Below are 72,089 nucleotides of genomic sequence, written 5' to 3'. Positions count from 1 at the left end.
TTTATGGTGCTGTGGGGATGAAATAGGTTACCTTTAGTCTCATTCCTGACGTCTCATCCACATTCCTGGTTCTATAAAATGCTGCAGACTTTTCACAATAAACTCTGCAATGAAGAATCCACAGCATTTCCAGTGTTCCCATAGCCTAAGAAGTTATACAGTCCAACAGAGGTTCCTCTATGTTGCAGTATATTATCCGGCTGTATGGCCCCCTGCACACGAGCGGGATTTCCCACAGAATTTCCACCCATACCCGCCTACATAGGATTGCATTAGATAACGCTATCCTAGGCAGACGGCCGTGATTTGTCCGCGTGGAATCGCGGCACATTCTATTTCTGTGCGGGTCTCGCAGAGACCCGCACAGAAATGTCAGTGATGAGGGGCCAGCTCCTCTCTGCGCATGTGACGGCTGGTCGGCAGCCAGCACACAGCGCAGAGAGGAGATGCGGAGAGCGGGTAAGCTGCAGTCCTCTGCAGGGGCACAGGACCACATGCCGCTGCGAGAGCAGCAGGATGCAACCTGGCCATGTGCAGGTGGCCTATGGAGGGGACATTTCTCACAGCGACATAAGTAACCAACTCATCCCAGGAACCCAAAAACTTCCTCCATGATAGCAGAATCATACTAGCAGCACAGTCCCATCAGCAGTCTCTGCCCTGTTCTTATCCCTCTTGTCTGCTCCAGTCACTTATTAGTACTCCTCCATGACACCAGGGTCATACTAGCAGCACAGACCCATCAGCAGGCTCTGCCCTGGTCTTACCCCCTCTTCTCTGCTCCAGTCTTACAGCCATCACTCACTAGTACTCCTATAGAAAGAGTCAGCTCTTCTCACCTGGTTAGTCAGAGCAGCAGGTGTAATTAATGGGATGGAACGAGGGTTGGGGATCCTCCCAACTCTTCCCCAACCAGCTCCAGCACCCTCTCCATGCTGGACTGGGACAGAACATAGTTCCTTCTATGTTCAAACACAATGGGGCTGATTTATTAAGACTAGGAACTGTAGCCAGTAGAGATGAGCGAGCACCAAAATGCTCGGGTGCTCATTACTCGGGACGAAATTTTCGCGATGCTCGAGGGTTCGTTTCGAGTAACGAACCCCATTGAAGTCAATGGGCGACCCGAGCATTTTTGTATTTCGCCGATGCTCGCTAAGGTTTCCTTGTGTGAAAATCTGGGCAAGTCAAGCAACGGATAGGGCAGGCGAGGGGCTACATGTTGGGCTGCATCTCAAGTTCACAGGTCCACTATTAAGCCACAATAGCGACAAGAGTGGGCCCCCCCCCCCAAAAAAAAAACTTTTACTTCTGAAAAGCCCTCATTAGCATGGCATACCTTAGCTAAGCACCACACTACCTCCAACAAAGCACAATCACTGCCTGCATCACACTCCACTGCCACTTCTCCTGGGTTACATGCTGCCCAACCCCCCTCCCCTCCCCCCCACAGCGCACACCAAAGTGTCCCTGCGCAGCCTTCAGCTGCCCTCATGCCACACCACCCTCATGTCTATTTAGAAGTGCGTCTGCCATGACGAGGAACCGCAGGCACACACTGCAGAGGGTTGGCACGGCTAGGCAGCGACCCTCTTTAAAAGGGACGGGGCGATAGCCCACAATGCTGTACAGAAGCAATGAGAAATAGAATCCTGTGCCACCGCCATCAGGAGCTGCACACGTGGGCATAGCAATGGGGAACCTATGTGCCACACACTATTCATTCTGTCAAGGTGTCTGTATGCCCCAGTCAGACCGCGGTTTTTAATTCATAGACACAGGCAGGTACAACTCCATATTGTGAAGTCCCTGTGGACCCACAGCATGGGTGGCTCCCTGGAACCCACCGGCGGTACATAAAAATATCCCATTGCATTGCCCAACACAGCTGAGGTAGTAATGTCGTGCTTAATGCAGGTGGGCTTCGGCCCACACTGCATGCCCCAGTCAGACTGGGGTTCTTTACAAGTGGAAACAGATGCATTTATAATTCGCTGTGGACCCACAGCAGGGGTGGGTGCCAGGAAGCCACCGGCGGTACATAGAAATATCCCATTGCATTGCCCAACACAGCTGAGGTAGTAATGTCGTGCTTAATACAGGTGGGCTTCGGCCCACACTGCATGCCCCAGTCAGACTGGGGTTCTTTACAAGTGGACAGATGTAGGTTAAACTCCGTGTGCACCTACAGCATGGGTGGCTCCCTGGAACCCACCGGCGATACACAAAAATATCCCATTGCATTGCCCAACACAGTGGATGTAACGTCAGCTGTAATGCAGGTGGGCTAAAAATTCATTTGATTACACTGTAGGCGAGGGCCCACAAAAATTGCTGTATCAACAGTACTAATGTACATCCAAAAAATTGGCCATGCCCAACCAAGATGGCAGGTGAAACCCATTAATCGCTTTGGTTAATGTGGCTTAAGTGGTAACTAGGCCTGGAGGCAGCCCAGTTTAAGGAAAAATTGGTTCAAGTTAAAGTTTCAACGCTTTTAAGAGCATTGAAACATATAAAAATTGTTTAGAAAAATTATGAGTGAGCCTTGTGGCCCTAAGAAAAATTGCCCGTTCAGCGTGATTACGTGAGGTTTCAGGAGGAGGAGCAGGAGGAGGAGGAGGAATATTAGACACAGATTGATAAAGCAGAAATGTCCCCGTTTTGGATGGTGAGAGAGAACGTAGCTTCCATCCGCGGGTGCAGCCTACGTATTGCTTACGTATCGCTGCTGTCCGCTGGTGGAGAAGAGAAGTCTGGGGAAATCCAGGCTTTGTTCATCTTGATGAGTGTAAGCCTGTCGGCACTGTCGTTTGACAGGTGGGTACGCTTATCCGTGATGATTCCCCCAGCCACACTAAACACCCTCTCTGACAAGACGCTAGCCGCAGGACAAGCAAGCACCTCCAGGGCATACAGCGCGAGTTCAGGCCACGTGTCCAGCTTCGACACCCAGTAGTTGTAGGGGGCAGAGGCGTCACGGAGGACGGTCGTGCGATCGGCTACGTACTCCCTCACCATCCTTTTACAGTGCTCCCGCCGACTCAGCCTTGACTGGGGAGCGGTGACACAGTCTTGCTGGGGAGCCATAAAGCTGGCAAAGGCCTTGGAGAATGTTCCCTTGCCTGCGCTGTACATGCTGCCTGATCTCTGCGCCTCCCCTGCTACCTGGCCCTCGGAACTGCGCCTTCTGCCACTAGCGCTGTCGGATGGGAAGTTTACCATCAGTTTGTCCACCAGCGCCCTGCGGTATAGCAACACTCTCGAACCCCTTTCCTCTTCGGGAATGAGAGTGGGAAGGTTCTCCTTATAGCGTGGGTCGAGCAGTGTGTACACCCAGTAATCCGTAGTGGCCAGAATGCGTGTAACGCGAGGGTCACGAGAAAGGCATCCTAACATGAAGTCAGCCATGTGTGCCAGGGTACCTGTACGCAACACATGGCTGTCTTCACTAGGAAGATCACTTTCAGGATCCTCCTCCTCCTCCTCTTCCTCCTCCTCAGGCCATACACGCTGAAAGGATGACAGCCCAGCAGCATGTGTACCCTCACCAGTGGGCCAAGCTGTCTCTTCCCCCTCCTCCTCATCCTCCTCATGCTCCTCCTCCTCCTCAACGCGCTGAGATATAGACAGGCGGGTGCTCTGACTATCCAGCGACATACTGTCTTCCCCCGGCTCTGTTTCCAAGCGCAAAGCGTCTGCCTTTATGCTTTGCAGGGAACTTCTCAAGATGCATAGCAGAGGAATGGTGACGCTAATGATTGCAGCATCGCCGCTCACCACCTGGGTAGACTCCTCAAATTTTCCAAGGACCTGGCAGATGGCTGCCAACCAGGGCCACTCTTCTGTAAATAATTGAGGAGGCTGACTCCCACTGCGCCGCGCAAGTTGGAGTTGGTATTCCACTATAGCTCTACGCTGCTCATAGAGTCTGGCCAACATGTGGAGCGTAGAGTTCCACTGTGTGGGCACGTCGCACAGCAGTCGGTGCACTGGCAGATTAAACCTATGTTGCAGTGTCCGCAGGTTGGCAGCGTGCGTGTGGGATTTGCGGAAATGTGCGCAGAGCTGGCGCACCTTTCCGAGCAGGTATGACAAGTGGGGGTAGCTTTTCAGAAAGCGCTGAACCACCAAATTAAAGACATGGGCCAGGCATGGCACGTGCGTGAGGCTGCCGAGCTGCAGAGCCGCCACCAGCTTACGGCCCTTGTCACACACGACTATGCCCGGTTGGAGGCTCAGCGGCGCAAGCCAGTGGTCGGTCTGCTCTGTCAGACCCTGCAGCAGTTCGTGGGCCGTGTGCTTCTTCTCTCCTAAGCTGAGTAGTTTCAGCACGGCCTGCTGACGCTTGCCCACCACTGTGCTGCCACGCCGCGTGACACCGACTGCTGGCGACGTGCTGCTGACACATCTTGATTGCGAGACAGAGGTTGCGTTGGAGGAGGAGGAGGAGGAAGGTGCTTTAGTGGAGGAAGCATACACCGCCGCAGATACCACCACCGAGCTGTGGCCCGCAATTCTGGGGGTGGGTAGGACGTGAGCGGTCCCAGGCTCTGACTCTGTCCCAGCCTCCACTAAATTCACCCAATGTGCCGTCAGGGAGATATAGTGGCCCTGCCCGCCTGTGCTTGTCCACGTGTCCGTTGTTAAGTGGACCTTGGCAGTAACCGCGTTGGTGAGGGCGCGTACAATGTTGCGGGAGACGTGGTCGTGCAGGGCTGGGACGGCACATCGGGAAAAGTAGTGGCGACTGGGAACCGAGTAGCGCGGGGCAGCCGCCGCCATCATGCTTTTGAAAGCCTCCGTTTCCACAAGCCTATACGGCAGCATCTCTAGGCTGATCAATTTTGCAATGTGCACGTTTAACGCTTGAGCGTGCGGGTGCGTGGCGTCGTAGTTGCGCTTGCGCTCAAACTGTGGCACTAGCGACGTCTGGACGCTGCGCTGAGAGACATTGCTGGATGGGGCCGAGGACAGCAGAGGTGAGGGTGTGGGTGCAGGCCAGGAGACGGTAGTGCCTGTGTCCTCAGAGGGGGGTTGCATCTCAGTGGCAGGTTGGGGCACAGGGGGAGAGGCAGTGGTGCAAACCGGAGTCGGTGAACGGGCATCGTCCCACCTTGTGGGGTGCTTGGCCATCATATGCCTGCGCATGCTGTTGGTGGTGCCTCCCCAGCTGATCTTGGCGCGACAAAGGTTGCACACCACTGTTCGTCGGTCATCAGGCGTCTCTGTGAAAAACTGCCACACCGTAGAGCACCTTGACCTCTGCAGGGTGGCATGGCGCGAGGGGGCGCTTTGGGAAACAGTTGGTGGATTATTCGGTCTGGCCCTGCCTCTACCCCTGGCCACCGCACTGGCTCGGCCTGTGCCCACACCCTCACTTTACCCTCCGCGTCCTCGGCCGCGTCCACATCCTCTAGGCCTACCCCTACCCCTCAGCATGCTGTATTACCAGTGATTTGATTTCCCAGGCAGGAAAGAAATTGGCGCAAGGCTGCACTCAACCGTAGCTGGTTGCGTCTGATTTTTGTACGTTGTCCACGCAGCACACACGTACACGGAGACCTTAGGACTGACACAGGCAGGCCAAATATAATTTCTTTTCCTTTTTTGCAAAGGGAAGCACCCACTGCGTATATTCAATGAACAAGAAGTTTAATATCTGTGGTGTGGCCCTCAAAAAGTGTCACACAACTATAGTGTAGCAGAGTTATTAACTCTAGCAGAGCAGGTATTTGCCAGTCAGGAAAGACAATGGCGCAAGCCTGCAGTAAACCGTAGCTGGTTGCGTCTGATTTTTGTACGTTGTCCACGCAGCACACACGTACACGGAGACCTTAGGACTGACACAGGCAGGCCAAATATAATTTCTTTTCCTTTTTTGCAAAGGGAAGCACCCACTGCGTATATTCAATGAACAAGAAGTTTAATATCTGTGGTGTGGCCCTCAAAAAGTGTCACACAACTATAGTGTAGCAGAGTTATTAACTCTAGCAGAGCAGGTATTTGCCAGTCAGGAAAGACAATGGCGCAAGCCTGCAGTAAACCGTAGCTGGTTGCGTCTGATTTTTGTACGTTGTCCACGCAGCACACACGTACACGGAGACCTTAGGACTGACACAGGCTGGCCAAATATAATTTTTTGTCCTTTTTAGCAAAGGGAAGACCCCACTGCGTATATTCAATGAACAATAACTGTGTTGTGGCCCTGCCTACACAATTCTGTCCCTGCAGTATCAATGGAGGGTGCAATGCTCTGCACAGACGATTTTTAGAGAAAAAAAAATATGCAACACTGCTAACAGCAGCCAGCACAGTACTGCACATGCTTAAATTTGGCCCTAGAAAGGACCGTTGAGGTTATTGAAGGCTACACTCACTCCTAACACTCTCCCTGCCTATGCACCACTTCTGTCCCTAATACCGGGTGCAATGCTCTGCACTGCCGATTTTGAGGAAAAAAAAAAAAAAAAACACTGCTAGCAGCAGCCTGCACACAGGTAGATGTGGCCCTGAGAAGGACCGTTGGGGTTCTTGAAGCCTACACTGACTCCTAACGCTCTCCCTACAGCAGCACCAGCATGATAGTACTTTCCCTCAGCTAACTCACACGGCATGTGTGGCGAGCCGCGGGAGGGGCCGACTTTTATACTCGGGTGACATCAGATCTCCCCAGCCACTCACAGCAGGGGGGTGGTATAGGGCTTGAACGTCACAGGGGGAAGTTGTAATGCCTTCCCTGTCTTTCAATTGGCCAGAAAAGCGCGCTAACGTCTCACAGAGGAAACTGAAAGTAACCAGAACACCGCGTGGTGCTCGTTAAGAGTAACGAGCATCCCGAACACCCTAATATTCGCACGAATATCAAGCTCGGACGAGTACGTTCGCTCATCTCTAGTTGCCAGTAATGTAACTTTACGTCCTGTGGTGTTAAGGGGTTAAGAGGTGTATGCCACTTAATACATGTGTCTTGGGCTGATCATGTGCCAGAAGAGGAAATCTTTACTAGCTATGAAGCAGTTCTCTGGTGTAAATTGTTATGCCTCATGTCCACAGGCAAGCAACCGATTCCTGCTGTGCCCGCATATATGAGGCAAAAAATATATTTACTCACTGACGCGGCGGCGCAAGTCTCCTCCGTCGCGGCCAGAACCCCTTTTTTCTGCATGGCGGATGCGCTCGGCAGGCATGCTGCATGTATGCGCGGTGCCTTTCGCTTTTTAAAAAATCTCCCGCTTTCTTGCGGATTTGCGGCATGTCTGCAGTATTAGTTGCAGGCATGCCGCATTCTGGGCGGCTTTCATTGACTTCAATGAAAGCCGTCCCTGCAGGATCCTTAGATAAATTGGAGTATGCAGCGTTTTTTCCCGGCGTGCGATCGCCAGGAAAAAATGATATCTGCAGGTATTTAAATACCTGCACATGCCCAAAGATAGTTTATGGACATATTCAGTTGCGGATCATACGCCCGGGTGACCCATGCGGATTCTGCAATTCAATTATGCCCGTGGACATGAGGCCTTCTTCTTATTTGCGCACACAAAGTAAAATGCATTTGGCCAATGGAAATGTCCTTTATACTTCCTTATATTTGCAATAATGGAGGTTTCCTGCATTCATTTCAATGGGCTCCTAGGGTGCATAATACGCACCAAGATAGGACATCAATGGGTTCTATTCACTGCGTGTGTATGAGCCCTTAGTCTGACAGGTTTATTATATAGCATGCACTATAGTATGAATTTATATCTGCTCACAGCAAGTGTTTATTTGACTTTTTGGATCATGAACTGACACCTACACGAAGAGTGAGAAATTTGTGTGTTCATATAACAAGTTTCTTCCTTCTGTTTATGTATCAGGCATAGAGAGACAGGACCCGACAATCCGTTATCTCCAGGGGGAATGGCCACTCTGTTCAGGCCCAAAATTCTGCAAATTCTTGGCCATTCCTTCTGGAGTAGCGCCAATAGTAACAGTGTCCCCCTTCGTGGCTGCAGTAGTAACAGTGCCCCCTCTATGTGTCCCCAATAGTAATAATGCCACCATTCGTGGCCCCAATGGTAACAGTGCCCCCTCTTTGTGTCCCCAATAATATTAGTGCCCCCACACCTCCTGAGTGATGATTATCACCTACTGTCAGGACAGTCTGGATCCGGGCAGCACGCTCTCTTTCTGTAAAGCATCCACTCACTCGTCTACCAACCGGCTTTTGTGCCAGATACTTGTCTTGCACGTGACAGCACTGGGGGGAGGGGCATGATCTGATGCTTTATGGTGCAATCACATTGGTGACAGCGAGTCGCAATGCTCAGGACACAGACATTCTGGGAACACATACCGGCACACAGGGGACCGCACATCTGCATATTCTATTATCATGTGAGACTCGCATGAACATGGACCATGCTGAGATTTTTCCATCTCATAGAATCGCTGCCTGAGAAAATTCACCCATATAAATATACCTATTACAAATAATTGTCAGTTTTTTGCGTCTTGTAATATATTACGGATGTAATGCGGACAGCATACAACACCATTAGGGCTTCTACCCACTGGCATTTTTTTTAATGCTGCGATATTGCAGCGTTTTTTTCAACGGGACTTTCTAATGTTAAAATCGTATCACACAAAAATCGCTAAAGCACAAACTTATGATTTTTGTGCAATGCTATTTTAACATTAGAAAGTCTTATTGAAAAAAACACAGCGATAGTTAAAAAAAACGTTAGTGGGTAAAAGCCCTTACTTTGCATTGGTGCATTTAGACGTGTTTTTTATGCGCGTGAAAAACTCCAGCATGTTTTATTTTAGTCAGAATTCACAAACCAAAATAGCCCATTAAAGTCAGTCTGAAAAAAAGATGACATCATTTGGGCACCAAACATACACCAAAAAACACGTGGACACATTCAAACAGGAGCTTTAAAGGAGATGTCCCGCGCCGAAACGGGTTTTTTTTTTTTTAACCCCCCCCCCCGTTCGGCGCGAGACAACCCCGATGCAGGGGTTAAAAAAACCACCCGCACAGCGCTTACCTGAATCCCGGCGGTCCGGTGACTTCAATACTTACCGCTGAAGATGGCCGCCGGGATCTTCTACCTTCGTGGACCGCAGCTCTTCTGTGCGGTCCACTGCCGATTCCAGCCTCCTGATTGGCTGGAATCGGCACGTGACGGGGCGGAGCTACACGGAGCCGCTCTCTGGCACGAGCGGCTCCATAGAAGACTGCTGAAGACCCGGACTGCGCAAGCGCGGCTAATTTGGCCATCGGAGGCCAAAAATTAGTCGGCTCCATGGAGACGAGGACGCCAGCAACGGAGCAGGTAAGTATAAAACTTCTTATAACTTCTGTATGGCTCATAATTAATGCACAATGTACATTACAAAGTGCATTATTATGGCCATACAGAAGTGTATAGACCCACTTGCTGCCTCGGGACATCTCCTTTAAGTAAATGAATATGACTTTACTTAAACTATGTTTTGTTTCTCCTCCTGCACATAAGCTTGAACTTTAACGTTGCATAACATTTCAACACATTACAGCATAATGCACGGCATAAACAATCGGCATAATTAGGCTATACATAGGGAAATGCAAAATCTTTTTAGTCCTTGGATTCAGGAGCCTACTGAACAAAACAAACAGAAATGTCTCTTATGAAAAGAGTCTATGGTTATCAATATTTGAAGCAATTTCTGGGTCTCAACAGAATTCCTCTATTGGCAGGAATTGGCTCATCCGAATCACAGTCCGTAGACCAGCCAGTGCGGGTGGGCAGACTTGACCATGTGCTGATCCCTAGGGAAGCCAGATATGCGGGACTATCAAGATCCTGAACTCGCCTCTCCATAGTCTGCTTCGGAGACACTAAGCTTTGTGGACAACGTCCCACTAGTTGCTTCAGGATTTTCAAATGGGGACTTGCTCCAATTCAGTCCCTTGTCCAGGGAGTCCTGCTATTTGTCACCGCAACTCTCTCCATAAATGTAGATGCTCGCGGGAGTGGTACAAAATTTTTACCCCAGGGTCCTCAAAGTCCCTGACAAAGGGATGCAAACCTGGGCTTCTTGGCGGTGAACATTTGGCGAGAATATCTTGCGAAGAACAAGATGGCTGGGCACCATCTTGGGTGTCCATGTTGGAATCCACGTGGGGCTCTGTAGTAAAGTCCATCAAGTGTACATTGTCCAACAGCACAATAACATAATCTCTCAGGTAAATAATAGAGTCAACACACAGTTATATTTGAATCCCTCAATCACAGAGAATGGACAGTGACTGGAACTTTACTTCTCCAAACTTCACGCACCAGTGCAGGAAGAACAGTTCAGAAAATGTCAGGGAGGAGGACACAGAATGACACCGGGCCTACAGGCTTAGTTATCTGTGTGACTCCGCTCCTGGACACACACACCGGAGGTGGACACAACACTCAGCTGACACTCACTTGTGATTAGTAGCCTGAACATTGCACGTCTGGCTCCTTCTTTCACTTGCTTTTAAGGTAGGGATCCTGGGATGAGGACGTCAGGATACCTCTCCTCTGCTTCCACTCTTCACCACATGAGGGTTGAAGGTACCACCATGTGGCCAGCACTCTCCCTCCACACTCTACCGTCGAAGCAACGGAACCCCTTTTCTCACCTCTTGCAATCACACACACACATATATATATATATATATATATATATATATATATATATCTCATACAGCACCACGTGACAAGACAGTTGGTTACAATTTCCAGACATATGCCAGCCATTCACAGACATTAACCCCTTACATGCTGCAGCTGTGCAATACACATAACTAAAGACAAGACAATTTGCACAGTGCATCCACACTGAAGGCATGACATGAATTACAATTATAAGACAGTTATTGAGGGGCCAGATATATACACTTCAGGCCACTACATATCCCCATAAATAGTGCAAGATACATAGTGCTAAACTGTGCTCACATTAGTGCCAGATGGAGAATGCTCCCATGCATAGTGCCAGACAGAGAATGTCCCCATAAATAGTGCTAGATTGAGTGCCCCCATAAACAGTGTCAGAATTCCCCTATAATGTAGACAGATCACCAGTGTGCCCCCTTGAACAATGTCCGCCAAACAACATCCCTGTAAAGAGCAGTCCCATAACCAGCACCGGACAGTGACCCTATAAAGCAGTGTTTCTCAACTCCAGTCCTCAGGGACCCCAACAGGTCATGTTTTCAGGATTTCCTCAGTGTTGTACAGGTGATGTAATTATTGTCCGTGCCTCAGACATTGCCACAGGTGTTCTTGCCATAGGATATCCTGACAACATGACCTGTTGGGGGTCCCTGAGGACTGGAGTTGAGAAACACTGCTATAAAGTCTATTAGCCACAGTGTGCCAGTAAACAGTTCGAACCCAACAGCATCCCCGTTCACAATATCAGAGCTCTGCACAATGCCAGCCACGGAATGCCCACATTAACAGTGCCATGTGACAGAATTGGAGGCAGGTTCACACGGATGGTATATTGATAGAATATCTCATCATTGTCTGATTAGTGAGGGGTCCGCTGTTGGGACCCTCTACAATCTTCACACCTTGCTGTAATTAGAGATTCCCAAACTTTTTTAGCTATAAAGTTCTTTTTAAAGCAAAAATTTCTTGTGGAGCCCCACGGAGGGTGTGGTCAGGGGAGGGGTTAGGGCGTGGTTTACAACAACATGATTTTTACCTCCTTCATTATAAAAAGGACAGGGATGTTTAAAAAATAAAAACGGAGGAACGCTGGAGCACTGGATGGGCTGTTGATATACATTATATTTTAAATTAACATGCTATATGAATTGCTAAGCTTGTGTGTTCTTCTCTCTTAATGTTCCCGATATGGGCCAGGACCCTCCGTCTCAACTGTTGTCTTGTCTTCCCAATACAGTCCAAATGACACGGGCATGTTGCCAAATATATTATTTCGCTCGATCTGCAATTTATGAAATCCCTTTTATTGTAACATACACCCGTTGCTGAGCTTCTAAAGATAGAGCCCCTTTTAATATACCGACATGCTTTACAATGTGCACAGGGAAAACAGCCCTTAACTGGGTCTGACATGAGCCACGTCACTATTGGAGACTCCTGTGAAAAGTGGCTATGTACCAGATGGTCCCGCAAATTGGGACCCCTTTTGTAGGTGATCATCGGTCGCTTAGGAGTCTCTAACAGTGGGACTTAGTGTGGCCACCGGCAGCTGCTGCAAGCGGCTGTATGGCGCTCCTCTGTGCAAAGGTGACTATGACAATGATACCTCCTTACAATAGTGCAGTCTGCTGTGTTTTTGGAACTATAGTCTACACTATAGTCAACGAGTGATGGAACTGGATGCAAAGGTTGTTATTTGTTAGTCTGTTTAATGGAACTATTTCAAATGAGCGTGCACGGAAGGGAAAAAAGACATAAGAAGACAAAATGGATCAGTTTAAGAACTTCTTCAGAAAGATGTATATATGCACAATATGCAGAGAATAAAACCCATTAATGTCAATGGGTTCTCTAAGGCCTCCTGCACACGGGCGGATTTGCATTACGAAATTCGGAGCAGGATTCCGCCTCCGGATTCTGCAGCAAATCCAGCCCATAGCATGCTATCAAAATATGTGATTTCCTGCCCTAAAGCAGAAAATCGATTGCGATTTTCCGCTCACGCGGGGGAGAAATGGCAGCATGCTTCAGTTTTGTGTGGGCTACGCACAGCTGCCTTCCATTGCAGTCAATAGAATCTGTCCGTCCCGCAACTATTCTGCAATCTTCATTGCAGAATGGTTGCGGGAGCCGCGTCATCCCCATAGCGCCGGCATAGTGTCCTCTGTACTACGCATGTGGCCGGAGCTCCGGCTGGCACAGACAACATTAGCGCCCCCTTTAGAGACTGAACCCCATAACACTTGTAGCTGGAGATAGGAGCTGACATTATGACATCACTATAAATGGAGTTATATGTTCTCTGCTCGCTATACGGAGCCCTTATAGTTCCTGCCCTGCAGCAGGTGTCACGGTGTCTTTGGGGGATCATACACTTTATTACATGTAGGATAAGTCTACTTCTGGAATATTGCGCAGCAGTAATCACTCTCATCGTGGTTGCTGTCAAAGGGCTCATGTCCACGACCGTGTTTTCACCGTGTATTATCTGTGCATTGCATGGACGCATGAAACATGGTGAATGGAGTCAGCGCCCATTAATGTCAATGGAACCGATAGCAGCAGCGCTGGCCCCATTGAAAGCAATGGGAGAACTCAGCGACTCTCTGCCACAGCTGTGACAGCCAGGCCACAGGATCTCTTCGTCTCCGAAATGATCTGAGGCTGTTTTGTCATGAAAATGCCTCACATCCCTGGGGATTTCACATGGATGGCGAGGGCAGTATGGCAGCGGGATTCACAGCCCCATATTGCGCTCACCCATGTGAAGTAAGCCTAATGCCCAATGTCCAAGGGCAGATTTGATTTGCGGACTCCGCAAATCAAGCCACCCATAGAGAAGCATTGGTGTCTGCACCTGAATTAGAGCATGCGGATTTGTTTTGCGGATCTGTTATTGCGGAAAACAAATCTCAGTATGCTCCATTTCACAGCGGTTCCCACACGGATTCCGCGGGAAGAGCAGATTTTTTTTTTTTAAATCTGTACTGCACATGTCTGACAGCGAGCCATGAGGACCAGCCGCAGTACAGATGTTCCGGAAAAAAAGAGAGGTCCGCGCAGACGCCACCACCTGCTGACACAGGTATGCAGGGTCGCTGGCCACAGGCAGGGTCAGATTCCGCTGCGGGCTCCCACATGCGGAATCCGACCCACCCGTGGACATGAGGCCTAAGGGCTCATTGGCACGAACGCATTATGTCTATTTTTATAGGTGTAATACGGACATCATGGAGCAACATTGGTTTCTCTCCGTGTGTTCATGTAGAAAAAAAATCTGCATTCTCACACATGGAGCCATCAGAAAAATTATATTTTTTTGCACAAACACAAAAACCACTCATGCACTAAATATGTACATAGTCGTGTAGTGAAGATCATGATGCAATTTTCATACTTGAAAACGGCATCCGCCCATGAGAATGCAGCTCTAGCCTCAGCGAGGAGAGATTACACGGTCCTCACTGAGCAGTGCAACAATACCAGATCTATAAAATGAACCACACTACAGCGCCCTCTAGCCGTCAGCCTCGGAGTCATTTATCATAAATCACGTGATGGGCCTAGGTGCAGGAGGCGAGTGTAACACGTAGTGAGGGGTGGGATTATTCATACTAACAAGCCAATGCGGCAGGTACACGTACGGCCGATGAGTGGGACCGCTTACCCCAGGAACCTCCTACTACGTCATCAGTGGCGCTCTGACGTATTAGGCTGGTGGGAAATTCAAGTATACGGAAGAAGAGCGGCGTCTGTCCCGGCTGTAGCGGTGTAATCCGCCGGAGATTACCGCGGGCTCCTCGGGTCAGTGCATGGAACGTTCCAGTTGATCAAGTAGAATGATATTGCTAGTGTTATGGGTTTCCAGCTGCTTTACCTTGAAGAACAACATAGGGCTCATCCTTCCAAATTACATGGGGGCAGGGGCTCCGGGAGCATATATACCAATTCAGCATTGACTGAGTAACGCTGCCGATTCCAGGCACCTTAGGAGATCTGCACCTTAGGACCCTTCCTCGGCCCTGCTGCTGCTTATTTAACGGGCCGGCCACTCGTGCAGATCTCCAAAGGGGGTGTGTACCCAACAACCAATCAGGTGGTTGGAATCGGCAGCGCAACTTAGAGAAGTCTATGTAAAGTGCTGCAGCTAACCTCTCAGGACCCCCCAAATTCATTGTGTTAAAGGGGTATTCTGGGCTTTTTTTTTTTTTTTAATGATGGACCAATCCATAGGTGATTATTAGGGACTCGCTGCTCGGATTTCATCTGATAACCAGCGTTGTTGTGACTGCAGGAAGCTGAATGCACTCCCCATAGTGCAGTTGCTTGGGTTCGTACTGCAGGCACAGCTCCTATTGTATTCAATATAATCTGCAGTGACAGCGGTGCCAGGATTCAGCTGACTGGTGGGGATCGAATCTGCAGGTCCTCAAGGATCATCTATTGATGACCCATTGGGCATCTGCGTGTGTATATATGTCTAACCTTAGACCTAATTTACATGGGGCAGAGTTTCCGCATGAAATCTGCGCTACTTTAGCATCCTATTGAATGCTCTGCAAACTTGCATTGTGATAGAGAACGATTGACTTCCCCATGCTTGGTGTATCTTCCCCCATGAGGAGGTTGCACACAGATTCGGCCCATTATTCAAGACTAAATCTGTGTATGAGTCCACATGAAAACCCACTACTGAATTCTGATTGTCAGATCAATAATATTGGGAGTTTGAAAGGAGCAGCAGGGTGCATGCTCAACCCCAAACTCCTCGTAGTCCCAATCGGACTCTTGCCTACCTAGTTTTAATCCAGATGATAAATGCTTCTGCCCAGAATACCCGTTTTTTAACTTGTTGATCATTTTAAAATCCAGAATTTTTATTTTTATAACAAAATTTGAAGGGGTTGTCCCACCATAAAGTTATCAGTTATCAACAGCGTATTAATGGTGCTGCAAGGTATCACCATACAGCAGGACACATGTTCCTCCTGCATGAGCCTAGTGACGACTGCAGACTACAGGAGTGCACTGGATTGCACATACATCATGTCTTTCTCTGAACTGCAATTTGAGAGTTAAAATCAGAAAGCCGTGCAACAAAAAATTCTGCATAAACCCTAAGGCCGTCTTCACACAAGTGATAGAATCACACGAGATTTGTGCATTTTTAAGACATACAAATTGGGTTCACACTTGAGATGAGCGAACCTACTCGTTTCGAGTAATTACTTGATCGAGCACCGCGATTTTTGAGTACTTCAGTACTCGGGTGAAAAGATTCGGGGGGCACTGCAACCCCCCACTCACCCACGGCGTCCCCTGAATCTTTTCGCCCGAGTACAGAAGTACTCGAAAATCGCGGTGCTCTGGCGAAAAAGGGGCGTGGCCAAGTAGGTTCACTTATCTCTAGTTCACACACATTAGCAATGTTTTTCTACATCATACTGCGATGTGAGAAACAAATCATGGCATTTTTTTCATTTGGTTGCGTACTCTCGCATCACAGCCCCATTGAAAGCAGTGGGAGAACTCTGTCGCAGCTGTTTAAATCTTCCCCGAAGTGATGCGAGCCTGTTTTAACATGAAAAGGCCTCGTATCCCTTAGTATCTCACATGGTGGGGAGCTTGATATCAGGGCGGGACTCACAGCCCCATACTGTACCTTGGCCCGATATCGTGTAGTGGCCCAGAGTTAACGGGTCCCATCCATAATGTTATGTTTGTCTCATGCAATGGTATTGTCAGTGTCCTGTATGTAAATAAGGAAGATGGAACAATGCCTCTACAGCGCCATCTATTGGATGGCAGCATTCCTTCAAATCAAAGTGACCTTATAACAAGTCTTATCAATGATTGGGAATCGGAAACCAAGCCAGAAACAATGCACAGACAGACTGTTTCGGCGTGATTGTCCCTAATCACTGTGCAGCAGGATTCTGGATTAGTCTGTGAGAGGCCTGTAACGTGGGTCAGAAGCTGTGTCGGGTCTCCTTAAAGGGGTTGTCCGGCCACGCAGGGTGACATTTTTTTACAATAATAATTCTTTCCTTTCACTAACCATTCTAAAACACATCATACAGGGGCTCAAAACGCCGGGCATATCAGCTGTAATGTTGTTTTCTTACTTTGTAAACTGTTAATGAAAGTAGATTTCAAAGATGACTCTGTTGTGCTGAAATCCCACAATGCCCTGCGCCTCCTCTCTCTGTGCACGCTCCTGATGACAGCAGGACACTTTAAACTGAAAAGCAGTGTCTCCTGGCCCCGCACAGCTCCCGCCCACCTCCATTGAACTAATCAAGTCTCTCCAGGCCCCGCCCCCTCTAAGTTCACTCTACAGTACCAGACTGCTGTAGATTAAATTTAAAGGGAGTGGGAATTGGGCGGAGCCAGGAGAGACTGTATTAGTTCAATGGAGGTGAATCATGTGATACAGCAGCTCTGCAGACGTATCACAGAGAATCGGCTTTTAGATTTGTCTGCAGAGCTGCTGTATCGAAGCAGATTCTGTGGAATACGTCTGCTAAGCAGATGTATCTAAGCTGATCCTGTGTCATACGTAAGCTAAGCAGATGTATCACACAGGATGGGCTTAGATACAGCTGTTCAGCAGATGTATCTAAGCCGATCCTGTGTGATATGTCTACTGAGCTGCTGTATCACACAGGATTGTCTTAGATACAGTGTCGCAGCTTCTGAAAAATGGAGACGAAAATCCGCCAAAAATCGCTGCTAAAATAGGCCATGTCCTTAAGGGGTTAAGTAGAGCACCCAAAAAGTATGTGAAGGCACCTAAGGGGTGAGTGGGTCAGGTGATGGTATAGGCTCTCCCCAAGGAGAGCACCCAAAAGGGGTGTGGGAACACCTAAAAGATGAGTAAGGAGATTCAAAAGCATAGGGTTCATATTCGTGTGTCTCACAAATCTCTCACGATTTTCTCGGCCATGTGAAGGTGGCCTTAGTTCTTATTCACGAGGCCGTAGCCATGTGCAGTGTGACTCTTCTAGGCCAGATGAGTCCTCTCTGCTAATTTGCATACAGCAAGCTATAACATTGGAACCTAATTGTGGGGGTACATGGGCTCATTAGAAAAAAAAGGGCATTAGAAGTTATTGATTTTTCTTCATCCTTCACCAGCTAGTGAAATTAGTTTACGGTTGAGAAAATTGTGACAGGTTCCCTTTAACATAATCGAGAATAAGCGAGGGGTCCAAAAAATCTGGATTCATTTTAATGCATCATTAAATCTTGTTTTAAATGTAAGAAATAATTATTTCTGTATATTCTTGTTAGTATCTTTTCAGTTTACTACTTTCTTTGGACTTGCCGTAGTTTTCTTGCCAACGTGAATTTTATTCTGAGAAAGATGGCACAGAGGTAAGTCGATGCTGACAATAAAACCTTTATATTAAGCAAGACCTCTCACAAACGCTTTTTATTGCAATTAATGTGACGTTTTGGATGCTGCATTCTAACTCTCCTATTGAAATCAATGGGCCCTCACAGACATGCCTGACTTGGAGTCTGTTCTAGATTTGTCTAACGCACCTGCTCCCCCATCACAATGATGGCATGCAAAAACAGTCGGCCGCAGGCAGCTGCAGACGGAAGCGAAACTAAAATCGCTGCAAAGCGCCGCATTCGAAATTGCACTGCTTTGCCGCCTTAGACTCTGGAAAAATTAAGCAGAATTATGTTCAAGAATGTTATGGCTATTCTACCAGATAGCTATCAGCAAAAAGAACAAAATTTTTTTCTGCGCTCTGTAAATGGTATGTTCCACAAATGGTGGTTTGTCAGATATACAAAGGAGTTACACTTACTGAGAAGGAGGGGGGTATGATGACCATGAGCCCCCTCCTTGAAGTGATGTCTCCTTCTTTCTCCAAATGGAAGCTTCCACACGTCCAAGATAAAGTTATACCACTTTTATTTCCAATATTCACTTAAAAGAACGGGCAACGCGTTTCAGTGCTCACAGGCACCTTTCTCAAGCCATAAACAAGTAGTGCAGTCATTGCATATATATAGTAAATAGGTCACTTACATTTACAAGCTGCTAATGCCTCTCGGTGGTGGCGGCCATATTGGGGGCGCGTTTAGATTGACCACGTCATCACGCCGGTCACATGATCAGCGTTTAGACGTGCCGCTGTAGTTAGTGTCGCCCGATGGCGGCGGCCATGATGGAGGTGTGTATCGTTATGTCAACGTCATTACGCTGATCATATGATCAGCATTCTGACGTTCTATCCTTATCCATGTCTCTCGATGGTAGCGGCCATCATGGGGGGGTGTTTTCAAATTACCAGCGTCATCACGCCGGTCACATGATCGGCGTTTTAGACAATCTGCCGTGGAGGAACACAGAGATGTTTGACATGTTTTTGGGGGCGTGTTAGACGTTTCATACGTCATCACAGTCTCCTTGTCATTAGGACATTACTACTCACGGGCATATAGAGTATTTAATTAATGGTACGTCCAATAATAGCTCCGCTATTAATATATTTCAATGGTTAATATGTATATCTTCAGCCTGTAAATTTGTAGGCAGCACCATATCTATAGAAACAGCTTTCATTACATCTGTCATATAGTCAATATGTAATACATTCGTTTTTGTCATGCCAATAAACGACATTCTGTGTGGAATTATATTCTCCTTGTATAATGCACATATATCACATACTATTTATGCATATCGGTCTGGATTTTCGAATTTGTTAATTTGTATAAAATGATTTTTATAAAAAGATTATTATCTCATTCTGGCCATTGTATAATTTCCATAAATAATAATAATATATCCACAATCCTAAAATATTCACCTTACAAATTATTCTAAAATAAAAAGGAGAGTATAATATCCATAATACATAAAATGTTAATAAAATACTTTAAAAAGCATTGTGTGTCATTATGGAGCTCAAATACAGCTTTTTTCAAATAAAAAGGTTTTTCTTTGATAATTTAAAATTTTTTTTCAAGAGTTTCGTTCAATCCCATTGGAATCAGTGTTTGTAATCGGAAGATCCAATACATTTCTCGTTTTTTAAGGAGAGAAAATATTTCTGGTTTTACTTTTTCTAATGGTGTAACCTTCAAACCTCTGGCGTCTTTATTGTGTTCTTTCATAAAGTGTCTTGAAATGCTGTGTTTTTCAAAACCATTCACTATATTGTTACGATGTTTGTTAATCCGTATTCGTAAGGGGTTGATAGTACGCCCTATATACCTTAGCCCACAAGGGCATTGCAAAAGATATATCACAAATTTTGAACTGCATGTTAGAAGAGATTGGATCTTATGTGTTTTTTTTGGAGTTATTGTTGATAATGGTATCTCTCTTTGTCCATGCGTAATGTGTAGGCAACATTTACACCTAGATATCCCACACTTAAAAGCACCTTGGATAGGTTTTAAAAAATGATTCGCACTGTTTGTAGCTTGATTTTGTTTACTGTTCTGTTTTTTAAAAGGGCAGGAGGGAGCTAATATATCTTTTATTGTTTTACTTCTTCTAAACGTTACTACTGGTCTTTCTGGTAAGTTTTTTTGTAAAAAAGGGTCATCTTTTAGAATGTTCCAATGTTTTTGCAGAGTATTTCGAATTCCTCCATGTTGTATATTGTACTTTGTTACGAGTAAGATTCGTAACAAAGTACAATATACAACATGGAGGAATTCGAATACGGATTAACAAACATCGTAACAATATAGTGAATGGTTTTGAAAAACACAGCATTTCAAGACACTTTATGAAAGAACACAATAAAGACGCCAGAGGTTTGAAGGTTACACCATTAGAAAAAGTAAAACCAGAAATATTTTCTCTCCTTAAAAAACGAGAAATGTATTGGATCTTCCGATTACAAACACTGATTCCAATGGGATTGAACGAAACTCTTGAAAAAAAATTTTAAATTATCAAAGAAAAACCTTTTTATTTGAAAAAAGCTGTATTTGAGCTCCATAATGACACACAATGCTTTTTAAAGTATTTTATTAACATTTTATGTATTATGGATATTATACTCTCCTTTTTATTTTAGAATAATTTGTAAGGTGAATATTTTAGGATTGTGGATATATTATTATTATTTATGGAAATTATACAATGGCCAGAATGAGATAATAATCTTTTTATAAAAATCATTTTATACAAATTAACAAATTCGAAAATCCAGACCGATATGCATAAATAGTATGTGATATATGTGCATTATACAAGGAGAATATAATTCCATACAGAATGTCGTTTATTGGCATGACAAAAACGAATGTATTACATATTGACTATATGACAGATGTAATGAAAGCTGTTTCTATAGATATGGTGCTGCCTACAAATTTACAGGCTGAAGATATACATATTAACCATTGAAATATATTAATAGCGGAGCTATTATTGGACGTACCGTTAATTAAATACTCTATATGCCCGTGAGTAGTAATGTCCTAATGACAAGGAGACTGTGATGACGTATGAAACGTCTAACACGCCCCCAAAAACATGTCAAACATCTCTGTGTTCCTCCACGGCAGATTGTCTAAAACGCCGATCATGTGACCGGCGTGATGACGCTGGTAATTTGAAAACACCCCCCCATGATGGCCGCTACCATCGAGAGACATGGATAAGGATAGAACGTCAGAATGCTGATCATATGATCAGCGTAATGACGTTGACATAACGATACACACCTCCATCATGGCCGCCGCCATCGGGCGACACTAACTACAGCGGCACGTCTAAACGCTGATCATGTGACCGGCGTGATGACGTGGTCAATCTAAACACGCCCCCAATATGGCCGCCACCACCGAGAGGCATTAGCAGCTTGTAAATGTAAGTGACCTATTTACTATATATATGCAATGACTGCACTACTTGTTTATGGCTTGAGAAAGGTGCCTGTGAGCACTGAAACGCGTTGCCCGTTCTTTTAAGTGAATATTGGAAATAAAAGTGGAATAACTTTATCTTGAACGTGTGGAAGCTTCCATTTGGAGAAAGAAGGAGACATCACTTCAAGGAGGGGGCTCATGGTCATCATACCCCCCTCCTTCTCAGTAAGTGTAACTCCTTTGTATATCTGACAAACCACCATTTGTGGAACATACCATTTACTGAGCGCAGAAAAAAATTTTGTTCTTTTTGCTGATAGCTATCTGTTATTTTCTTTGGGATCACTCTCTTATGAGAGACCCCAATTATTTCTGCAGCTCTCCCCCTTGTCTTTGGAGGATTTGAATGGTGTTGTTCTCCACTGAATGACGATCCTGAGGCGCTATCTGGCTATATTTTCTTGTGATGGCTATTCTACAGTTCTGAGAATATACAAAAGTAATTTTTATAGCTTTATGTATTGCAGTCAGAACTATGGTATATTCACAGGTTATGTTACATGTTTTCTTACCACATAATTTTTTTTTTAAGGAATTATTTAATTTGAAGTTTTTAAATTTATAAAGACTAAACAAGCTAGGTCGATATTGGAGTGAATTAAATACTGAAAAATATACAAGACTACCTAATAACACTGGAAGCAACGTGGGTTACAGTCAAGGTTTGGCGACTGTAAGCCCTTCATATGCAGAGTAAAACTGCAACAAGAGAAAGGTTGTGACAAGAGGAGCATACCACCCATAATCTCCACATGATGTAGACCCAGAACGACATAAAAAAGATCAAAGAAGAAAAACGAATGACGCAGGCTGCTTTCACATCTGCGTTCGTGCTCAGTTCAGGGTTTTCGTCTCTGCTCTGTTTTTGGAGGAAATAAAACAGAAATAAAACAAAAAAAAAAAGAATTTTTATTTTTTTCCCCCCATTAATTTCAATGGGGTTTCTAAAGAAACTGAAAGGCTTTACGTTTGTTCCATTCTGTCAAGTTCCCATATAATTTTTTTTTTAGCATGGAAAAGTTACTCTGGAGATTGTGCTATATTTTTTTTTTCGTTAAAAACAAACAAACAAACAAACAAACAAACAAACAAAAACAAAACTGGAATCTTGTGGAATGGAAGCGAACAGAAGCCGGTCCATATGCTTTTTTTTTGTTTGTTTGTTTGTTTTGTTTTTTCTCTCCTCCAATAAACGGAGCAGAGAGATGGAAACCCTAAACTGAGCGCTACTGCCTGACATTGGCTTGCAGGTGAATGCTGCTTGTAAAATTTCTTTATTGGCACTGAGCGCTAACACAGGCTTGAAAGCAGCCATAGTCATTAAGATGACACCCTGGATAGGTAAAGAAGAGAAAGGGGAGGTGAAGAAATAGAGCGAGGATGGGAAAGAAAAGAAAAAAATACACCCAAGAAAGAAATTAATCCACTTCATTCAAGACAGATGTACCATATATGTATTGGAAACCTGGAATTCAGGGGTCCAGGAAGAGACAAAGCAGGCATTAGTGTCTTGCAGTGACCTCCTCCATCCTAATAATCTCATCAACCTTTTACAGGCAATGAAAGAGTGCAAGAGACGAATTGGCCCTCCAGTGCGCTGGAATGTATGATTTAGCGATGTTCATTAAATGTTTTAGTATGGACTTCCGATATAGGTTCTCACAGGTAGATCAGAAAGATATATTGTGGGAAACTGTTAAATCCATGCGTAAAACACTGCATAGAATTTTGTGACTCCTCTTTTCCACATTCTTCTTAGAACATGCCATAAATGTATAGTGGTGAGGGGTTGATCATCGTAATCATTAAAAATGACGGCACTGTGGCTCCAGCCAGCTGTGTTCATATTTTCTTGGAAGACGTTGGGTTGACCCATAAACTATCATGGATTGATCTGGCCCTACCGGTCATAAATGAGTGGCATATTGATCAGATATGCTATGAATTTAAAGTGACCCCCTGTCCTGGACAATCCAAGATGGCTTTACCGCTTCTTTGACTACCTGATGTACACTACGCATTATCATGCAATGGTAGTCTAAAAAAAACTACATGCTGCCCTGTCTGACAAGTGCTGCTCATGTGTGCAGCACCTGCTAATTAGAATATGTAGTATATTACACACTGCATTAGTATGCATCATTAGTCTATCATCTAGTCAGAGAAGTATTGCAGCCATCTTTATTTGTCCAGGACTGGAGGGTTACTTTAACCCCTTAGTGACGAAGCCTGTTTGCGCCTTAGTGACGGAGCCAAATTTTGGAAATCTGACATGTGTCACTTAACATATCCTAACTCCGTGAAGGCTTTACATATCCAAGTGATTCTGACATTGTTTTTTCGCCACTTGTTGTACTTCATTTAGGTGGTAAAAATAGACCCATAGAATTTGTGTATATTTATTAAAAACCCCAAAAATGGGAAAATGTTGAAAAAATTGTCATTTTTTTTCACGTTTTTAACTGTAATCTCAAATATGTGCAAACATACTGTACAAGTTTTTGCTCAGATATATATTTCCATCTGTTCACTTTATTCTGGACGCACGTTTGAAAAACTTTCGTGTTTTTTTTAACCATTTAGGAGACGTACAAATTTAACATTACTTATCAACATTTTGAGGAACACTTTGTTTTCCTGCACCAAGCCAAGATTGTAAATTCTCATAGGTGTCAGAATTATAGATAACCCCACAAATTAAAACTACACCCCCTTAGTGTATTCACTGAGGGGGGTCAGGAGTATTTTGACCCCACAGTTTCTTTTCAGGAATTAATGCAATTTAGAGTAAAAAAAATAAAATTTCATATTTTTGCAAATACGTAATTTTTAACACAGAATTTTTTTCTATAGTGCACATGAAAACGAGGATTTACACCTCAAAATGCATACACCCGTTTGTCCCGTGTTCAGAAACATACCCATTGTGGCCCTAATCTTCTGTCCGTATGTACAACGGGGCCAAAACCGAAAGGAGCAGCCAGTGGCTTTCAGATCAGACATTTTGCTTGAAGGCGTTTTAGGCCCCATTGGTCACTTGTAGACCCCTCGAGCGGCCAAAACGATAGAGAACCCCCACAAATGACCTCATTTTGGAAACTAGACCTCTTAGTGCATTAATCTAGGGTTGTACTGCAAATTTTTACCCAACAGTTTTTGAATGAAGCAAAGCAGAAGGAAAAAATTAAGATTTTTGTTTTTTTTATCAATTATGTGATTTTAAAAGCATTTTTTTTTGTGGACAGCAGACATATAAATGGAGGCTTTCACCCAAAAATGGATACCTCCGTTTGTCCCGTGTTCAGAAACATACCCATTGGGGGCCTAATCTTCTGTCCGTATGCACAACGGGGCCCAAACTGGAAGGAGCAGCGGGTGGTTTTCTGAACAGACATTTTGGTTGAAGGTGTTTCAGGTCCCATAACCCACTTATAGAACCCGTGAGCGACCAAAACGACAGAGGACCCCCACAAATGACCCCATTTTAAAAACTAGACCCCTTAACGCATTCATCTAGCGGTGTACTGCGTATTTTGACCCCACCGGTTTTAAATGAATTGAAGCAAAGCAGAAGGAAAAAATTACGATTTTTGTTTTTTTGGCAATTATGTAATTTTAAAAATAGTTTTTTTTGTACAGCATACATAGGAATGAAGACGTTCAGCCCAAAATGTATACCCCCATTTGTCCCGTGTTCAGAAACATATGCATTGTGGCCCTAATCTTCTGTCTGGATGCACAACGGGGCCCAAACTGAACGGAGCGTCAAACTTTAACTGTCTTTTGACTTTTACGTGACCGCCATTATCCATTGGATAATGGCGATCACGTGACCGAAGACCGCTCACCGCAGCCCCCCGTGACATCTCTAAGCTCTTGGCTACCTTTAGTAGCCAGGAGCAAGGAGATTTTAAATTTTCTCTTGCCCTCCCTAGCTTCTGCGCTTGTGTCCACCATTTTGGCGACGGGCGCATGCGCCAAAACTGGGGGAAGGTCCGCGGATAAGGATCCCGTCAGGGAACCTCGCTGGTGGCCTTATTTAAGTAATTTCACCTCTCCTCACGGATCCGATCCGTGATGGGAGGTGAAAATTGAGCTTTTTTTTACTTTTACGTGATCGCCGTTATCCATTGGATAACGGCGATCACGTGACTGGGAAACGCGTACCGTGGCCGCCCATGAAATCTCTAGGCTCTTGGCTACGTTTAGTAGCCAGGTGCGGGGAGATTTTAAATTACCGCCCCCAACCTGCGGCTTTTGCGCCTGCGTCCGCCATTTTGGCGACGGATGCATGCGCAAAAGCCGGCTCCCGGTGACAGCTCCCTGCTCTCGGCTACTCATTTTAGCCGGGAGCAGGGAGTTTTTAAATTTCCCGGGCCTCCCGGCTCTCTGCGCATGCGTGTGACGTAATTCGTCTGGCGCGCATGCGCAGATGCCGGCGGCAGTGCCGGGGAGAAGACCGAAGGATCCGGACGCTGCGGAGGACCGGGGGTGAGTACTCTCAGCTCCCCTTACGGATCCGATCCGTAAGGGGAGCTGAAACTTTAATTGTTTTGAACTTTTCATTGACTTTAACGCGATCGCCGGTATCCGGTGGATACCGGCGATCGCGTTACCGGGGGTGGGGTCCCGCGGCCCGGGATGACAGCTCCATGCTGTCGGCTACCTCCGGTAACCGGCAGCATGGAGCTATCGCGTCCTGAGCCTGCAGGGCTGTCATTCCTAGAAGATGCATAAAACTACGTCCTCTAGGAATAAAGCCCAGTCGGCCAGGACGTAGTTTCCCGATGGGGCTGTCACTAAGGGGTTAAGTGTTTGGAATATTCTTTTAACCCCTCACTGATATGCGCTGTACAAGTACGGTGCAGCAGGACAGTTACTTCATTGCACTGTACATATACAGCACTGGTTAAGAGGTGTCTCCGAAGATGAGCCCTCCGTAACCAGAGGGGGTCCTGCTGAGATTGGTCTTAACTCCAATCCCAGCCACTTAACGCCTTAAATGCTGTGTTCAATGGTGTCCCCGGCATGTAAATGATCTTATTGTCAAGTAAAGAAAGTGAGTTAGTGATAATACATTGCATTACAAAATCGGTGAAAAAAAATTGCATGTCGTTCCAATAGTTAAAACGAAAAAGATTTGATACAGTGTTAGCCAGTAGAGCAAAATCTGATTGTTCTCAGTAATGGCCCATTTACAGGAGCAGATAAATACCAATTATGTATGTAAATGAAGCCCAAGGCTATTATCTGTGCTCAGATCCATTGTTCTCCAAGGGGAAACAATGCTATCAGCATCAGCACTCCCCCCCCCCCCCCCCCTCCCATGGAGAACGACTGATAAAAGTGATTGTTAAAATCAAGCTCACTTGATTTTAATGATCAGCAAAAAGTGCCCGAAATGCATGTGCCCCTGCCCATTTACACGCACCGATTATCGCTAAAACGATTAGCGATCTTTTAGCAATAATCGTCTAGTGTAAATGGGCCTTAAAGGGGTTGTCCCGCGAAACAAAGTGGGTCTATACACTTCTGCATGGCCATAATAATGCACTTTGTAATGTAAATTGTGCATTAATTATGAGCCATACAGAAGTTATAAAAAGTTTTATACTTACCTGCTCCGTTGCTGGCGTCCTCGTCTCCATGGTGCCGACTAATTTCTGGCCTCTAATGGCCAAATTAGCCGCGCTTGCGCAGTCCGGGTCTTCTGCTGTCTTCAATGGGGCAGCTCGTGCAGGATGCCGGCTCCGTGTAGCTCCGCTCCGCCCCGTCACGTGCCGATTCCAGCCAATCAGGAGGCTGGAATCGGCAATGGACCGCACAGAAGCCCTGCGGTCCACCGAGATAGAGGATCCCGGCGGCCATCTTCAGCAGGTGAGTATGAAGACGCCGGACCGCCGGGATTCGGGTAAGTACTACCCGGTTTGTTTTTTTAACCCCTGCATCGGGGTTGTCTCGCGCCGAACCGGGGGGGGGGGGGGGGGTGTTTAAAAAAAAAAAAAAAAAAACCGTTTCGGCGCGGGACAACCCCTTTAAGAGAAATCAAGTAATCTAGATATACCAGTTAGCCCCTTGAGTGGCGGGTTTCTTACTCCCCTGTCAGACCCACCAGGGCAGGTTTTTTTAAATGGGCCAATCATTTAATTTCAACTAATTTTCCAGTCGTGTTCCAAGAGCCATAACTTTTTCATTTTTCAATCGACACAGCCATATGAGGGCTTCTTGTTTGCGGTACAAGTTGTACTTTTTGATGGCATCATTTTTGGGTATATATAATGTATTGCATGACTTTTGTAAAAAAAAAATTGTAGGGGGATTGGGGAAAAAAAAAGAAATTCTGCCATTTGTTTTTTGGATTTAATTTTTACGGTGTTCAGCATGCAGAATAAATAATGTGATAACATTATTCTCTGAGTCAACACGATTCTGGCAATACCAAGTTTATACAGTTTTTCTCGTCCGTATCATTGGGGGACACGGCAAGACCTTGGGTATAGCTTCTGCCACTAGGAGGCGATACTAAGCATAAAAGTGTTAACTCCTCCCACTAGCTATAACCCACATGCAGGCATTCAGCTAGATCAGTTTTTAGCTTAGCGTCTGGGAGGCAGACGTGTAGTTTAGGTTTTCATGGAAGACTTTGCTTGTGGGAATACGGGGAGGCAGGGCTTTTCTCTGGCCTCCCTATACTCCCAGGAATGGGCGAACAGTACGGTGTCTCCACCGTGTTGTTTGCGCCCGACCCAACAAAAAAAAGGTGGCTCGATCATGCTTCTGCACAGTAGATCGATGCCCTCCAGCCATATGGTTCTATACTATGGAGCAACTACCATCCTCCGCGACGGCGAGTGCAGTGGGGAACACTGCTGGAGACGGATGCCGTGACGGAAGCTCATCGTAGCCAGGGACAGATCTCTGTAGGATTCTGGAAGAGAGGTTAGTATTTTATTTTATTTTTTTTTAAATACTTTTTCCACCTTGGGCTCGCTGCTTCTGTGAGAGCCCACTGCACTTTTTGGCTGTTTTCTTCGGGTCTACTAGCCCCCTACTGCCTTTGGCCCGTGTCCGTCAGGAAACCCCCCCTCCCCCTCCACGGGACGGTTGCCATCATGGGGACCCCCATGGACAGCCCTGCGCTGCCCTTGTTCTCTGGCATGAGCAAAGGCCTGCGCGGCAGTCGGGGATCCCCGCAGGTGTAGAGGCTGCGATGTCTGTCTGTGGCGGCTCGAGCCGTGCCCTGGCTGGCATCAGTAGAGTTGAGGCCCTGCACTTCCCTTGGCCTCTCTAGGGCCCCTGCGGGCATAGCGTCGGAGCGAGTCGAGCTTCGCACGGGCCCGCGCCGGACTTCCGGTCAGCGCAGCTGAAAATCGATACCCCGGCTTTTCAGGCCTACCTGCGCCTGGTGCTCCGGCAGACATAGTGCGGTTCAGCGCATGCCACGGTCGCCGCTGGGCCCATTAGTTGCGGCGGCACCCTGTCCTGGCTGCCTGCGACGGCATGGGTGGTAATATTACTTTGGGCCCTGGCTTGGGCCTAGGGCAAAAGGCAAGAATCACAATAGGAGGGCCATTCAAATGAGCCCCCCCCCCTCTTTGTCAGGCTCTGCCCTCCTCTTTCACCCCCCTCTGGCTATTGCTGAGACCTGTGGTGCCTGCCAGTGTTCAGAGCTGCTGCTGCACAGGAGAAGCGCTGATCCAAAAGCTCCAGCTGGGATCCATCCGTCTGTTTTAGCGTAAGCTCTGCCTGAGGCATCCTTCACCTGCGCTGTACCTCTTCTGCAGCTTCCCTCGCACTCATACTACCCAGTGACTGCGCGCAGTATTGTGTGGACGCCATGTCCGACGCCAGACCGGGAGGTTCCAGACAGCCTACAGCCAGAGCCACGCTTTATGCCTGCACTCGCAGTAACACGACATTCCCACGCAGTCAGTCTGAGTCCTGCTGTGTGAACTGCCTCCACTTCCGGCAGATTCCCGTAGCGACCACTTCAGCTCCTGTCGACCAGGTGGTTGACCCAGAATAGGCGTGCGCCCTTGCTGCGCGTCTCTCAGTCCTGGCTAGCACGTCTGCAGCGTTTCTTTTCTCAGGAAGAGTGCGTTTTGCCGCTGCGCACCTTGTATTTATGCCTTGTGGCATATGTATATGCCCATCCTGTGGCTTGGGTCAATGTGTGCTGAGACTTGGTGGCTGCGCATCCTCTGGTCCGGCTGGTATATGTTTAGCACCGTGCTGCGTATTTTTGCTGTTTGCCACGCATTGTGCAGCCGCCGCCGCCGCCGCCGCGCAAGGAGTCCCTGTTGGGGTCTGCGAGGCGGCTGGTGTGTCGTGCGCGTAGGGTCCTATGGGGCTGGAACCACTATGGGACCCTACTGGCTAGAATGTCACAGCCCTGCGCGTAACCTGCCCAATCCACTCTGCATGAATCTGGTTTTGCTGAGACCTGTGGTACCTTCCATACAGGGAAGAGTACTAGGCCTGGGGATTCTCTGGACTCCTCGCCCCTCATATCGGCTCCGCATTGGGTTGAGCCTTGCCTATCTGTATCTCCCCTGTTGGCCCCCCCTGCAGCCAGATGTACCGCAGTGTCAGAGGCAAGGATGGCACACGGGCAGGGGCGGCCAGAGCCACATACTAAGCGCGCTCTCGTTACAGTACGAGATTACATCCAGCAGAGGATATCTTGTTTTACGGACAACAGTGTTCAAACCTAATTGTCAGCATTATTGCGGGCTTGCTGAGACTTGCGGTACCTTCCATGTGAAAAAGGTTTTTGCACAGGAATTCAGCTGACATATCGCTCCTCATCTCCACTCCGGACCAAGTTGAGCCTTCCCTAAGGGCTAGCCCTCTTGTTGCCCCTCCTGCAGTTCCCTGCAGGCACCCTAGCGCAGTATCCGTCTCCAGGATGACATGCGGACGGGGCAGCCAGAGCTACATTCCAAGTGCGCTCTCATTACAGGATGAGATTATATCGTCTTACAGACAATACTGTCAGAACAGACTGTCAGCATTACTCAGTGCTGGCTGAGACCAATGGTACCTCCCTTATGGGAAGACAGCTAAACACACGCTCCTCATGGCTGCTTCGGGCCAGGTTGAGCCTCGCCTAACGGTAGCTCCCCTGCTGCCAGTCTACTGCAGTGTCCATGTCCAGAATAACCCGCGGACATGGGCAAGCTGGTGCCACATAGCAGGTGCGCTCTCGCTACAGTGTGAGATTACATCCAGCCAGAGTCTCTCGGCTTATGAACAACACTGTTCAAAATGGTTGTCAGCATTCCGCCGGGCTTGCTGAGACTGCTGGTACCTTCTATTACAGAAAGAGTACTTTGCACAGGAATTTAGCGGACACATCACTCCTTGTCTCCGCTCTATGATGCCTGCCTGCCTGCCTGCGGTTTCATTGCAGGCAGCCTGGCATGATCTCCATTTACAGGATAGGCTGCAGATTGTGGCCGTCCAGAGCCGCATAATATGTGCACTCTCACCACAACATGGGATTGATGTCCAGTTGCAGAACGTCTCGTAATGCGGACAGTCTTTTTCAGTCTACGTATAGTGGCAAGTCCGGGGGTCCTCCCTCTGTCAGGGAGCCTAGGTGCTGAAGATTTTCTACTGGCGCTCCTCCGGTTAGCTCTGACACACTGAACCACTATAGGTCCTTTCCCTCTCCACGCAGTTCTGACTCTAAAACAGCATGTACTGCTTTCTAGAATGACAGGACCGCCAGTGCTGTCAGCTGTGGCTATTGCTGTAGGTCATTCATGGCGTCTGTAATGCATGAATGAGACCTGTTGGGACAATATCCTGTGCGGAATCGAATTTAGCAGCATATCAGACTACGAAGTCTCCTCTTTTGTGGATGGCCGACTGTTGCCGTAAGGAATACTCTGTAATTCCGAGTAGACTTCATCTATACTCCTTCGGCTTTTCTGCATGGATCTTTCCTGCGCAGGTCAATGCGTAGGATTATGGTCTGACTTTGGAGCCTGGATGATGACTGCTTCGCTTAGCTGAAGAGTTGGGATGTCATTCACCCTCTCAGGTGGATAACCTTGCGTCAGCAGAGAATTGCGGGAGTTCCTCAGCAACTACGATCAGGTCACTTCTATTCCTTCGCGGGACGTATCGTATACGGAAGTTAGTACCATACTTCCTATATATCGAAGTCTTAGCGTGGCTGTCTGACATCAATGGACTCTGTCCATGGAGTTACCGTATGGGGTTAACCTCTGTGGACACTTATGCCATTTTTTTTTTCAAGGTCCTTTCATTTGGCGTAGGCCCTCTACAACAAGTATGGCTGGGAGCCACTGGTGGTGAGTTTTCTGCTCATCACGGGTCTGGTTCAGTTCGGCCTACACCTTACACTGCGCTGTCCGAGAGACAAAGTGTTTAAATCAGATGGACTGGAAGTACGATGCGAACTTCTCCTATATTCCTCCTGCATTGTTGCTTGCAGGAGGCCGTGGAACAGTATACACCTATACTGCCTTCAATCTTTAGCGCTAGTCTCTCCCTAATCCTGATGTTTCCACAGTGGAACCAGCGAGATTCACGTACTCGTGTAATTTTACTGTGACATTGGCTTTTCTTGTACCTGCTTAGAGTCATGCTATTGCCCTGACATCCTTGTAAGCAGCCAACCCTAGTTACTACAAGGCGTCACCTTTTCCAAGGCTGGACTTCATGCAGAAGGTGGATGCTGTGGATATTGTCACGGTTTCAGTGGGCTGAAACTGCTGTATGTTTGAGCCCTGTGTCTCCATCTCCTATTCTCTGGCAGCTGTGGCTCCCACGCATTTGCCTGGGAAACTTTCTTTTCACCCTTCAACAGCAGTACGGCCATTGAACGACTGCCTGTCTGGATGGGAAAGGCTTAAGAACTTCTTGGCACAGATGCTTTCACCGTGCAGCCACTAAGACAACCAATGTCGTGTGTGGCAATTGTTGGAATACACGGCTTTGCGGTCATGCCGCGCTGCAGCTATACGGACTTGAGCCGGACAGTGGTGCCGGGGTTCTGGTACACCAGATTCTGACGGTAGTCAGCTGCCTGTGCGACTTTCTCAAGACAGTCGACCCAGGAAGATGTGAGCCTCACCTCGCGAGCTTCCCAGCCATAGTCATGGTGGGATTCCTACCAGACACGATAGTTAAACGCAACGGATCTTTTCGTTTTTGGCGTTCTAGAATCCATCCTTTTCCTTCCTCAGGACAGGACTGTGAAGGCGGTGTTTACAGTTTGGACTTCTGTGAAGGTGGCCGTTCACCTTGATCGACGGCTAGAAGGCCCCAGTGCTCTGAATTTCAGCTCCAGTGCTGCTGATGACACCACAGCTGTTTTCTGGATACTTTTTCATACAGAAGGGGTTACAGCTGAATTTGTTTCTCGCTCTGAGGTCACGTGCAACTCGTCTTGGCATCCAGTCTCCTCTCCGAGCAAGAGGCTCCATCAGGTGGACATGCCCACGTTCGGTTTTTGTCATCAGGAGAAAGTTGTTATCCACTTGTTGGATATTCCCTCGTGGCAGGTGGTCTCTGGATCCACTTCAATGAGGACTTCGGTTGCCACCTTTATTGATGGTGACTCATTGCAAGGGACGTGCCGGTCACAAGTGGGTTCGGTCTGACTTCGCAAATTACCTCTCAAGTGGCATTTCTTCAGTCGCCCTAGCATTCTGCTGGCCCTCTTGACAACACAGGCCGTGTCCTTGGATTTCCAAGGTGGGCTCCTCGCACTAACTTCGCTCTGTGGCAGTACAGGCTTACCAGGCCAAAGACGACATATCGTCAGGCCGTTGCTACGGCACATATTACTCGGATAGCAGGTGCCTCGTTGGAAGCTCCTCGTTAGGGGCTCTATCCCGGTGGTGCATGGGACCATTACTGAGGTCAATTTATACTCCATCTTTAAGCATGCTGGATGTCTAGGCATCCCTCCATGCTAGTCGCAGTTTCACAGCTTATGGTGATTCTTTACATCTGCGGCTTATATCTTCCTGCACCCTTGGGTACTGCTCTGGAATGTCCCAAGGTCTTGCTGTGTCCCCTAATGATACGGACGAGAAAGCAGGATTTTTGGTATAACTTACCGTAAAATCACTCTCGTTACGTTCATTGGGGGACACAGCACCCACCCAGTGTGGTATTAGAACTGTAACATAGACTCCTCTTGGTTGGAGTGTTCTTAGTGCGGTCACACATGGTGGTAGAATAGGTTACAGTTCTTAATCATTGTTATTTATAAAATATTGTTCTCATATCCTACTGACTGCTCCTACTGCTTGCATACAAACTGATCTAGCTGAATGCCTGCAGGTGCGTTATAGCTAGTGGGAGGGGTTAACACTTATGCTTAGTGTCGCCTCCTAGTGGCAGAAAGCTATACTCAAGGTCTTGCTGTGTCCCCCAATGAATGTGACAAGAAAGTGACTTGCTTTTTGAAAGCTTTGCTTTTGTGTCGCCACATTCCAAGAGCCGTATTAATTTTATTTTTCCATTGCCAGAGCTCTGGAAGGCCTTGTTTTTTGCGGGATGAACTCTAGTCTTCCTTTATCTAATTTTTAGGAACATATTAAATTTTGCTTGCTTTTTATCCCATTTTTTTCTAGAAGCAAGATTTAACAAAATCTGTAATTCTGGCATGTTTTTTTTTATTTTTATTTTTCACTGCATTCTCTGAGCAGTATAAAAAATATATTGAAGTAATTCTACAGGCCAGTACGATTATGCCGATATCAAATTGTAATAGTTTTTTTCTTTTTCACAGTTAAAAAAATAAATATATATTCACTGCATTCAAAGACCCCTAGCATTTTAATTTTTTTAACAACTGAGCTGTGTAAGGGCTCATGTCCACGGGCAAAATGTGATTTAAAATCCGCAGCGGATCTCCCGCGCGCGGATCCGCACCCCATAGGGATGCATTGACCACCCGCGGGTAGATAAATACCCGCGGATCGTCAATAAAAGGCATTTAAAAAAAAATGGAGCATGAAAAAATCTGGACCATGCTCCATTTTCATGCGGGTCTCCCGCGGGGACGGCTCCCGCGGGCTTCTATTGAAGCCTATGGAAGCAGTCCGGATCCGCGGGAGACCTAAAATAGGAATTAAAAGCATTTACTCACCCGCAGCGGGCCGCGAAGCTCTGCTCTTCCTCACGGCCGCATCTCCCTTGCTTCGGCTCGGCGGATGTGCCCGGCGCATGCGCGCGGCACGTCGGCGACGTGCCGCCGGCGTCAGGAATTCATCCGCCGGCCGAAAATGAAGATCCGGCCGTGAGGAACAGCTGACCTTCGCCGGCCGCTACGGATAGGTAAATGCTTTTAAATTCTTATTTTCAGCGCTCATGTCCGCGGGGCAGGAGGGACCCGCTGCAGATTCTACATGGAGAATCTGCAGCGGATCTGATTTTCCCCGTGGACATGAGGCCTAAGGGTTTTTGTTTTGCGGGATGAATTTTACTTTTTATTAGTCCCATTTGTTGATCCGTGCAGCATTTTGATCTTTTTCTTTTCAGTTTTTTTTCCCGTTGTATGGTGAGATAGGCTAAATAAGCTATTTTAGCCACGTTTTAATTTTTTTTTCCATGCCGTGCACCTCGCAGGTTAACCCCTTCCCACTCCAGGACGTACATCATTTACATCCTGCAGCGTTGGGGTATGTATGAAGAGAGATTGCAGTATTACAGCTGACACCCGCGTACTATAACTGCAATCGTACATCATTACGATCAAAGCATCGCTAGCTGTGGTCCCCCAGGGGCAGCTTAAAAAAAAAAAGGGCTTATTCAGACGTCCGTATATCAGCGGGGTTTTTACGCCCAGCCAATATACGGTGTCCCTCTCTGCAGGGGGAGGAGGCGAGGTGGGCCGGGCTGGGAGCAGTGCATTGAGCTCCCGCCCCTCGCCACTATTTGCAATGGGAGGGGATGGGACAGAGGCGGAGCAAAGTTCTGTATATACTGACGTCTGAATAAGCCCTAAGATCAATAAAGTTTTATTAATTTTAAAAAATAGTTATGAAAGTTTTTAAATCACCCTGCTTTTGCCATATCTATAGTAAAAAAAATCTAAATCCTAAAAGAAAAATAGATATTTGGTATCGTCGAATCCATAAAAGTCTGATCTATCACAGTGGCGCATTATTTACTCCACACAGTGAAGGTAGTCCAAAAATAAAAAAGAACCCCAGAAATGCACTTTTTCAGTCGCCCGGTTTCCCAGAAAAAATGCAATAAAAAGCGATCAAAAAGTTGTATATATTCCAAATTGATACTAACATAAACTTCAGGACATCCCGCAAAAAATGAGCTCTAACACAACTACATTGACAAAAAATAAAGTTATTGCGCGCAGAAAATAATTGAAAAAAATTAAATGTCTTTGGGGGAAAAAAAAGTACTACAGCAAAAAAACTATACAAGTTTGGTATCTTAGTAATCGTACTGACCCAGAGAATAAAGTTGTCATTTTTGTAGCAGTTTGTGCGCCGCAGAAACAACACGCACTAAAAGATGGTGGAATGAGGTTTTTTTGTTTTTTTTTTTGTTTCTCCCCCCCCCCTCATTTTACTCCATTAGAATTTTTAAAAAGTTTTTCAGTACGTTATATGGTACCATTGAAAAATACAACTCCTCATGCAAAAAACAAGCCCTCATACAGCGACGTCGATGACTAAATAAACGAGTTATGATTTTTTTAAAGGGGGGGCGGGGGGCGTCATTAAGAGGTTAAATAAGGTTAAATAACTAACCTCCTTCTCTGGGTCATTACGAACGCAGGGATGCCACATGTAATTTTTGGTTTTTATTTTTTACAAAGGGGGTTTTAGCGGTCTCTTCCCAAAATTTTTTGTTTTTACTATTTTTACTTTTAACTTCTTTTTTTTTTTTTTTAATTTCTGTTCCTTTTAGGGGACTTGCATAATACTTTTTTTTTTTTTATTTATTATTATTCTAATCCTCTGCCATGCTGAGGCATAGCAGTGTATTAGACATGATCAGACTCTGTCTGAGTGTCATAGCCTGTTAGCCAGCTGGCAGACCCAGAGACTATATTCAAGCCTATGGGTGCCACCGAGACCCATCAGAATCCCCTGATCACATTCCGGGGGTCCGATGGTGATGGCCGTTTACATGCTGCAGTCGCATAGACTGCAGCATGTAAAGGGTTAAACAGCAGAGATTGGAGGTTTTCTCAATTCTCTGCTGTGTAAGAACTCGTGCCTGGCTATCTGACAGCCAAGCACCAGCTCTCCCTGCCATGGAGACCATCGGCCGGCTTCTCACAAGCCAATGGTCTCCGTGGCAACGTGTAAACAAAGCAGTACAGGAGTTAAAAAAAAGAAGGGAGAAGTTGCTGGCAGATCGGTAATATCTTCCTGCTTCTTTTTTTTAAAGTTCTGCACTGTTCTCTGTGGGACTGTGCAGGCAGAGCACAATGCCTTAGCTAATGGCATTGTGCTCTGCAGGTCCCATAATGAAACATAGCCCCAAAATCTTCCAGGCTGTATCACTATGGGCAGTGGAGCTCGTCCTGGAAAATAGGTCCCATAGTGAAACATAGCCCGGAAATCTTCCAGGCTGTATCACTATGGGCAGTGGAGCTCGTCCTGGAAAATTTCCGGGCGTGCCACTGAAGGGGTTAATGGCTAACAAAAGTACATGTTCCAATAGCTAAAATGGAAAAAATGCATCGCACTCGCATGCAAACTGCCTGTAGTGCAATGCGATTTTTGTTTTGTGTTCTACAAACTCGCAGGAAATGAGGGGCAATTCTTAACCCCTTAGTGACCAAGCCTGTTTGTGCCTTAATGACCAAGCCAAATTTTAGAAATCTGACATCTGTCAATTTAACATAGAATAACTCCGTGAAGGTTTTGCATATCCAAGTGATTCTGACATTGTTTTTTCGCCACAAATAGTCTGATAGAATTTGATAAATTTGATTTATTAAAAGCGGCAAAATTGGGAAATTTTTTTTTTTTTTTTTTTTTAATTCTCCTTTATTTCACATTTTCAATTGTAATATATTAAATATGTGCAAACCTACTGTATACATTTTTCTTAAGATATATATTTCCAGCTGTTAATTTTATTTTGTATGCACATTTGAAAAGTGTGTGTGTGTGTGTGTTTTTGTCTTTTTTTTTTTTTTTTTTTTAAAGCATAAAAATCTATAAAAACTTGGTATCCCTGTAATTGTACTGACTTGCAGAATAAAGTTAGCAATAAAAATACCAATACAACAATTACGGTTTTACCAATTCCCACTGACCTCAAGCCTGTTATACATAGCTTATGTATGCATACGTCCCCACATTATAAAGTGACATACCAGTAAGACCAAAAGTATTACTTCGTATACTTCTAGATGAATAAATACAAAGCGCATCAACCAAAATTGACCACTAATAGAAAGTACAATTTGTCACGAAAAAAAAACATTTTCAGAATCGCCTTGATAACTAAAAAGATCCCAAAGCTGTTAGCACGTAAAATGACTCATAAGATTTGAAAAATGGGGTTTTGTTCGCAAAGTAAAAACTGGCTGTAGGAGTTATGGGTTAATAGACACTTTTAAATATTTAACCATTTGGCTTTCTTATGCAAAAGACCTCTTGCAACCATTGATGCAAACGCAGGTTTACAAGCAGTCCAGCAGATATATCAACAGTAAGTTTTGTTTTTTTTTTTGTTTTTTTTTTCTCCCCTCCCCCTTCATTCTATTTCACTTTTTATACATGATCTAAAAAGGCCTATATGACTCTACTAGGTAACAGAGTATATAAGCTAACAAGTAACTTGAAGCAATGAAAATGCAGTCTAGTTTGCAGGCCTTATGTTGTAGAATGTGAGGAACTGAGCAGATTGATAGTTTTGAGATTGAAGATTTAGTATAACTAGTTTATTTAAATCCCTGCTCTTTCTATGCTCAGTCCAGCGGGAGATCCTTCTTAACGATTGACGGGCTTTTATGTATGAGTGCATACATGGCTCAAGCATTTAGGTGACTGACAGAGGGAGCGACACAATTGTGGGGGGGCAAAGGATGGTCATGGCAGGCAGTCCTTTTTATATTTAAAGTTCTTGATTTTCTACAGTAATATAATGGTGACATCAGTAAGATAGATAGATAATTTTTTTTTTTTCTCTTCCAGTGATCCTTATTTAACGCAGGAGTTTAAATATCCTAATCGGGTATATGCAGGTAAAGCTTCGCTGGGTGAAGGGCGAAGAAAAAAAATAAACCGCGAGATCAGAAAACACGAGCGAGAAAATATTAGTAAAGCAGTGTGTACCTTACTGAATTCTGGAGGAGGGATAGTACTGATTGAAAGTTGTGATAAAGATTTCAATTACAGTAGAGATGGGTTAGGACAGGACATTGAAGACAAATTACATGAACTCCTATATAAATTATCTGCACGCGACTACTATGACTTTTTTCAGAAAGGATCATATTTAATTATATTTGTTAAAACCTGGGATATGCAAAAAACCTATCCCAAGCTTTGTACCCTAGATACTGGTTTATATGTTCGAATCTTCACCTCCACGAAATTGGTAGATGCTATTCAGCTGATGAACGTTATAGAAAAAAAATCACAAGGGAAAGGGAAGGTGGCTCGCCTTTCTACAGATACCGAGCAACATATCCTAGAAGACTTACTAGCCAAAGAGTATCTGTGTCTTGGCCAAACAATGGGCCTTGCAGAATCGGATCATATTGAATTCAAAGATTATAGCACGGAGAAGTGGACACAAAGAATGAAAGAAGTAATTAAGCAATATGCCTCAGCGTTTGGAAACAGTCATGGGGGATACTTCATTATCGGAGTAGATGATAAAGGAACAGTAAAGGGTTGTGCAAGAGGAACCACAAGCTCAGAGCTTGAATGTAAAATTAAAGAATTCCTGAAAAGTCTGATATTTGTCCATCTTGGTGACTGCAAATCAGATGATGACTTTTACACTCTCACAATTAAGGATGTTAAGCATGAGAACGATCATTCTGGATATGTAATCTTCTTGGAAGTGAAACCATTTTGTTGTCTTGGCTTTGTGGAGAATCCTCACTCCTGGATTCTAGATTCTGAGCCTCATGACTGTTTGGCGAAATGCTGTGAAGCAAAGCAACTGACCGCATCTGAGTGGGTAGAAATTCTGAGCAACCAAGGTCCAGGTAAGTTTTTTTTTTTTTGGCTTCTTATAGACCAGCTGGTATGAGAGGTATATAAAATGTAGCTTATGCATCTGCTGTGCGTGCCTAACCCCTCACCTACAGCCTAAGTATTTCAGGCTTTTATGGCTAAAGTACTGATTGTCAGACTGGTGAAAACTGAAAAATGGTGGGGTTTCATGGGGTTGTCACAAGCAATGTTGTTGCTTTTGGGCTTACTGCACACTGCAGAGCAGGATTCTGCATGTGGAATCCCTGTGTACCAGCAGCAGCGTCTGCACGGGGTAATTGCCTGGTCTGTCACCAGGTAATCTGTAATGCGTATAGACCCAACGGCTCGCCGTTGCACATGTGTAGTACAGACTTAATTTTATTTTTCGCTTTTCAAATACGAAGATCCACACGCTGCCGCTAGGTGACAACGCGGAATCCACAGCCTGTCCGCAATGTTCATTTCGGGTGGGCCGTGGGTCAAACAGCTTCCATTGACTTCAATGTAAGCTGTTTGCGCACAATGTGCAGCAAAGTGGAGGAGGAAGAATCTATTTCCCATAGCATACCACAGGCGATATTTGCTGCAGAATCTGCAGTGCGGATGCCCATTGTGAATTACACAGCAAATATCTGCTCGTGAACAGGAGCCCCTACCATCACCTGTGTAGCTCTGGCCTTATGCAAGAGAAACCCACTTCAGTGAAGCATTTAGCTGCACTTGCAGTAAGGTGTGTGGATGGAGAGGGAGAGAGATTATAGTCATTTATGTGGGACATATCTGCATGGAGTTATAAATAAACCTGATCGACTTTTCCTAAAAAACAAAGATCTGAGTTCCTGAGTGCCACTCCCTCTTTTGCATGTTGTATTTTATTCATGTAGGACTGGGCGATTTGTCAAAAGATAGTAAATTTTTTTCCCCCAATTATTTTTTTTTTTTTTTTTTGTAAGCAAGATAAAATACCAAGACTTCTTTTTTTCTATAAGAGGACTGCATGCACAGCAATTCCTTAATATATACTGATTATCTGAGTTGTATTGGGCAATTCGGATAATCTGTATATCAAGGAATTGCTGTGCATGCAATCCCCTTATGTAAAAAAAATGACATTTTAGTTTGGGCTCATATTATAATCCCCACTGGGGTATTCAGACCTGTGTTTTACATGCACATGAAAAAAATTGCAGTATGTCCTATTTTGGTCTATATTACAGACTAAGGGTGGGTTCACACGAGCGTGTTTTTGTGCGTACTTAGGTGCGAACATACATCCGCACCTAGGTATGAGCAAAAACACGCGTGAGCACAGCTGCATGCTTGTTGTCAATGGAGCCGCGGCTGCTTCCGGCGGCTCCATTGAAAACAATGCTCTGCCGGCCCTCTGCATTCTTTTTTAGGGAAGGGCTTTACATATAAGCCCTTCCTTGAAAAAGAAACATTTTAGTGAAAAAAAAAAAACTTGCCTCTATGCCGCTGCCGTGACCCCTGCGGGCATGAAGAACACATCTGCCACATGCAGCAGATGTTTCCTTCACCCCCGCTAGTTAATTCTCAACCGCAGCTGTCACACATGACAGCTGCGGTTGAGAATCCTGCTGCCGGCATCCCCGTCAACGGCTTTTCAGGGAAGGGCTTCATAAGCCCTTCCCTGAAAAGCCATTTAAAGTGTATAAAAAAAAAAAAATCAATACTCCCCTCCCTTCAGCTGCCAGAGCTCAGCCGCGACTTCTGGCGCTGTCCCTACAGCGACAGAAGTCGCCGCTGAGCCCTGGCAGCCGTCAATGGCTTTTCAGGGATGGGCTTCATAAGCCTTTCCCTGAAAAGCCTTTTAATATAGAGCACCTCAGCCAATCACATTCAGCTCTTTCAGCAGATGGGGATTTTAAATCCCCGCCTGCTGCTAGATCAGCACCACAGTGCAGGGGACAGCAGGGAAGACACTGCTGAGCCCTGGCAGCTGAAGGGAGGTGAGTATCAATTTTTTTTTTTTTTTAAACCACTTTTGCTTGATTTTCAGGGAAGGGCTTATATTTAAAGCCTTCCCTGAAATCAATTGCCGGCAGCAGAATCCTCTACCGCAGCTGACGTGACAGCTGCGGTAGAGAATTGAAGAATTGTGGCAGATGTAGCAGCAGGGAATTCTTTTAACTAGTGGGGATGAAGGAAACATCTGCTGCATGCGACAGATGTGTTCTTCATCCCCGCAGGGGACCCAGCAGCGGCAAATATGTAAGTAATTTTTTTTTTAAATACATTTTTCTTTTTTAGGGAAGAGCTTATATGTAAAGCTTTTCCCTGAAAAACAATTCATGTGTGCCAGCAGATCGTTGTCTTCAATGGAGCCACCGGCTTTTTGTTTTTACACTGAAATTTTTCTTTTTCAAGGAAGAGCTTATATGTAAAGCTCTTCCCTGAAAAAGAATGCAGGGGTGACGGCAGACCATTGTTTTCATCTCAAAGTATTTTATTAGAATTTCAGTTTGACAATATTTGTTGTACTATGTCCCCACGCAGGGGGCCTTATATAACATGTATATGAATAATAAATTTATCTTTGAGAAAGTTTTAAGAGTATTAATTTTCTTAAGTAAAATAAAAAGGATTTGTAAAAACCAATTAACCTAGAATATAACCATTTGTGATTCCACACTGGTTGATTGTCTGTAAAGTTGGTTTGTATGCGTGCCGTCTTTTCTCCTCCATCTCGTCTGCGATTCCATATGATGTAGTGTATCTTTAACCTCTCATTAAAGTGTGTTTCCTTGCTCTTAAGTCTCGTCAGTTCCTCTTCTCGTTCTTTTCACCAAGGCAGTAGATGTCTATAGTGTTTTATTTATCTCCTCTACTTAAGGCAGTGGGGTGGTTCAATCTCTGCGATCTGTCCTCTCATGCGCTAAGGGGTCTGGACAGGCCTGGTATTTCCAGGTAGTTCTGCCCAGGGTCTCCAAGTCTTTAGAAATAGCTCCATGTTATCTTCTCTCATGGCTGACAATTTTTCATAGAGCATCATTCTTGATACCCTAGCGATAATTAGTTCTAGAGAGAGAGAGTGGGTTTCATCCATCAGGATGCAATGTAGATTTTAGTTGCCATACATATCTGTTGAGAAAGTTTGTTGTTGATTATTGAAGCCTGAAGCCTTGTCGGCTAGTAGGCAGACAGATGACACAGGCGGAACACCTTATCTAGTACCTTAGAGATAAGTCTGGATACTCCCCTCCATAGCCGGGCCACCAATGGTCAGGTCCACCAATTGTGGGTTATTGTGCCCAGGTTGTTGCAGCTTCTAAAACCGTTCGGAGAAGCCGATGGGGGGAGTATTTGTGTTTTATTGTAGGTACTATGTATGATCTGTGTAGGATTGTAACTGAAGATTCTGCGAGGGTTACCTAGTGACTACCTTTTGTAATGAAGGTGCAACAGTGTTGCCAACGAGGTAGTGAGAGGGAGATGCCTAGGTCCGACTCCCAGCGTAGCATGAAGGAAAGTATAGTCTCCGCAAGAGGCTTATTCATGTTAGTGTAGAGTAACAATATCAGGCCTGATTGAAGTGGGGCCCATAAGCATGTTCCCTCGAATGGCGTGGGGACGATAGGAGGGTCGGTGGGACCTAGCAAGGAGCAGAGGAAACTGTAGATTTGTTTCAGTTCAAGCCATAGGCGATCTGGGATTTTGTGTTTATCAGTCAATTGTTGGGGGGAAAGGAGTTTGCCACATGTCATAAACTGGTGAACTAATGTGAGATGATTAGTTCTCCACCATTGGTAGTTTTCTTCTCTTAAGCTTAAAGGAAAGGCTTGATTGGGGATGACAGGTAATAGCGGGGAAGTATGCGAAATCAGGGCATATTTAAATCTATTTCTCCTTCATATTAAGAACTGGTGGTAGGTTAATGGGGCCAGCTGACTAATATTTGTGGCTTTCCAATTTCTGTCCCAGAAGATAGTCTCTAGAGCTCTTGGGGTCAGGAGAGCGGCTTCTATATCTACCCATAGGGGTCTTTTGCTCCCTGTGGACATGGGTGGAATTTGTGCTAGTTGGGCTGCTATGTAGTACTTTTTTAGATTGGGTACGGATAGGCCTCCGAGTCTTTTATGGTAATGCATTATTTTTTGCTTAATTCTGGGCTTTTTGTTTTTCCAGATAAAGTGAGATATAGAGTTTTGCATTTCCTGTAGGTCTCTTGCGGGAATTTCTATCAGGAGGCATCTGAATGGGTAGAGTAGACGGGCCAGGATGTTCATTTTTACTAAGTTGATACGTCCTATCCTGAGATGGTGTGCAGTGTCCAGTTTTTTAGGTCAGTTTTTAAAGAGGCAAATAGAGGTGGGTAGTTCCATTTGTATAGATTGTCTAAGTTGTGGGTGAGTTTGATGCCCAGGTATGTGATGTAATGTGGGCATGCTTTGAATCCAAAGTTTAATTCTATAAGTTTCTGGGAGTGGGCAGGTATATTATGAAAAAGGGCTTCCGTTTTTTCCATGTCGACTACTAATCCCGAAACCTCCGCGAAGGAATCCAGGGTTTTTATTAGATTAGGTAAAGAGGTGAGTGGTCTCATAAGGGTGGATGTCGTCCGCAAATAAACTGACTTTATATTCTTTATTTTTTACCAACAGACCTGATATATTAGTTTTTTTTCTGATGATCTCCAAGGGACTCCATCGCCAGGGCGAAGAGAGCTGGGGACAGGGGGCAGCCTTGCCGAGTCCCCCTCTGCACCGATATTTTGTTTTCTATAGATGTTGGGAGTTTTAGCTCTGCTGAGGGGGTTGAGTATAGTGTACGTAAGGCTGTGATAAAAATTTCCTTGAATGCCTGCCTTTCCCAATACTTTAAATAGGTAGTCCCACGAGAGGCTGTCAAAGGCCTTCTCAATATCCAGGGCCAGGGTTAGTAGTGGGGTTTTGTGGGAATTGGCAGTGTGTATAAGATTTAGGACTTTTCTAATATTATCTGAGGCCTTTCGGGAGGGGATGAAGCCCACTTGATCTTTGTGTGTCAAGGACGGGAAGTAATTATTTAGTCGTTTTGCTACGATGCTGGTCAGGATCTTATAGTCTATATTCAAGAGGGAGATTGGTCTAATTTTTGGGTGATGTGTGGTCTTTGTTTGGCTTGGGAATAATTGTTATGTGTGCTCTTAAGAATTCGTCGGGGGTTGGCTTGCCTAGTAGGATGTCATTATAAAAGCGTGCTAGGAGCGGTGTAAGGGATGTGTTGAATTTTTTTGTAGTACAGGGCCGTTAGACCGTCTGGGCCTGGCACTTTCCCTGGCTTTAGGAGTTTTATGGTTTCTTCTACTTCCTCTACTGAAATATATTGACCTAGACATTCGTTTTGGTGTTCTAAGAGTCGTGGGAGCGATATGTTTCTTAAGAAGTCCTGGGGACCAGAGGGAGTTTTTTGAGGTTTGTACTTATACAACTTATTATAGAACTCTAGGAACGTATGTGCTATTTTTATCGGAGTTCGAGGTGCATGTCCCCTTATTTGTTCTGATAGAATGGACTGAGTTGATCTTTTCTTTCGTTCTTAAGCACGCCGCTAGTAATTTATAGAGTTTGTTGGCTAATTTAAAGTAGGTTGATTGTGTCCATTGAAGGGCTCTTTCTGCCTGAGATGTATATAGGCGATCGATTTGAAGCTTAGTATCCCGTATGTTTTTGGACCGGGCTAGACTGGAACGTTGTTGGTTGGCCAATTCTAATAGTGCTAGGCGCCTCTCCAAGGCCTGCAGACCTTGTGATTTTTCTCTTTTTTTTTAATAGAGGCGATTTTAGAGATCTGACCTCTCATGAAGGCTTTGTGAGCCAGCCATATCCATACCGGCTGAGAAGTTTCAATGTCGTTAAATGCCATGAATTCATTCAGTTGCTCCGAAATTTGAGCAAGGGTTATAGGGTCTTTTAGTAGAGATTCATTTGAGCCTCCATCTCCTAGTGTGGGACTGAGTGGGTGAGTTTATAAAATGTGTGAGGACGATATCGTGGTCTGACCATGCACAAGGGATATGTCTTGATTGGGCGAGGGTGGGAAGGAGGTGAGTTGATGCCAATGTCCAGTCAATACGTGAATATGATTTGTGTGGGGCTGAGAAGTGTAGCCTCTGCTCACGCCATGGACCTCTCTCCAACTGTCCGCTAGTGCTAAATCTTTTACTGTAGAGATGATCATGGCCCTTTGAGAGGGGCTAATTCTGTCTAGGCTTTGGGAGGAGCGATCCCAAGGTAGGTGAAAGGACCATGTTGAAGTCCCCCATCCAGTAGACGGAGGCTTGAGGTAGTGATTTGATTTTTCTAGAAATTTGCATAAAGCGTTTGTAGGGGTTGTCAACCGGGGCGTAGAAGTTCACTATGATCACCTTTTGCTTCTGCAATGTGCCTTGTATAATAATAAATCTGCCCAAGGAGTCTAGCTCCACTTTATCTATTGCCAGGGGAAAGGAATTGTGTAGGAGGATTGAGACACCCTGATGTTTTTTTGCTGCTACCAAGGAATAGAAGCGTGAACATTGAGGGTGGAGGTATCTGGGGGCAGAAGATGATGAGAAATGAGTTTCTTGGAGGTAAATGATATCTGGTCTATTTTTAATATATTGCATGAATGCTTTTTTCCTCTTGGATGGGGAGTTAAATCCTTTGACGTTATGTGAAATTATAGTAGCCATTGTGGTGAGGAGGGGGAAGGCTGAGTAATCTTAAAATTTTGTTGTGTCGATTTGAGAACTTGCATGGTGGTGGGTGGTAGATAAACATAGTGTGGAATCATATTTCAGCATAGAATGTAACATGAAACAAAGTGTAACAAAGGTCAAAATAATGAACCGTATTGGGTTCCAAACCCCAAAAAATGCCAAACTGGGCGTCCCTCCTAACATTTGGACTGGAGTACCCAGAGTTTGGAAGGGAGAGGGCATCAAAGTTGCAAAATCTAAGTTGCGTGCAGCTGAAAGCAGTTGATCTCGCATCTCGGGGTAGTGTAGTTTTGAGTACTGTGTCTCTTGGGAGATCAGAGTTAATTGGTTTGTAGAGGGCACGATGTATTCTGTCCATATGGAAAGATTCGTGTGCGACTTGGGGGAGAAGAGCAGAAAATAAATTTGTTGCAGCTTCTTTTAAGTTGGTAATAGATTCTGGGAGGCCTCAGATGCGAATATTAGCTCTTCTGCTTCGGTTCTCAAGATCTTCGCATTTTAGTTCAAGGGCTTCCACTCTTTCAGCATAGTCGTCCCATCTCGCTCTTTCATGGTCTAGCGTGTCAATGATATCCTCAGTTTTCTGTTCGAGATCATTGGTGCGTTGTCCTAAATAGTTGATTTGTTTGGAAATGTCGTGTACTGCGGTCTGTAGTTCTTCTTGGAACAATTTCTTGATGTGGGTAAGGAGTGCGGTTTCTGAGGCTGAGAGGTCTGGGATTTGTGAAGTGCTGGATGAGTCATTCTGACTTGCAGTGAGTGGGTTCTCAGGACTCGGGGCAGGGGGTGATTGCTCCATTTGGGTTAGGGGGAGAACTGGTTGCTTGAAAATAGTTCTGGCAGTTGGTTGTCCCTTGTTCTGTCTGCTGATCCTCCTGGACATATTCTATTATATTTTCGTTGTTGTTTGTCTAGTTCGGTGATAAGTGGTTCTTCTGTCCTGTTTACTGGGATGGGGCCAGAGCGCAGCTCATGGGCAGGCTGTGACCATTCCACTGGCTGCGTATTAACCTGGTCTTATGTGGGGGGAGGGGTACCCGGCAATGGGTGCTTCAGTGCAATTTCACAAATGTACTTGAACTTGAGTGTAGAGTTGGTTGCAGCTAATTGTTGCTGGTGTTGCTCTGCATAAGATCCGCTCTGGATTTCAAAGTAGAAGAGAGGTCTTATTGTTATTGTGTGCTGATTTTAGATCTTGAGCGCTCTCTTGGCCTGTTGCTGCAGCTGGTGAGCCTACTGTATAATTTTCTAGTCTGCGGATAGTATACCTTTTTAAGAGAGTTCTGTTGGCTGTGAGTGTCCTTAGGCAGTATAGATCACTGCTGGCAAGGGGGTACTGTGAAGGTGGTTTTATTGGGGTGCTCTCACTGCTCTGCTTGGCTGCAGGCCTCATGTTTAACCCCAAGTCCCCTGTGCTAGTCTGCTGTGGGCTTCAGTGGGGGCTGTACTGGGCTGCACTTATTTGTGTGCTTGTTGGTCGCTTTTCCCCCTTTTTAATCTGCCTCCCCGTCTGCCCTCTCACCAATAGCTGTCTCCCCCGCCTCCGGTGCTCCTCAGCACTGGTTCTGCTGCTGTTACTCGCGGCCGGCCTTCACTTCTGGTCCGCCGCGTCTGGAAATTTAGTCTGAGGATGTGCCTACTTCAGTAGGCTGTGATATTGCGGTGCCGGCTAGAGACCCACAGATGGTCTCTTTCTGTAGGTCTGGGTCCGGTAGTGCCCGCGGTGCTGCTTTCGGCCCCAGGAGATCCCTCAGAACGGGTTAAATTCCACCTGTATTTTCCCGCAGCCAGGAGCTCTGAGTGCTGCGTCTGCTCCCGCCGCTGGCTAGCCACGCCCCCTCAGACCATTGTTTTCAATGGCGCCGCCGGGAGCAGCCGCGGCTCCATTGAAAAGAATGTGTGCATTCCCTATGGTGCACGCATGTCCTATCTTTGCAGGCACGCACCTGCAAAGTACATACATGTGCACACACCATACGGAATGCATTGTTGCAAATAGAAGCGTGTTTTTGTGCGCGCGTATGTACGCACAAAAACATGCTCGTGTGAACGTACCCTACAATAGCCCATTTGAAGTCAGTAAGGTTGTATAAATACACATGAGAGGAATAGCCATTTACACCTAATGTTACACCCCCACCCCACTCCTCCTTATAGATTGCACGCTGTTGGGAGCAGGGCCCTCGACTTAGTGTTCTGTTTCACTATTCGTTAAATACTGTACAGTTTGTTTGTTTTAGCGTTTTTATTAACTTTTTTTTTTTTTTTTAACTCCTATCTAGTTTTGTCATATTTGTTTAATTTTTTGTGAGGGTGAACCGCTCTATTATGCCTCCAACCCCCTATGACATCACTGCAGCTGTGTCAGACGTCAGCAGGCCGGACAATTAGCTGATGGCCAAGTGTCAGATCCTGGATAGAGATGAGCGAACCTACTCGGCCGCGCCCCTTTTTCGCCCGAGCACCGCGATTTTTGAGTACTTCCGTACTCGGGCGAAAAGATTCGGGGGGTGCCGTGGGTGAGTGGGGGGTTGCAGCGGGGAGTGGGGGGGAGAGGGAGAGAGGGCTCCCCCCTGTTTCCCGCTGCTACCCCCCGCTCCGCAACGCCTCCCCCCGAATCTTTTCACCCGAGTACTGAAGTACTCGAAAATCGCGGTGCTCGATCGAGTAATTACTCGAAACGAGTAGGTTCGCTCATCTCTAATCCTGGATGATCTAACCTTAGGATAGGTCATGAGTAGAATTTGCTCGGAAAATCCCTTTTTAATAACTTTATAATGGCTTTACTGAATGTTTGACATGTTGCCTTCATGCTTTCATAGATCCTTCTCTGGAGTCACAGTTTGAAAGACTATCCATTGAGAAAAAACCACCACGGGCTAAACCAGTGTACAGAAAGAAAGGCCTGGAAAAGTTACCAGAGTTACAGCACAGTCTGTTTGGAAGTATGTACTTAATCACAAAAATAGAACCTGATTCACTCAAATTTTTATAATTGATTTTTGTCTTTTAGTAATTGTTTCCTTTTGTAAAATAAGGAGAGACTGTTGTGTTACAGTACAAAAGTGGAAGGTGAAAGCTGAGCAAGGGTACATAACCCTGCCTCATTCATACAGTGTAGATAGTTGAAGTACTAGGACAGTATGATTGAGGATAACAGCTAATCGCTTGGGGGTTGTGGTGGTGGTAGTGGGGGTTAGTTTCTGTCCAATGACCTTGTTGGTTACCACTGCATATCCTGTTTTTGCTTGCCCATTTTCATGGTACCTGGAACCATCTACAAAAAACTGAAAATCTGCATTAGCATTGGGAGTTTCAACAACATTTTCAAGCCCCCTGATCTAGTTTTCCATTAACTGTAAACTAATATGCATTTGATGTTCCACGTTTCGTCCTCCCCTCTTGTGCATTCAGTGGAAGTAATAAAGCTGGATTAACAACTGTACATCTTCTAATTGTGAGGGTACTATTTGGGAGGGACAGGCAGTCACAGAAGGGTTGCAGAAAGCTGGAGGCTGGGGGTATCCATTACCTACAATATCCCATCCTTTTGTAGGGGGTTAATTTAGTTGCTAGGCTATCAAAATACGAATAAATAGTTTAAATACAAAATGTGTTTTGGTTAGGGAAACAGGTGGTTGAGAACCGACTTCTCTGAAGCCGTTCAAGGTCTCTCTTATCTAGTGACAAGAACATCCTGTGTTCTAAACTAACAAGATGTACCGTCTCTAAGTTTCCTTTTTCTTTACAATAGCTCATTAAGAAGGAATGTATCCTTGCAATTATTTGCTGACCACAAGACAAGCCCTTCCTGTCTGGGCAGTGGTCTATAGTCTATATAATTTGATGTTTTTGCTTCAATAAACTAGAAGCCATATTGATCACACTCTGTCTGGTCAGCGTGTCTTCTCCGAGCGCTCGTTGATTGCTTATACTAATTTGGACCTAGGCAACATCAGCATTTGGTCTCCCTTGAAAGGACCCCCGACAGTTACTTGGCGCCAGAAACGTGGGACGGAGTTTATTCTTAACCTGCAGCCGATATCTGACGACGCCAACTGCCAACACCACGGGACCAGGATCACGGGACCCCAGACTCCAAAAATCACCGGTGAAAGGTAGGCCCTTGTCTTGCCACTTCGATTCTGGGCTTCCCTGATTTTGGGCTCATCGTTGGCAGAAGGTTAGTCGCTGCATGTATTTATAAGAATACTCCGCCATATTTTAACGTATGTGTTCATAAAACTGTAATAGACGGAAGAACTCATACCCTGTTGTTTTATGCCATGTTGCCTGAGGAAATTCTTGAAGTTTCTGTACTGATTGTTTGTATCATGTTGGCAATTATCTGCTTTTGTTGGCTTTGTTATAATATCACCAAAAGTTCCCTGAGAGGCAAGTGGGGGCTCCCCTTACCCTCCGAAGTAGTCTGTGTGATTACTGGAAGACGCTGTAAAACTATTCCATATTGAGATGGGGGCAGAACAGTCTAAAAAAACTATTTTACCCCTATAGAGATAATAGTAGTGAGGGAAGGGGAGGATATCGGTAGGTAAGCCTATACGATATCAGAGACGCCGGTTTAGAAAATAGAACAGACAATATGAGAAACGTTCAAGGCAAGGAGTATGCCTATATGGGAACAGCTAGAGAAATAGCAAAGGTCAGACAAAGCAAGTTAGCTGTGGGGAAAGAATGTAGCGAATTGTTGAGAAAAGCAGGTGTTTTAGAATTCTGGGAGTCTTTAACTAGCAAGTTTGGGAAAGATTCAGAGATAGTCAAAGGTTAAAAATAGAAGTATGATAGAATAGATAGATTGAGGCAAGTGTATATACGGCAGTTATCAGAGAAAAGGAATTCTTTTATAGTTTGTGTTCTTTTGGGACATAAAGCAAGTTCATGCAGAATCTGTGGATAATTATGTGACAAATAACCAATATTGTCTGTCTCGTATGTCTTGATGTCATGTAATCTAATCTTTGTTATACGTTTTAGTCTTCTTTGTCCTTTTTTTTATGTGTTTAATAGAGATGAGCGAACGTACTCGGATAAGCACTACTCGTCCGAGTAATGTGCTTTATCCGAGTATCGCTGTGCTCGTCTTGAAAGATTCGGGGAGCGCCGCTGCTGACAGGTGAGTTGCGGCGGGGAGCAGGGGAGAGCGGGCGGGAGAGAAGGAGAGAAAGATCTCCCCTCCGTTCCTCCCGGCTCTCCCCTGCAGCTCCCCGCTCCTCGGCGCTCCCCGAATCTTTCAAGACGAGCACAGCGATACTCGGATAAAGCACATTACTCGGACGAGTAGTGCTTATCCGAGTACGTTCGCTCATCTCTAGTGTTTAACTATTCCCCTGCCGTCTGTGTTTGATAGTCTGTACGGAGAAATATACCTCTTATAATTACTAGGGGTTAATGTTGTTAGAGTCTGAATGTTCTGGCTGCTTTCCAAAAATCTGTTTCATAAGAGAGGTAAAATTCAAAGTCATAGAAGAAAGACAGACGTTGAATATATTACGTGAATTATATGGTTTTAAAAATAGAAAATATATACATAGGAATAGATAGAGGGTTAATGCTTGATTTGTGAAAAGCCGCAGCTGCAAGTCGCCCCCCTTGTCTCCGAAAGGGGGGGGTACAGTGAGGAGGAACAGAGTTTAGTGAGACTTGCAGAGAAGGAATGTGTGCTTCTCAAGGCCAATGATTAGAGCGGAGAACCCTGGACAGTAGCCTTGTTTGCTTGAACAGAATTGAATGCATCTGTTTGCAAGATGAGGACAGTTGCATCATACGCGTTACGTCCTGTGTGAACTCTTACTAACATTTGAATGAGACTTGAACGGATGAGAGTTAATGACCCGTGTTCAGACTGTAATGAATGTAAAATGTGTGATGTAGGCGCTGTGTGCTGATAATTTGGAAGCCTGCCAACAAGCCACAATTATATTGTCTCTGAGAGAATGTTCTTTAGAAGAAACGCGCAAACGGCCATACCTGTACTTACACCTGCTGCCAAACTCCGCACTTTTCTCGGCCTTGTTTCATACTGCCGCCCATGGGTCCACTCTTTTTCCGCTCTTATGCAACTACGCTGACTGCCTTTCAATCATTCTTTTCTCTCTCTCACCCCTGAAGCTCATTTCTCACCCTTTTACACTTTATCCTTTATTCTTTTCTGTACTGAATTTTCTGGCCAGGTGACGACAGTATTGACACAAAGGCACGGAGGACACCCACGGCCACCTGGATGCTACTCCATGAAGCTGTATCCAGTGGCTCGAGGAGCTCCCTCATGTGTTTGTGCGGTGGCAGCAGTACAGGCAATGGTTGACAAATCTTCGGAGTTGGTATTGAACTACCCCCTAGTGGTCCTCACCCCCCCCCCCCCCCCATGACACCTGGAGCATATACACACAAGTGCAACCCAAGCACTTATTTCTGGCCCGTCAAATCCAGCTACAATGTGCTCTTGTCATTCTTTTCACTGTTGCTACTACCTTGAACCCGGTTACTCTTCCAATTAAGTACCCTAGTTCAAAGGAGGGGCGGGGGGGGGGGAAGACATAGGTGATCTAGGTATTGCAGGTCAGCTATTTTTAAATTTAAAAAAAAATTTTTTTCTTTTCCTTCTCGCAACAAGGTTATGATCTATTTGAAATAGAATACCAGCCTGATTGTCTAGCGGTAATCGGTGCAAGGGGTTTCAGATGTGCCAATTCAGCTGGCAGAAACTGAACCGCTTGAGGTAATGTTTAAAGGGTCGCGATGCCTCACGCGCTTCCTTGTGCTGGAAGGTCCTGAAAGCATATTGGGAACTGATGTGATGGGACCCTTGGGATGTTGTATCAAACTTCACCCGTCCGGTGAGGCTCGTATACACCCCGGGTCTGAAAGTCACCCGACCCTCTGTCGGATGGCAGCAGACCAAGCGACACCTCTCCCTGTCCTCACTCTTACGCACACAGAGGAACAAGCTCTTAGCCCCTTGGTCCGTCAGTACCCCCTGGTACATGTCCAGGAAGATGCAATTGCAGACACTGTCTCTTCTTTATGTTAACTTAAAGCCCTTAAGGAATGTGTCTTCCCAGCCAATACCCCTTTTGTTCCCCATTAACAGAAAGAGTTTAAAGGGCCAGCCAGACTGTCAGTAATTGTTTGCATTTATTTTCAGAGGAAAGCAGTACTGCTAGACAGTGCTGCCATAAGGGGCACAGAATAGCCCAAAACCAATTCACCAGATGCATGAAGCTGGTATTAGACACCTGGCCAATTCCCGAAGGCACCGCCCTCTTGTAATATGTTGATGACTTACTTTTTGTGTGCTCCTGACCCAAATAGTTGCCTCAATGCATCACTAAGCCTTTTGTGTTTCTTCCATCAGAGTAGAATGGCTGCAAAGCCAGCAAGACAAATTTCAGTTCTGCAAATCTCACGTAGTGTTCCTGGGCCACTGCCTAGGTCCAGGTACTAGATACCTGACGCCGGAACGCACGAAGGTGGTAAGTGACATGCAACTTCCCACCTCCCATGCTCAGTTGCGTACCTTTTTGGGACTGGACTCATACTGGCGGCCGTGGACACGCTCTGCCTCCATGACCATGCAGCCTCTGTACGACTGTTTGGGTTTACGGCCATTTGCCCTGACCCCGCGGGGAAAGTACAGATAACCAGTGCACCCGCACTGGAGCTGCCAGACTATGACAAACCTTTACAGATGTACGTCACTGAGATGGCGGGACACGCCACCACTGTACTGACACAAATGCATGGTGACAAAAAGCGACCTGTAGCATACTACAGTGCCCATCTTGACGCGGTGGCTAGAGGGTCTCTATCATGCGTCCGAGCGGCTCTAGCAGTCCAGGCACTACTGGACAAAAATTCTGACATTGTCCTAGATCACACCATGGTGATCTACACCCCACAGGACATACATGGTATCCTGACTCAGGTAAGCCGCAGACATCTGTCTCTTGCCAGACAGATACAATAGAACTCGCAGTGCATTCCTCCTCGAACATCTCAAGCCAAAGGTGCACCACCTTGAATCCAGCCACCTTACTTCCATTAGGTGACGTAGATTCAAAATGGGGGAGTAAGTACAGGGGATCAGTTGTTTTACAACTCCCTGACTGACGAACAGGAGGCATTTGACATCGGAAACCAGCATGACTGTGTGGCCCTCATGGCCCAGGAAACGGCTGGGTTTGCGCATGTCACAGACAAGCCCCTGCAGAACCCCCAGTTTGAGCTGTTTGTGGATGGATCTAGATACCTAAATGACGAGGGAAGGTTTGTAACAGGTTTTACAGTGGTCACACAACAAGATGTCCTAAAAGCAGAATGCCTCCGCATGTCTCAGGACAGGAAGCGGAATTGCAGGCCCTCACTGAGGCGTGTAGAGTGGCAAAAGGCAAGACGGCAAACATTTACACTGACTCCCGGTATGCATTTGGCATAGCTCATGATTACGGCCCAACATGGAAGGCCACACAGCTTGTTACCTCAGCAGGACAGCCAATTAAGAATGGTGCAGCGGTGCAGAGTCTCACAGAGGCCCTACTTACTTCTACCTGACAAAGTGGAAAGCTCACACCAATTCCTACACCAGAGAAACAAGAGGCAACGCCATCACAGACCACACAGCAAAGGCAGCGGCCCTCAAGCCATGGAAGAAAAGAAGAATTTAACAAAAACTTTGGACTTTGATATAAACTTTGGACTTTGATATAAACTTTGGACTTTGATATAAACTTTGGACTTTGATATAAACTTTGGACTTTGATATAAACTTTGGACTTTGATATAAACTTTGGACTTTGATATAAACTTTGGACTTTGATATAAACTTTGGACTTTGATATAAACTTTGGACTTTGATATAAACTTTGGACTTTGATATAAACTTTGGACTTTGATATAAACTTTGGACTTTGATATAAACTTGGACTTTGATAAAAACTTGGGCTTTGATATAAACTTGGGCTTTGATATAAACTTGGGCTTTGATATAAACTTGGGCTTTGATATAAACTTGGGCTTTGATATAAACTTGGACTTTGATATAAACTTGGACTTTGATATGCTAAAGACTTTACAGTTACAAGCCAGCAAGGAAGAAAAAGACAAATGGACTAAATATGGGAGCAGCAGAAATGGGGCGACGTATGGCGAACAGTCAATGGCACTTGCCCACCACTGTCCCTGTGCCCCATGATGGCCCAGCTGATGCACGGAAAGACAAACCTATCAAAGCAGCAATGATGTCGACGCTTGAACGAGGACGGGTGGCTCCTGGGTTTTCTGTAGCTGCTGCATCATCATTTGTCCAATTTTGCATGGTCCTTGTCGTAAGCAACTGGGCAGAAATAAACTTGCCACATAACACTTGCCTAGACCACTCTACCCATTTCGGGGATTGCAAATTGGCTACACTCAGCTCCCACTTGTTGGGAAGTATGAATATGTGCTTGTGGTTGTTGATTTCTTTTCAGGACGGAGACCTACCCGGTTACCAAAGTAAATAAGCAGGTAACCGCACAGAAGCTCATGAATGAGGTAATCCGCAGATACGGGGTACTAGAGACAATTGAGAGTGACAGAGGTACACATTTTACAGGTAAAGTGATGCGAGAGGTGATGTCAGCCCTTGGAGTGGAACAAGCGTTTCACACCCCATACCACCCGCAGAGTTTAGACAAAGTTAAAAGACTAAAATGGTACGCTTAAGTTAAAAGAAGTGTTGTTTGGCTCTATGCCAAGATTGGGGCTGTATCATTCACAGGCCCTACAGCAGGGCTATGACATAGTAGCTGGATATGTAAAGCACCTGTGTGACCAACTACCAGTAACCCAGAATCTAGTCTTTTTCTCCCATTCCAGACCCAGACAACCTAGGGGGATCTCACTCCCTACAACCTGGAGATTGGGTGGTCGTAAAGAGGCGTGTCCGGAAATCCCTAGGGCCCAGATTCAAGGGGCCCTATCAAGTCCTGCTGACCACACCTACTTCAGTAAAGTTGAAGGAACTGTTGCTTGTCTTGAGACTAATGGGACTTTTCATGCCCTACTTTGCCCCCCCCCCCCCATGAGAAGGAAAATGAAAGACATTTTGTCTATTGATGGACTTTTGGACTCCTCACTAAGGACATTTTGTTTATTGATGGACTTTTGGACTCCTCACTCCATGCTTCACCCTTATGAGAGGATGCAAAAAGACAATGTCCAGAACCACTTTGTTAGACACCACCAAAGTTTTCCTTTCTTGGCTGTTCCTGTTCCATCGAAAGAACTGTTTGCATGGACAAATGAAAACTCAGAAACCAGAGATAGCTGGTGGGGTAACACATTTAGTTCTTTGAACCCTGCCAATTGGTTTTCTGGTTTAGGAGGTTGGTTCATGGGGATTCTACAAAGTATATTACAAATTGTGATGATTTTATTATGCATATATATAGCTATAAAAATGGTAATCTCATGTGTTAACAAATGTAGTGAGAAGGCTTTTGCTAAACAATTAACCTAGATGGACTTTGGGACCACCACATGACTTTAGGGAATCAGACAGGAGCCGGCACCACTCGAGTGGAGTGCCTAGCATGATGGTGGGCCCTATGTCCAGAATGGGGGATATGTAGGGGGTTAATTTAGTTGCTAGGCTATCAAAATACGAATAAATAGTTTAAATACAAAATGTGTTTTGGTTAGGGAAACAGGTGGTTGAGAACAGACTTCTCTGAAGCCGTTCAAGGTCTCTCTTATCTAGTGACAAGAACATCCTGTGTTCTAAACTAACAAGATGTACCGTCTCTAAGTTTCCTTTTTCTTTACAATAGCTCATTAAGAAGGAATGTATCCTTGCAATTATTTGCTGACCACAAGACAAGCCCTTCCTGTCTGGGCAGTAGTCTATAGTCTATATAATTTGATGTTTTTGCTTCAATAAACTAGAAGCCATATTGATCACACTGTCTGGTCAGCGTGTCTTCTCCGAGCGCTCGTTGATTGCTTATACTAATTTGGACCTAGGCAACATCAGCATTTGGTCTCCCTTGAAAGGACCCCCGACACTTTCAAGGAAAGTGTGCGGTTCCTAGGCAGTGGGATCGCCTCAATTTCCTGTATTTTGTCAGTAGTAATGTGCCTAGTGCCCTATAAAATGCAATGACCTAGGAACACAACTGTGGATTGGCAAAACTAAAGTTTGGACTTGGGTGACTTGCAGTCATTCTCAGCAAGAAAGTGTAACAGACTGATGGTCTCCTCCAAACACTTCAATAGTGTTGTAACACAAAAGCGATATCAACATATTGAAGCAGTGAAGTGCTGAGATATTTTGGGACTCTGAGGCCCTACAGTTTTGCAAAACAGAGTTCTACCTAATATTACTTGCAATGATGCGTGGAGGGGAATAAGAGTGGGCAGTCTTTAGCGGTACACTGAAGAAGCGTTTGTGAGATCCTCCACTGTGAAGAAGGTGAAACTAGCTTGTATCTGTGACAGCAATGTATGAGGATTTGGTAGCCATGTGAAAGTATTAACTGCTCATAAATCGTGGACCTTGAGAAAGGTTTGAGGTTACTCTTAGCAACCTTTTTCTGGACTGGAAACAATGGAGTTTTGTAAGAGGAATGTCATTCCTGTATGATCTCCTTTCGCAGGTAGGCCTGGACCTGGTCATGAATACTGGCCTCATGAGCAGCACTCAAAGGGCATTGCCTGATGTTGGATGGCTTATGCCAGATTAGACTTTAATATCCATCGGAGTAATAGGTGTAGTGGCCCAGTACATTCCTGGCCCCCTGCACAATGTCCTACATGTAAAGTCTTGTCTTGATGTACTGTGCAAAATATCTTGTCATTCTGTTGTGTGTATTGCACAGCTGCAGTAAGTGATGGGTTAATAACTGCAAAATTTGAGCTGTCTGCCTGTGAGTATCAATTCTGTTCTGTCACGTGGTGTGAGAGAAGGCATAAATGTGAGTGCCTGAGAGCGGGAAAGGTGTTCCATCTTCCAGAGCTGCTAGGGGAAATACAGAGGCACATGGGGGCACCTTCAGCCCTTATGTGTTGAAGATTGAAGAAGAGGAGAGGTTTTCCCGGAATGCGTGTCTTCAATTCAAATTGTAAGTGAGCCCCAAAGAGAGAGAGAGAGAGTGAGCAGAGCGCAAGCTGTTAGTCAAGGCCTAGTGCAGAGGTACTTAATCGTCTGTTTCACACTCAAGCATATTGAATGGTGGCGTTATACGTGACAAATCCCTCTACACCAGTTGCCCTGTTTATTGGACATCCCCCCCCCTCCCCCACTCCCATGTCCAGATGAGGCCCAGCACTGCTCTGGCCTTGGTTATGTATGTCCTTGAGGGAGGGAGCGTGGTAAGTGGCTCTGTGACATGCCAACACTTTACCCTCCCAGCTCCTCAACGTATGCCATGTGTCCAGGGTTACCCTATGAGACTCTGCATAGGCAGTCGTCCAACATCTATTTTGTGTCTGGCCCACAGTATCTCCAGTTTAGATGCAAGAACTTGCATGTAAAAAGCTAAATACATTAGCGAATGTGAAAGACTGAACGACTATTGTTTAAACAGAAAATCAAGTGAACGAGCCAACAATTATTTTTATGCCTGCGTAAAATGAATGCCTAGCGAAACGATTCTCGTTTGTCGTCGGCTCGCGTTTATGCTAAAGCAATTATTCACTTTCGCTCGTTTGAACAAAAGTCATTCCGTCTAAAAGCAACTTAAAGGGGTTGTCCCGCGAAAGCAAGTGGGGTTATACACTTCTGTATGGCCATATTAATGCACTTTGCAATATACATCGTGCATTAATTATGAGCCATACAGAAGTTATTCACTTACCTGTTCCGTTGCTAGCGTCCTCATCTCCATGGAGCCGTCTAATTTCAGTGTCTAATCGCCCGATTAGACGCGCTTGCGCAGTCCGGTCTTCTCCCTTCTCTTGGGTCTCGGCACGAGCGGAGTTCTGGCTCCGCCCCCTTCTACGCGTCATCACGTAGCTCCGCCCCGTCACGTGTGCCGATTCCAGCCAATCAGGAGGCTGGAATCGGCAATGGAACGCACAGAGCCCACGGTGCACCATGGGAGAAGACCTGCGGTGCATCGTGGGTGAAGATCCCGGTGGCCATCTTACTAAGGTAAGTAAGAAGGAAGAAGTCGCCGCAGCGCGGGGATTCGGGTAAGTACTATCCGGGTTTTTTTTTTAACACATGCATTGGGTTTGTCTCTCGCCGAACGGGGGGCCTATTGAATTAAAAAAAAAAAAACGTTTCGGCGCGGGACAACCCCTTTAAGCCAAGATGGATAAGCAGGTAGTTTTTGTTTGGTTTTGCGTGTTGGGTGTGTTTTTGCTTTTGAGCAAGAAAAATTAAAAATCTTTCAAAGTACTGTAGTCTTTGAAACTATCCCTGTTTTGCTGCAGTTAAGTTATAAAGAAGTAAACTCAGAGTGGAGTTTGGATTCTGATATTCATGTGAATGTTACTTTGACAAGTACCACCTACCTAAACATTGTTGCAGATTAAGTACATTCCTTTGTGGTAATTGTATTGGTATTCTCTGATTTCTTAGTGGACTGTCTTCAGTGGGATTATTGGCCCTGCCACATTGCAAAGCAGGTTCAGGAATGATTTGAGGATTCATGACAGATTCCCCACATGGAACATTAAAGAGCTATTCTCTTTTAACGCAATAAAACCCATTATAAAGCAATTCAAAATATAAATAAATCACTCTAATAGCACAGGAGACTGCGATATAATATCACATAAAGAGTCAAGCGAAATAAAAATAGATCTGTACTTGTTTAAGGAAACAAATATTGACTAGCTATTCTCTGGATCATCAATGTTTGATCAGCTGGGGTCCGCCGCTCGGGACCCCAATCGATCAGGTGCCTGCACCACAACAAGCGCAAACGGAGCAGAAGCAGTTGTTCTGACGCCTGTGTAGTAGTCGGTGGTTATAATTGCAGATGCAGCTGTCATTAATTTTTTTTTTTTTTTAATGAGTTGTGCCTGAAATCACAAGCATTGGCCCCTGCTTAGGAGGCAGAGATATGTTTCAGCTCCACCCCTTGTGTGTTGTGGTGCAGGTGCCTGACCAGCTGATTGGCCAGTGCCCTGAGAGATGGACTCTAGCCAATCAACTATTGATGGCCTATCCATTGATGGCCGATCCTAAGCATAGGTTACCAGTAGTGTTTGTGTGGACAACCATGAGTGAGCATATTTTGTCTTGTGACAGTTGAAAAAGGTTGGGAAGCCCTGATTTACAAACATGTTAGATAAATACAGAAGTGAATAAACGCCATAAAGCCAGGCTTACATCACCCTCTACAATGGACTTACAAGTCTTCTGTGTCTCTCCTGGTTACCCTAGAACCAGAAAACATCACTAGTAGCAATGATTTTTCTGACAGCATGACTGATGAATATCAACAAACGGTTATTGATTTTCTTCTTTATAACACTGTACAATTATCATTAATATGGCCCTGTCAATTAGTAGCTCTCCTCCAATCAGAGGCCCTGCCAACACAGCTTGGCACTCCTGATTTAGAAATTACAGTGGTGGAGGAGTGGGGTCTTTAATGGCACAGGTGAAAAAAAAAAACTTTGGGCAAGAAGACCCGTTTTGAATTTTTGCCTAAAAATAAATAAATGTGTATTTATCTTTTAGTCATTTGGACATTAAAGGGGTTGTCTCGCGAAATCAAGTGGGTGTATACACTTCTGTATGGCCATATTAATGCACTTTGTAATATACATCGTGCATTAAATATGAGCCATACAGAAGTTATTCACTTACCTGCTCCGTTGCTAGCGTCCCCGTCGCCATGGTTCCGTCTAACTTCGGCGTCTTCTTGCTTTTTTAGACACGCTTGCGCTGTGCGGTCTTCTCCCTTCGGCGCCGGTCTTCTCCTTTCGGCTCCGCTCGTCAGCATCGGCCATCATCAGCGTTTTGGCTCCGCCCCCTTGTATGCATCATCGCGTAGCTCCGCCCCCATCACGGGCCGATTCCAGCCTCCTGATTGGCTGGAATCGGCACGTGATGGGGCGGAGCTACGCGATGATGCGTACAAGGGGGCGGAGCCAAAACGCCGATGATGGCCGATGCTGACGAGCGGAGCCGAAAGGAGAAGACCGGCGCCGAAGGGAGAAGACCGCACAGCGCAAGCGCGTCTAAAAAAGCAAGAAGACGCCGAAGTTAGACGGAACCATGGCGACGGGGACGCTAGCAACGGAGCAGGTAAGTGAATAACTTCTGTATGGCTCATATTTAATGCACGATGTATATTACAAAGTGCATTAATATGGCCATACAGAAGTGTATACCCCCACTTGATTTCGCGAGACAACCCCTTTAAGTAATCGTTTTTATAAGCTCTAACTTATCTAGTCACAAAATAGTAAACCAGGTACTATAGTAACACATAATACTAGTATTGTTGTTCGTTATGGTAAAGTCTTGAAATAGCTTACATTTTTTGTTTGTCTCCTTGCACAGGTATTGGGGATAATTTAACTATAAAACCGGATAGACTGTATGAAGATCTTAAAGCGGAGTACCCTGGTTTAGAAGACCTCCTGAGTCCTATACTGCCAAACGCTGGGGCGGTAATTGTATCCAGGAGCTGGGCTGTGGACCTAGAGCTGGAGAGCAACCCCAATGTTGTGTGTGACATTTTGCTTCTAGCACCTAACCACTATCCAACACTATACTCTGTCCTCAATGCAGAGGTTTCAGAAAATGGACTTAATTATTCACGACTATTAGCCTTTGTCTTGAAGCAAAAATTGGTTAACATTGGAAGCTTCACTGGGAAGTTGTGTGTAATTCCTACTGTGTTGTGTCTAAATGCTGAACATGGCAAATCCAGCTCCTCCGGCCCTGTGATGGAGTACCCAAAGACCTACAAACTGGAAGATTTGGATACTGTGAAAGAATTACTGCAGTCACTTACTATAGTGATACTCAGTTTTAGAAACCTGCTAAGTGACCAGTTTGGAGTTGAGTACTTCAACCTTCTTACTGTAGAACAGTATCAGGTGCTGGCAGATGACTTCTTTAATGAGACCTTATTTGTGCATGGACCACCAGGAACTGGAAAAACTCTTATTGCCTTGGAGACTGTCAAGAGAATAAAAAATAGATATAATTGTTCAATTTTTGACATCCTCTATATTTGTGAGAATAAACCGTTAAGAAATTATGTGAGGTAAATATAGCAATCAGATTTTTTACTGATTTTATTTTCCAAGAAATGTATATACACTTGCCTAGTTGGAAACACCTGGCCGCCTGCAGCAACCACTAGATCATGGGTGCACAACTTTTTCTGTTTCAAAGTACCATATATACTCGAGTATGAGCCTAGCTTTTTAAGAATTTTTTTTTTATGCTGAAAAAGCCTCCCTTGGCCTTTACTCGAGTGAGGTAAAAAAAAACCACACACAATACTCACCTCCCACCCGGCGTTTGTGTCCCCAGCGGTGTGGCAAGCAGCTTGAGAATTCTCCCCACTGTCATCTCTCTGCTCAGCTTTGAATTCCCCCGCTGTCAACGCTGTGTAAGTAAGCGCTGTGATTTGGATCAAGTTCCAGCCAATCGCAGCTGGTGCTCGATCATTCATAGCCATACAGTGAATGACCTCACTGAATGGCTGTGATTGGTTTATCGAGCGCTGGCTGTGATTGGCTGGTGCTCAGTCCAATCACAGCCCTTACTTACACAGCGCTGGCGGTGGGGAATTCAAAGCTGAGCAGGGAGATGACAGCGGGGAAAATTCTCAAGCAGCTTGCCGCACCGCCGGGGAGACCATCGCGCCGGGTACACAGATGCCAACTAGGGTGAGAGTATTGCGGGTTTTTTTTTTTAACTAGTACCTGTTCGAGTATAGCTTGGCTTATACTCGAGTCAGTAAGTTTTTACCAGTTGTTTGTGGTAAAACGTATTGACTCGGCTTATACTCGAGTATATACGGGTACATAAAACTTAACTTGTTTCACACAAATGAATTTGCGTATGAAAATTTTGTGCATGCAATGTGCTGAAAATGGAGCCTGTTGACTTTTGCGGTATGCTCTATTTTCCTGCACATTTGGGCAGGCAAAAAAACACCTCTTGAACTTATTAAATTAATTTGGCCATTTCAATAACAGAGCATTGTGCTGTGTTTTGCGTGCGCAAAACGTATGGTAAAAAAAACGTTGTTGGACATGCACATATACGGTTCCTAATGTGCAAATACGCATACGCTCGTGTGACACGGCCCTTGAAGCAGTATTACCGTCTGAGGAATTCATGGCATTTCCAAAGTATAACCTAAGTTTGTGAAACGCTGAACGAGAATTGTTTAACCCCTTAATGACATGGCCTATTTTGGCGTTGAGGACCAAACTATTTCTGGTATATTTTTATCTCCATTTTCCAAAAGTCATAACTTTTTTATATTTTTCCGTCAGCGCGGCCTTCTAAGGGCTTGTTTTTTGCGTGGCGAACTGTAGTTTTTATTGGTATCATTTTTGGGTACATTGACTATATTGTTAACGTTTAAAAAATTTTTTTTTTTTTTAATGATCGTAGGGAGAAAAAAACGCATCAATTCTGCCATAGATTTTTTTTTTTTTTTTTTTAAGCGTTAATTATGCAGCATAAATGTCACTACATTTTTTTCTGCGGGTCGGTACGGTTACAACGATACCAAAATTCTTGTATTTTTTTTAGGCTTTTCCACAATAAAAACTCTTTTTTTGGAAATTATTTTTTTTCTAAAATCGCTGCATTCAAAGTCCTATAACTTTTTTTTTTTTTTTCTCTTTTTTTCTCTCCATAGACTGAGCTCTGTGAGGGCTTATTTTTTGCAAGACGAGCTGTAGTTTTTATTGGTACCATTTTGGGGTACATGCGTATTATTTAGCACTTGTATTGCGTTTTTTTGGGAGGCAAAGTGCTAAAAATTAGCATTTTGCCTCAGTTTTTTAGCGTATTTTTATTTACGCTTTTTGCCGTGCAGGATAAAAAACACGTCTGATTTATTGTATGGACACGACAATACCAAATATGTGGGATTTTTTTAAAAAATGCTAATGAGAAAAAGCATAATGGGTTTTTTAACTTTTTTTTTTTTTACATTTTCATTTTTTGTGCTTTATTTTGCTGCTCTTTTTACACCATCTGTGTCCCTCTGAGGGACTTACAGCATAGCACTGATGTTGGCTACGAGGCAATGGCAATACAGGACACCGGTATCTGGCGTCCTGTTGCCATAGCAACCAACTGGGCTCACTGCGATAACCTCGCGAGAGCCGGCTGAAGTCACAGAGGGAGCATGCTATTTAGATCGCGGCAGGGAAGGGGTTAACAGCGGGGGGGGGGCACATCTCCGATGCACCCCCGCTGTTGCAGTGGGAGGCCGGCTACTAGTGACAGTCGGCTCCCGCTGCGGGATAGCGCGAGATCTGCCATGATCTCACGCTATCCCTATGACGTAAGGGTATGTAATTTTGTGGGAAGTACCCCGCTCCCATGACAAGCGAACAAACTAACGATTATTTTTAGTCCTGCAGAAACTGAATGACAGCTGAATGATGAGTCTTTGTTACTCAGCTGTTGGCTCTTATGACTGCAGTATCAAACTCTATACAGGTTTGTTTGTAGACTGTAACCTTGCAGACCTAAAAGTGTGCTCAATGGTAGCTTTAGGGCCTTTTTACATGGAACAACTATTGTTCAGTTGATCGCTGGACTGTTCAAAACTAAACAATAATCCTTCCATGTGAACACTGCCAGCAATTAACCCCTTGAGTGGCGGGTTTCTTACGACCCTGTCGTGCCCATCAGGGCAGGTTTTTTAAATGGGCCAATCATTTAATTTCAACTAATTTTGCAGTCGCGTTCCAAGAGCCATAACTTTTTCATTTTTCCATTGACACGGCCATGTGAGGGCTTGTTTTTTGCTGGAGAAGTTGTACTTTTTGATGGCATTTTTGGGTATATATAATGTATTGCATAACTTTTGTGAAAAAATTTGTAGGGAGTTTAGGGAAAAGTAATACAAGTTAAATCGCCCTCCTTTTGCCATATCTATAATAAAAAAATCTAAATCATAAAAGAAAAATACATATTTGGTATCGCCACGTCCATAAATGTCTGATCTATCAAAATAGTGCATTATTTACCCCCCACGGTGAACGTAATCTGAAAAAAAAATAAAGAATGCCAGAAATGCACTTTTTCAGTCACCCTGTCTCCCAGAAAAAATGCAATAAAAAGCGATCAAAAAGTCGTATGTATTCCAAAATGGTACCAACATTAACTACAGGACGTCCCGCAAAAAATGAGCCCTTGCTCAAGTATGCCGATGGAAAAATAAGAAAGTTATTGCGCGCAGAAGATGCAGCAGAAAATAATTTTAAAAAATTAAATGTCTTTGAAAAAAAATACAAGTGCTATAGTAAAAAAAAGTACACACATTTGCTATCGTAGTAATCGTACCGACCCATAGAATAAAGTTATCAGGTCATTTTTGTTACAGTTTGTGTGCCGTAGAAACAAAACGCACTGAAGGATGGCGGAATGTCATTTTTCTTTCATTTTACTCCACTTAGATTTTTGTAAAAGTTTTTCAGTACATTATATGGTACTTTAAATGGCACCATTGAAAAATACAACTCGTCCCGCAAAAAACAAGCCCTCATACAGCGACGTCAATGGATAAATAAAGGAGCTATGATTTTTTTTAGGGGGAGAAAAAAAAGAAATGGGGAAAAAAGAAAAAAAGGGACAGTGTCATTAAGGGGTTAAATAATGTACTAACTTCCTTCTCTGGGTCATTACGACGCAGGGATACTACATGCGTAATTTTATTTTTAATTTTTCACAAAGTAAAGGCAGACAAGGGGTTTTAATTTTATGTATTTCATTTTTTAAATAATTTTTTACTTTTTTTTTTGTCCCTTTTAGGGGACTTTCACAGAGACTCATCAGGACTCCCTGATCACATTCTGGGGGGGGGGGGGGTCCCATGGGGTGGCAGCCCTTTACATGCTGCAGTCACAAACTGCAGCATGTAAAGGGTTAACACAGCAGAGATCAGAGTTTTTCTCTGATCTGTGTGCTGTAAGAGCTAGTACCTAGCTGTCCTGACAGCCAAGCACCAGCTCTCCCTGCAACAGAGACCATCGGCTTGCTTCTGACAAGCCGATGGTCTCTATAGCAACCTGTATACAAAGCAGGAGATTGCTGGCAGATCGGCAATATCTTCCTGCTTCTCAAAGTGCTGCAGTGCTCTGTGTGGGACAGTGCAGGCAGAGCACACTGCTACAGCTTGTGGCATTGTGCTCTGCAGCTCCCATAGTGATATATAGCTCGGAAATCTTCCGGGCTATGAGCAGTGGAGTTCGTCCCGGAAAACTTCCGGGCGTGCCACTCAAGGGGTTAAATGAGGAACAAAAATTTGTTTGCTTAATTGTTCAGCATTTAGATTATGCAGGCATAAAAATCAACGACCTCTTGAAAGCTCAGAAGCGATAATCATTGGGTCCTGTGCAAATGGACGATCGATTTCACTTTACATGTAGACCTCTATCTAAAAACCTATTTCTGCAGCTCTCAATGAAATGAATTGTGTTCATATAAATCTGCTCATGGCAGCCGTATACTGTAAACTGTATGTAATATATATATATATATCTGTCACTAGGATGGATCTGTTTACCCTTGGGACATTAAACAATGCTGGAAAATAAGCAAAGCCCCATTGAGTTTCCCTTAAAACTCATATTAAAAGCCTCAGTGTAAACTTTGTCATGTATACAAAGTAACCATCCCTAACGGAAGACCTAATTTTTTTTATTTTTTTTTGTCTTTCCCTTAGTGCTTGTACATATTTTAGAATTTACTGTGTCCATGAACTCGTTGCTGCTCCATTTATTTTTTTTTTATTTATCAAATAGGAGGTGCTACTGATTCTAACATTCTGAATATTGAATTGTTTTAAACCTATTGTTTTTCATTTTCAGGAATCTCGGTATTTGTCAGGCCGTGACTCGTGTGTGTTTTGAAAGTCGACCAATATTTGACATTAAGCACATCGTAGTGGATGAAGCTCAAAACTTTCGTGCAGAGGATGGTAATTGGTTTAGAAAAGCAGAAGACATTACTATAAAATCTAATGGTGTATTTTGGATTTTCCTGGACTATTTCCAATCATGCCACAATGAATGTACTGGCCTGCCAGAATTGAGATTTCAGCAGAGGCGCATCTTAACAAAGGTGGTTCGGAACCCACAGTTAATATATTCCAAAACGCAGGAGAAAATGAAAGCATTTGCTACCAAATCTACATCCAGTTTTTTGAATGAGGTAATAGAAAAGAGTAAGTGCTGCCATGAGATAGAAGGATTCTATGCAGAGGTGTTTTTGTCGAGGGCAGACATTATGAAGTACGTCTCTGAAAACTGTGTGAGATATCTTAAGGAAGGTTACGCACAAAAGAATATTGCTGTGTTATGCAGCACACAAGAAGTAGCCAAAGAATACAGACATCTGTTGTCTGTGGAAATGAGCAGACTTGCAAGGAAAATAAGAGAACGGATTGTGTTCAGAGATGCTGAAGAGATCTCCCGAAATGCTATCCTTGTAGACAGTGTCCGACGGTTTTCTGGACTGGAATGCCTCATTGTATTTGCAATTGACCCAGTTTCTAAATACTACAATGTTAATGAAAACCTTTTTATCTGTGCTGCTTCAAGAGCAACTGGAAAGCTACATGTACTCTATGAAGAAAACACTGAGTAGTTTATTCATTACTAGCTTACCCGTCGCGCGTTGCTGCGAAGACAGACATACATACATACAATAGTTTTTATATATCTAGATAACCACCAATCGCAGCGCAGCTTTCATGTAACCTCAGTAGTATAAGTAGCAACCAATCACAGCACAGCTTTCATGTTGCCTCAGCAGTATAAGAAATAGCAACCAATCACAGCACAGCTTTCATTTTACCTGAGCATTCTCAATATCCAGCAATTGTCAAGCGAAACGTTCGGTGGATGCATCATTTTGTAGTTGAACATGCATCCTGTTACTCGTAATGCCTTTTGCTTTCGTGCTTGAGATGGAAATCAAACGATCTTTGTCTGCGGGGCATAACTGTCGACGATGCTCGCACGCGCGCCACCTATCATAGAATAGTTGTACTATGCCAGTAATCTTCCTAGGAGTGTACTGAACAACTTCCCAAAGTTTCATAGCGATTGGATGAATGGTGTAGTAATGCATAAAGGACAGACAGACATTCGTGTGTGTGTGTGTGTGTGTGTGTGTGTGTGTGTGTGTGTGTGATATATATATATATATATATATATATATGTATATATATATATATATATATATATATATATGTATGACATCAGGAAGTGAGAGAATTAGATTCCGTACGTAAAATTTGGACGCTAATTATTTTGCGCTTAGAATTGAATAATCGAGTTGGGACCCATTAGCTTTTCCTATTTATGACATAATGCCCGTGCCAAATTACATCGGGAAGTGAGAGAATTAGATTCCTTACTACGTAAAATTTGGACGCTAATTCTTTAGCGCTTAGAATTGAATAATCGAGTTGGGACCCATTAACTTTTCCTATTTATGTCATAATCAATGCTCGTGCCAAATTACACCGGGAAGTGAGAGAATTAGATTCTATACGTAAAATTTGGACGCTAATTCTTTGGCGCTTAGAATTGAATAATCGGGTTGGGACTCATTACCTTTTCCTATTTATGATCTAATCAATGCTCGTGCCAAATTACATTGGGAAGTGAGAAAATTAGATTCCGTACGTAAAATTTAGACGCTAGTTTTTTTGCACTAGAATTGAATAATCGAGTTGGGACCCGTTAGCTTTTCCTATTTATGACATATTCAATGCTCGTGCCAAATTCCATGTTTCTACGACATCGGGAAGTGAGAGAATTAGTGGCAATGATGAAAATCGAACGATCTACATGGGGCGGCGTAACTGTTGATGACGCTCGCACGCGTGCCATTTATCATAGGACAGTTGCACTATGCCTATAATCTTCCCAGGAGTGTACGCAACAACTTCTCAAAGTTTCATGGCGATCGGATGAATGGTGTAGTAGCGCATAAAGGACAAACAGACACACAGACAGACACGCATACATTCAATTTTATTTATATATATATATATATATATATATATATATATATATGTGTATAGACTAGCTTACCCGTCGCGCCTTGCTGCGAAGACAGACAGACATTCGTTTTTATATATCTTGTGTTGTAATGCATAAAGGACGGACAGACATACATTCATTTATATATATATATATATATATATATATATATATATATATATATATATGACATCAAGAAGTGAGAGAATTAGATTCCGTATGAAACATTTGCACGCTATTTCTTTGGCGCTTAGAATTGAATAATCGAGTTGGGACCCGTTAGCTTTTCCTATTTATGACATCAATGCTCGTGCCAAATTTCAAGTTTCTATGACATTGGGAAGGGAGAAAATTAGATTCCGTACGTAAAATTTGGACGTTAATTCTTTTGCGCTTAGAATTGAATAATTGCATTGGGACCCATTAGCGTTTCCTATTTATGACATAATTAATGCTCGTGCCAAATTTCATGTTTCTACGAAACATGAGAGAATTAGTGGCAGTGATGGAAATCAAACGATCTACGTGGGGGGGGGGGGGCGTAACTGTCGATGACGCGCGCCATTTATCGTAGGATAGTTGTACTATGCCTATAATCTTCCCAGGAGTGTACTCAACAACTTCCCAAAGTTTCATGGCGATCGGATGAATGGTGTAGTAGCTCATAAAGGACAAACAGACACGCATACATTCAATTTTATTTATATATATATATATATATATAATATATTATAGACTATTTGATGGGCAGCGCTGTTTTCAAAATAGGCAGTGTGCAGATTTTGAATGCTTTTTGGATGCGGAAATACTGCAGAATGTCCTCAGTGGAAATTTCTGTGGAAAATTCTACAGCATTTCTGCATCCTAAAAGCAGTCAAAATCTGCACGCTGTCTATTTTGAAACAGCCCTGCCCATTTCCACCACATGTAAACATCCCCCAGTGGTAATAGTGACACCCCAGCGGGCTCCGGCGCAGTGGTGACACCCCACAGCCTGTGCTGCAGCTGCTCCGTGTCCTGCTCTCCAGCTGCTGCCCCCGCTCTCCCCAGCCTCCGCTGGCAGTGGCTGTGCTCATGCCGCCGGCGCTCCATCTCCTGCTGCCAGTGCCGCTCCCTCCAGCATCTGTGCTGCTGCCGATCTCTGCTCTGTCCGCTGCCTATTTTCCTGCCGCTGCGGCTGTCCCCACTGCTCCATCCGCCACCGCTGGCTGTCATCGTGGCATCGCCCGAGGTTAACGTGATGCCGGTGATTCTGGATGCCTCCCCTCCTAGGGCCACACGCCCCCAGCCTGTACAACTCCTGTATTATGTCGCCACCCCCTAACTTCCGGTGGCGACATAATACAAGAATACTGGGGAGCCGTGGCCCCTGTCGGGATTCACAAGTGGTGAGAGGCCTATGGCGGCACGTGCCAGCAGGGAGGGCTCTGCGCGCTGCCTCTGGCACGTGTGCCATAGGTTCGCCACCACTGACCTAGATCATAACCACTTTTTTGTTTCCCCTTCTCAATCAAGTGCTATGGAATTTATTTGTCCTATTGAAAATCATGTAAAGCTTTGGGAGGATATTATATAGATGAGGAGGAATTTAAAACAACCTGGTCGTCTAGGTGATGGAGCTAAAAGACAGTACCCAGCAGCACTCGGTCAATACCTACTCAAGGTGAGAGTAATGCACGCCACTAAATAAGACTGTGAACCTCAAGGCTCCATATGCAGTCCCAGGAAAAATATAAAGGAGTGGCAGCATAAGCAGTAACGTTAAAAGTAGAAGCAGCTACATGAGTGTGAGAGAATGATGAGTTTCCTTATCAACAGATATCTGTGCATATGCTAAGCGTGATGTGAGTAAGAAAGGGGTACGGTTTACACATTTGGGCCTGGAAAACGGGCTGCGCTGGGAGGTCCATTTGGAGTGTTGTTAAATTCTTTAATACATAGTTGATAAAAGCCCTAGGATAGTGATGGGCAACCTTTTGAGCTTGGTGTGTCAAAATTCACTTAAAAACCGAGCACAACTCAGGTGGTGTGTCACTTTGAAAAAAAAAAATTGGGATTATTAATAGTTTAAATAACAAAGTATAATTGTAATATATAACTGTATTTAATAAACCAAAAACTAATTTTAACTTACCTGCTTAGTGACTTCTTTGTTCATCTGTCAGTCGGTTTCTTTTGTTGGTCTTGATATTATTTAACAGTCCAATATTAAACTTTAACTTGTGTGGGGTGCAGTGAACTGAGATAAGTGAGGGGAGGGGGAATTCTTTAACTAACATGGCTATTAGTGACTTTTGTTGCTGAATTTCATTGGCTAAATCTTCAATTGAACGTTTGTGTTCAGTCTCATTATTCGATCTTCTATGATATTTCTACTGGGCGGTA

The 72,089-nt window shown here is 44.8% G+C and overlaps 1 protein-coding gene across 1 annotated transcript; it reads left to right on the top strand.

Moving 5' to 3' along the window:
• Positions 1 to 14,410: 14,410 nt before the first annotated feature.
• On the top strand, positions 14,411 to 68,824 carry SLFN11 (schlafen family member 11). Its single transcript, XM_066575121.1, has 6 exons — positions 14,411 to 14,495; positions 17,985 to 18,068; positions 38,771 to 39,795; positions 49,307 to 49,429; positions 62,005 to 62,716; positions 67,521 to 68,824. The coding sequence occupies exons 2-6, from the start codon at positions 18,058 to 18,060 to the stop codon at positions 68,296 to 68,298; spliced, it is 2,649 nt and encodes an 882-aa protein (XP_066431218.1). The 5' UTR covers positions 14,411 to 14,495; positions 17,985 to 18,057; the 3' UTR covers positions 68,299 to 68,824.
• The last annotated feature ends 3,265 nt before the right edge of the window (positions 68,825 to 72,089 follow it).

This window comes from Eleutherodactylus coqui, chromosome 1, assembly GCF_035609145.1.
Source record: "Eleutherodactylus coqui strain aEleCoq1 chromosome 1, aEleCoq1.hap1, whole genome shotgun sequence".
NCBI lineage: Eukaryota > Metazoa > Chordata > Amphibia > Anura > Eleutherodactylidae > Eleutherodactylus > Eleutherodactylus coqui.
The sequence above is the reverse complement of the archived record's forward strand: the minus strand, read 5'-3'. Positions and strand labels throughout refer to the sequence as shown.

Excerpts from the sequence above, each read along its gene's own strand:
- SLFN11 (XM_066575121.1), top strand. Across the intron at positions 49,430-62,004 it reads ACAGCACAGTCTGTTTGGAA|GTATTGGGGATAATTTAACT; the intron begins GTATGTACTTAA and ends CTCCTTGCACAG. Across the intron at positions 62,717-67,520 it reads CCGTTAAGAAATTATGTGAG|GAATCTCGGTATTTGTCAGG; the intron begins GTAAATATAGCA and ends TTTCATTTTCAG.